The 60,865-nt window shown below is 40.7% G+C and overlaps 2 protein-coding genes and 1 long non-coding RNA gene across 3 annotated transcripts; all 3 read right to left on the bottom strand.

Annotated features, from left to right (window-relative positions):
* Positions 1–8,130: 8,130 nt before the first annotated feature.
* Positions 8,131–30,854, bottom strand: LOC139457272 (uncharacterized). Its single transcript, XM_071238680.1, has 10 exons — positions 30,717–30,854; positions 26,572–26,592; positions 26,139–26,184; positions 25,758–25,906; positions 19,143–19,369; positions 17,342–17,490; positions 14,864–14,966; positions 14,239–14,434; positions 9,959–10,112; positions 8,131–8,638 (listed from the first exon to the last, which is right to left on the bottom strand). The coding sequence occupies exons 1-10, from the start codon at positions 30,852–30,854 to the stop codon at positions 8,580–8,582; spliced, it is 1,242 nt and encodes a 413-aa protein (XP_071094781.1). The 3' UTR covers positions 8,131–8,579.
* A 2,648-nt stretch (positions 30,855–33,502) lies between these two features.
* On the bottom strand, positions 33,503–34,817 carry LOC139457271 (uncharacterized). The gene is made up of 4 exons (XM_071238679.1): positions 34,656–34,817; positions 34,137–34,387; positions 34,017–34,042; positions 33,503–33,894 (listed from the first exon to the last, which is right to left on the bottom strand). Exons 1-4 carry the CDS (start codon positions 34,815–34,817, stop codon positions 33,503–33,505), a joined length of 831 nt encoding a protein of 276 aa, XP_071094780.1.
* An 11,705-nt stretch (positions 34,818–46,522) lies between these two features.
* Positions 46,523–58,983, bottom strand: LOC139457763 (uncharacterized). Its single transcript, XR_011652632.1, has 3 exons — positions 58,934–58,983; positions 58,686–58,831; positions 46,523–46,585 (listed from the first exon to the last, which is right to left on the bottom strand). It is a non-coding gene; the product is annotated as an uncharacterized lncRNA (long non-coding RNA).
* Positions 58,984–60,865: the final 1,882 nt, after the last annotated feature.

Raw genomic sequence — 60,865 nt, 5'->3', positions numbered from 1 at the left:
CATCAGAGGTGAGGTTTAAAGTCGCGTCCCAGATTATTGCACATAATTAGGGATGCGTTGTGTGTGGCTGCTTGTACTAGTCCGGACTGATGCCGATTTTATAGTGCTAGCCCACCGAAATACCATGCCATAGTTTAACATGGATACCCAACTCAGACACAGTATACTGACTCCGAGCCGACCAGTCCTTGTTTCAGCCCCTTTAATGCCGAGCGCCAGGCAGGGTAAGAACAAGCACAACTATATCAAGACGGTCTGTAAATAGTGGAGTCTGACTCAGGCGGACTAGTACCTAAAGGCAAGATCTGTGCCACCAGGACAGTGCTATCTATACCATCAGACCAGCAACGGCGCCCGGGGACCTGTGTTAGTCCGAGTAGACTCGGGACTGATCAGTCGATGACAGCAGGACAGTACCCAATGAGTGAGTGAGTATGGTTTTACGCCGCTTTTAGCATTATTCCAGCAATATCACGGCGGGGGACACCAGAAATGGGCCTCACACATTGTACCCATATTGGGAATCGGCATGACGAGAGAACGCTTTAACCACTAGGCTAACCCACGGCCCCGGTACCCAACTGTGTTGAAGAGTTGTCAATAGACAACACATGAATGTAACTGTGTTGAAGAGTTGTCAATGCATAACACATGAATGTAACTGTGTTGAAGAGTTGTCAATAGACAACATATGAATGTAACTGTGTTGAAGAGTTGTCAATAGACAACACATGAATGTAACTGTGTTGAAGAGTTGTCAATACACAACACATGAATGTAACTGTGTTGAAGAGTTGTCAATACACAACACATGAATATAACTGTGTTGAAGAGTTGTCAATAGACAACACATGAATATTACTGTGTTGAAAAGTTATCAATAGACAACACATGAATGTAACTGTGTTGAAGAGTTGTCAATACACAACACATGAATGTAACTGTGTCAAAGAGTTGTCAATACACAACACATGAATGTAACTGTGTTGAAGAGTTGTCAATACACAACACATGAATGTAACTGTGTTGAAGAGTTGTCAATACACAACACATGAATATAACTGTGTTGAAGAGTTGTCAACACACAACAAATGAATGTAACTGTGTTGAAGAGTTGTCAATACACAACACATGAATGTAACTGTGTTGAAGAGTTGTCAATACACAACACATGAATATTACTGTGTTGAAAAGTTATCAATAGACAACACATGAATGTAACTGTGTTGAAGAGTTGTCAATACACAACACATGAATGTAACTGTGTTGAAGAGTTGTCAATGCATAACACATGAATGTAACTGTGTTGAAGAGTTGTCAGTGCATAACACATGAATGTAACTGTGTTGAAGAGTTGTCAATACACAACACATGAATGTACCTGTGTTCATGAGTTGTCAATGCACAACACATGAATGTACCTGTGTTGAAGAGTTGTCAATACACTACATGAATGTAACTGTGTTGAAGAGTTGTCAATGCATAACACATGAATGTAACTGTGTTCATGAGTTGTCAATGCACAACACATGAATGTACCTGTGTTGAAGAGTTGTCAATGCATAACACATGAATGTAACTGTGTTGAAGAGTTGTCAATGCACAACACATGAATGTAACTGTGTTGAAGAGTTGTCAATGCATAACACATGAATGTAACTGTGTTCATGAGTTGTCAATGCACAACACATGAATGTAACTGTGTTGAAGAGTTGTCAATGCATAACACATGAATGTAACTGTGTTCATGAGTTGTCAATGCACAACACATGAATGTACCTGTGTTGAAGAGTTGTCAATGCACAACACATGAATGTAACTGTGTTGAAGAGTTGTCAATGCATAACACATGAATGTAACTGTGTTGAAGAGTTGTCAATGCATAACACATGAATGTAACTGTGTTCATGAGTTGTCAATGCACAACACATGAATGTACCTGTGTTGAAGAGTTGTCAATACACAACACATGAATGTAACTGTGTTGAAGAGTTGTCAATACACAACACATGAATGTAACTGTGTTGAAGAGTTGTCAATACACAACACATGAATGTACCTGTGTTCATGAGTTGTCAATACACAACACATGAATGTACCTGTGTTCAAGAGTTGTCGATGCATAACACATGAATGTAACTGTGTTGAAGAGTTGTCAATACACAACACATGAATGTAACTGTGTTGAAGAGTTATCAATACACAACGCATGAATGTAACTGTGTTGAAGAGTTGTTCTGACCTAGAATGTAGGCTGTGGCTATGGACTCTCCCCGACTCATGATGTCGTACGAATGTTCCTATCTGCCTCGGTAAAAAAAAAAATATTTATCACTTTACCAACGCTTGACATCGCAAGAATCTTTGTGTTACGTTACACGCGCACGTACGCACGTACGCACGTAAGCACGCACGCACGCACGCACGCCCGCACGCACGCCATTGCTGTTAAAGCGCAACGTCACCATAAATATATTTCATCATTATGTACATCTTTGCGTTTAATGCATATCTGAGTCCATAGGCATGTATTGAATCAAGTAAACAATATTAAAACATATCCTTCACAAAGCGGAATGAGCATCACTAGCAATGATTTGTCCGAGTAGATTCCAGCTCAGTACACTGCTCAAAGTATAGGGCAGTCGTGAAGACCCGGGTTAGAATAAGTCTACAACAACCCATGCTAGTCGGAAGAGGCGACCAACGGGGTTAGGTGGCCAGGCTCCCTGACTTGGTTGGTGCATGTCATGGTATCCCAATTGCGTGGATCGATGCTCATGATGTCAGTCACTGGATTGGACCGCCTCCGTGGACTAGTGGTAGAACGTCCGCCCGGAGAGTGGAAGGTCCCGGGTTCGATCCCCGACCGCGCCATACTAAAAGACGTCAAAAGATTGTACTTATTGTTACCCTGTCTGGCGCTCGGCATTAAGGGGTTAAAGCAAGGACTGGTCGGCTCGGAGTCAGTTTACTGTGTCTGAGGGGGGTATTCATGTTAAACTGCGGCATGGTATCTCAGTGGGCTAGCACTATAAATCGGCATCAGTCCGGTCTAGTACAAGCAGCCACACACACACGTGCATACACGTCGCTATATAAGTGCAATACTCTTGGACGCGACGTTAAACCCAATTTCATCTCACCTCAGCTCACTGGATTGTCTGTTCCAGGTGCGATTATTATTTTACAGACCGCCGTCATATGGCTGGAATATGCTGAGTGCGGCGCTAAATGACGTCACAGTACCGTCTAATGCTGTGTGTATCAAATACTCAGACAAGCAATGTTTGAGTATTAAATTTCATGAAACTAAAGTAACGGTTTTCTGTTTATTTCTTTTCTATACTTATAAATGAGATTAAAATGCTCAACTATACAGCAAATGGAATAAAGCATTGATTTTACATTGCGAAGTATACACCATACACTTTCTGTACTTTGGTAAGTAGTCTAAGGTGCCGCGATTCGCTGTACAAAGCTGTCACATTAATTAGTTTCACTACAGTTATAAACTTCAAAGCCATGCTAAGTCTCCCACAGCAACATGAAAGTAATATAACGAAACACTATATAATTCCAAAAGACGTAAAACCATATTCACTCACTCACTCTTAAAATGTTTTTGTCTGCATAGTGCTATGAAGTGTGCTTCTCAACCCTTGATAGGGATACTTAGAAAGGCAGGTTGTTTTTAACTTGAAATGAAGTTGAATATGTTAGTTCCATGGCAGTACTAAGGCGCCGCAATTCGCTGTGCATAGGTGCGTACCCTTGATTGTGGGTTCTAATCCCGGTTCGCCCCAATTATGTTTCTAGGTTTGTCAGCACAAATCCCGTGCTCATGGGTTTCACCGAAGTGCTAAACCTTATATCCCAAACGTTGTGCAGAATATTACACACATCTGGCTTAAATCACTGCTCACTGAATCACTTTTGACATAAACCTATTGCTATCTCAGTGCTCGTCTTCTTCGTTGTAAATAACGCGACAAAAACCTTTCAATAATCATAATAAATCTTTATTAAAAGCAGGGTTCTTTTTGTCAGTCTGACCCCTCCATTTACGTGATTTCTACACAGAAGATCACGAACCGTATTTCTCAACTTGCTATCACTGTAAGTGTCAAGTCTCGCAGTTGATCAGTATTGTGAAAAATAACGACCCACTAAGCTCCCTGTAATCGTATTTCTGATTTAATTTCGTTTCAGAGTAAGGTGAAACATTCGTAAACACATTAGTTTTACCATGTATTGTATTGCGAGTATAGCTGAAGCTTTGTTGATGAGTGTTTGGGATTTAAAGTTGTTTTGAAAGCACTAGAAATTCCGATGTGGCCTTTACCACATCGGACCAGGGGAATGACAGCCCAGAAATCACAGCCGGGACGAATCTGGAGAATCTTCCCACGACCCTGCGGATCCTGTCATGCAAAAACCACAGGGCCACCCGTTCTGTCATGCAGAAACCACAGGGCCACCCGGTCTGTCATGCAGAAACCACAGGGCCTGCCGTTCTGTCATGCAGAAACCACAGGGCCTGCCGTTCTGTCATGCAGAAACCACAGGGCCACCCGTTCTGTCATGCAGATACCACAGGGCCACCCGTTCTGTCATGCAGATACCACAGGGCCACCCGTTCTGTCATGCAGAAACCACAGGGCCTGCCGTTCTGTCATGCAGAAACCACAGGGCCTGCCGTTCTGTCATGCAGAAACCACAGGGCCTGCCGTTCTGTCATGCAGAAACCACAGGGCCACCCGTTCTGTCATGCAGAAACCACAGGGCCACCCGGTCTGTCATGGAATGAGTTGAAGTCATTCAATGCTTAATATTTAGTTGGCTACATATCGGATAATTTTGACTTTACCCTGACAAAACCTCGTTTCTATTGTTGTTAGAAACGTATTCCCGTAAAGCTGTCACATTAGCAACAATTATAACAAATTGACTATGTATTTAATATATCTTCATAAACGTCATTGGGGCACGGATGGCAGAGTTGCGCCAGAAACCTATGATTGTGGGTTCTAATCCCGGTTCGCTCCGATTATGTTTCTAGGTTTGTCAGCACCATACCCGTGCTCGTGGGTTTCACCCAAGTGGTAAACGTCTGAGACCTTTCCACCCACATTAAGCTGACACGCCACGATATAACCGTAAAACTGTTAAAATCGTCGTTTAACCCCTCACTATCTCACTCATAAAGTCATTGCATATTTCAGGTACTCGAAATTCCATTGATAGTGTTTTCAATTTTGACCTTACAGAGGTCGACGTGACGTTTTTTGAAGCTGTTGTCACGTACTTCCGCTTCTTTGGCCCTGTTTTAGTTGAAAGGCGGTATGGTACGTCACTACACCAAATTTCAAATGTCTGGTATATCGACCAACCATGACATCTGATCCTGGCTGATGTATGGCATTTTCTTTGCGTCTTAATGTGTAGGAAAGACCAGACTGAAACATGGTCACACTTTTACAACACCGAGGAAACAAACGAGTACGGAAGGTAATACTCGGGTCGAATACGTGCAATTCTAACACACGGCGCATTAGGCCACACGTTCCGTCCGCTTGGTTATAGTCATGCCCATCAGAGGTGAGGTTTAAAGTCGCGTCCCAGATTATTGCACATAATTAGGGATGCGTTGTGTGTGGCTGCTTGTACTAGTCCGGACTGATGCCGATTTTATAGTGCTAGCCCACCGAAATACCATGCCATAGTTTAACATGGATACCCAACTCAGACACAGTATACTGACTCCGAGCCGACCAGTCCTTGTTTCAGCCCCTTTAATGCCGAGCGCCAGGCAGGGTAAGAACAAGCACAACTATATCAAGACGGTCTGTAAATAGCGGAGTCTGACTCAGGCGGACTAGTACCTAAAGGCAAGATCTGTGCCACCAGGACAGTGCTATCTGTGCCACCAGGACAGTGCTATCTATACCATCAGACCAGCAACGGCGCCCGGGGACCTGTGTTAGCCCGAGTAAACTCGGGACTGATCAGTCGATGACATATGCATATCTGCCAATGTCCACGCATTCATGCCGGAGATTGAACCCGGTCTTATGCTGTGCAAGCAAACGCGTGAACCGCTGAACTACCTAATTTCATCTTTCTGTGGGGAAGACCACTAGTGCCCTGTGAAAGTTATTTGTTAATGTGAAACCTGATTCACTAGTTAATGCTACCGTGCTTCAATGAACAATTGGATATTCTTGCTAACACAAAATTTCCCATGCACGACAAAGGTAGACTTAACACATCATGAAGAGGTTTTAGTACTCCTCAAAAGGTCCAGCGGGAGCAGTGAACATGCACCCTGCCACATGTGATAATGTCTGAAGTCACCCGATATTGCTGGAATATTGCCCAAAACGGCTTAAACCATACTCACTCACTCATTCGGAGGTATGAAAGTGTTCTATATGCACCACGTCTGTCCACAGCAGGACAGTACCCAATGAGTGAGTGAGTATGGTTTTACGCCGCTTTTAGCATTTTTCAAGCAATATCACGGCGGGGGACACCAGAAATAGGCCTCACACATTGTACCCATATTGGGAATCGACATGACGAGAGAACGCTTTAACCACTAGGCTAACCCACGGCCCCGGTACCTAACTGTGTTGAAGAGTTGTCAGTAGACAACACATGAATGTAACTGTGTTGAAGAGTTGTCAATAGACAACACATGAATGTAACTGTGTTGAAGAGTTGTCAATACACAACACATGAATGTAACTGTGTTGAAGAGTTGTCAATACACAACACATGAATGTAACTGTGTTGAAGAGTTGTCAATAGACAACACATGAATGTAACTGTGTTGAAGAGTTGTCAATACACAACACATGAATGTAACTGTGTTGAAGATTTGTCAATGCATAACACATGAATGTAACTGTGTTGAAAAGTTATCAACACACAACAAATGAATGTAACTGCGTGGAAGAGTTGTCAATACACAACACATGAATGTAACTGTGTTGAAGAGTTGTCAATACACAACACATGAATGTAACTGTGTTGAAGAGTTGTCAATAGGCAACACATGAATGTAACTGTGTTGAAGAGTTATCAACACACAACAAATGAATGTAACTGTGTTGATGAGTTGTCAATAGGCAACACATGAATGTAACTGTGTTGAAGAGTTGTCAATACGCAACACATGAATGTAACTGTGTTGAAGAGTTGTCAATACGCAACACATGAATGTAACTGTGTTGAAGAGTTGTCAATACGCAACACATGAATGTAACTGTGTTGAAGATTTGTCAATGCATAACACATGAATGTAACTGTGTTGAAGAGTTATCAACACACAACAAATGAATGTAACTGCGTGGAAGAGTTGTCAATACACAACACATGAATGTAACTGTGTTGAAGAGTTGTCAATACACAACACATGAATGTAACTGTGTTGAAGAGTTGTCAATAGGCAACACATGAATGTAACTGTGTTGAAGAGTTATCAACACACAACAAATGAATGTAACTGTGTTGATGAGTTGTCAATAGGCAACACATGAATGTAACTGTGTTGAAGAGTTGTCAATACGCAACACATGAATGTAACTGTGTTGAAGAGTTGTCAATACGCAACACATGAATGTTACTGTGTTGAAGAGTTGTCAATGCATAACACATGAATGTAACTGTGTTGAAGAGTTGTCAATGCATAACACATGAATGTAACTGTGTTGAAGAGTTGTCAATGCACAACACATGAATGTAACTGTGTTGAAGAGTTGTCAATACACAACACATGAATGTAACTGTGTTGAAGAGTTGTCAATGCATAACACATGAATGTAACTGTGTTGAAGAGTTGTCAATAGACAACACATGAATGTAACTGTGTTGAAGAGTTGTCAATACACAACACATGAATGTAACTGTGTCGAAGAGTTGTCAATGCATAACACATGAATGTAACTGTGTTGAAGAGTTGTCAATGCATAACACATAAATGTAACTGTGTTGAAGAGTTGTCAATACACAACACATGAATGTAACTGTGTTGAAGAGTTGTCAATGCATAACACATAAATGTAACTGTGTTGAAGAGTTGTCAATACACAACACATGAATGAGAAAGAACACACAACACACAGATAGAGAAGGAAGATAGCTTGATTATTATCAGCAATATAGATACCGTTTATTGATAACATATTAGAACATTTAAGTTTCATGCTATACATTGGCAGATAATTGCATAATGATTTAGATGTAATTATTGGTCTGTCTGCAGGTAATTAAACGACCATTTCAATCATTCATTATAATCATGGCATGCACACGCTTCTAGTTCAAGGAAAAAAAGGCACGTATCAGACATATCACCAGAGGCAAAAAAGGCAATAACAAAATTAACTTTCATCTAAATACAAAAAATATATGACAATCAAAAAATCTCTATGATGATAAGCATGATAAGTAGACGACATCAAGTGTATACATGCATGTAATTTGATTCCCTGTACATTCGACTGCTGATTATTGGGGATACTATCTAGCCACTACCCCGGCCTATAGATAGACAGGACACAGACACGTGTACTTCACTTGAACAGGTTCATCAGTGCGACCAGAGCCCAGAGCCCCATGGGGCACCTTGACGCTGAAAACATAATAAACACGTTTCATCTACACCCTGGATACTGCCAACAATAAATGTGACCCCCCAGGAGGTAAGGGACCTTATGGGTGCTGGGGTACAATTGTGCTATGACGTCATAAGACGTTTGACATCAACTTATATAATTACTTCAGTGAAGATCACCATGTGTGCGGACTGTACAAAAATATCTTATTCTTCTCTCGTTAGTTCGTATGTAATAAAAACTTGATTTCAATACCTTTCAGCAAATATGTCTACTTTCAATTGATAAGACATTATGTTTAAAATCTGCAGTTATCACATAACAGTTATACGTCAGAGTCCAAAATGAGTCCAAATGTTTGACGTCATGCATCTCTATAATAGATATGAATTGAAGCTGGTGAATTGTATTTTTGTGTTCCGAAGATACTGTAGTTTTAAATTATAATGAAAAGTCAAAATGTGATTTTTCACCCATAAGGTCCCTATTCTCATGGTTGGTCACAAATATACAATGTGAAACTGAGAGAAACAGTGCCACGGTACAGTAGCTCACCTCGATATATAAGGTATTAAATAGCTTTAACATGGATGGTCATAATGACAGTCAGATTCGAACCTCTTGAACAAATTCAGAATGTCATCATTGTATTGATAGAAACGAGAGTGTGAAGTTTCAGCCAACCTCCTTGATCCTGTAGTTTCCGCGTGGATTATGTTTATAGTGCCAGGAAATGCGTTTTGAGATAATTTAGGAACAAGGTCAAACCTCAAAGTGGAACACATGTATTGAGACCCCCTACTAACCAAACATAATGGTCATAAGAAGCTACCGCTTCTAGTCTGGATGAAGTGCAAACGTCAAAATATAACTATCGCGAAAAACTTTGGTCCTGTAGTTCACGAGGAGGAGATGCTGAGGCCGCACGACGCACGGCGGACAAACATGCCATGGCATAAGCTTACTTGACTTTCAGTCAGGTGAGCTAAAATGAGGATCACGTTGTCACAATGTGCGACCTTGTTCTTAGTCTGTCATCGATACTCGTGATTGACCCTTATTACTGCATACAGGCCACTGTGAGGTATTGGTGAAATCATATTGACCGCACAATAAAACAACAGTCACTGACTGGAGGATACTTAACTTCAGGATAGACGACGTGTCATTGGTGCAGCATACAATTATATTCAAGAATGTATCCAATCAGATGAACCATATTCCAGCTCTGATACGGTTTTGGTGAATAAAATACAATTTAGGTAAGGCAGAAAACGTATTTGACAGTTCATTTGGTTCAGTTTGTGGACAGACGAAACAAAATGTTATATACAGACCGCCAGCCATCAAGGGTTCCTGAACGGTGAACGTGGTCCTCAGGGTCGCCCTCGTCACTCCACCGTCACCGACTCCTACATCCCTCCTCCTCCTCTTCGTGTAGTCAGATGTCGCTTCCAGTTGACTACATCTGTTTTTCCCGGGATTCAATCTCTAAAGATGATAAAGAAAGTAAAAGTGTGTTTGTTTTTATATGAATATTGACGTGTAGGAATCACATGTTCTACTGGGTGTACGTACCGCTGAAAATAGATAATGTGGTTGTGACATTATTGACAGTTTCAAGATAGTATTTCTTCAAAATTGTGAATCATGATCTTAGAGTCAGATGTCTTCATGAATATATTTTGAAAGATGCATAATTTAATTTCAAAATATTTTTTATTGAACCTTATATGAAGCACAGTTTCTTTTTAGTTCCCCTTAGTATATATTTATCTTTAAAACGTGAAATCTTGCATGACAGTTTAGGACATCCATGACTGCAAATAAAGTAATTTGTGGTGACATCAGCATATGCCACTTACAAGGTTCTACATTCCCCTTTTTAATCTCTGTAATGTTACGATAACCTCTTACACTTTTTCACTAATTCTGCCCACAGTAAAATATATGTTGAGAGTGTGTGTGGCCATAATAACTGCTTCGATCTCTATTAAAGAATTCAGCTGTGAATCTATTAATTGGCAAACATGACGGAGACATACACTGAGTCAAGTAGAAACTTCACAATCTTAGATTTGAATACGTTCAACGAGCTTTGACGGCGAGTAGTTTTCATGAATAAAACTTAATGGCAATGTCAAGACACGATCTGAAGCCCACCACAGTCCACGTGAGCCAGCCCATAGCATGGGACTTACCATTTTGACCTCTTCTGGTCTTGGCGAATGCTGTGGACGCATGTGACTGATGGACCCCACATTTATTCTAATTCTTCCTTTTGACGTCATCAATGACATACCTTCTTCAACACTTTCTTCTGCCATATTTGCAAAGGGGCCAAGTGGAAACGGGGATGACGTATCTGGTCTGACTCAGTGTAATTCAGCAAGTACTTATATGTAGTTTTGAATTAAGGTCTAAAGATTTCGAATCTACCTGTTTAAAATCAACCTGGAGAAGACCATGAAGTTTGCTATACATTACTCACATATCATTCAAATAAATAAAAGCTACAAGACCATTTCCATAATCCTAAGAAGTCCATTTTAGAACATAAACATGTGTTTATGGATCACAATCAAATAGTGATGACACCAGATGTTCGCAACAAACATTCGCAGAGGCAAGTCAAATGTTCATCCAAAACATGGGAACATATGGCACAAGTCAAAATAGGGAATTGTTTTAGAACTTATTTTTGTGGTTGATGCGTTAAATATGCCCAATTTGAGTCAATACAGGACGAACAAGTTTGATAATGTTTGTATTGATGAAGTCCATATTTTTCAAAATAAATGGAACACGTTTCTTGTACATCTGCATTTGTTGTGAGAAATGTTTCTTGTGTGTTTAACCAATATATTTAAAAACATTTACATTTACTATGTGTCTATTCCTTGTGTTGTCACTTCACTTAAGGCTGTGTAGAACTGTACGAGTGACAACATATAAAAAACAAGTTCTCGGATAAATGAGAACAGGGATACGGTGAGCTGGTGTCTATTACTGAATACATAACAACGAGCGACTACATCAAAATGAAATTTCACAACTGTACGCTATTTTCCTCCATATGCTATCTTTTTATTACTTACATTTGTTTATCAATGCTTATTATTCACACGTTTTATTAGAGGGAACATCCAAGGGGGAAATTGAAAATTTCACTGTGCGGAGTCAGGAGCCTAGCAAAAACAATAATTGGGGTATCATATATCGTACATCCCATATTTCGGTAACTTTGGAAATAACATTTTTGATACCGACCATTATTTTTCAAAATTATGAATTTGGCATCTGAAATGCATTATTTCGTATTTGTGTATCGTTAGTGCTTTTTCATTTTCCCGCAATAAATAATCACGTGTAATGGTTCTCGGAACGTGACCTTGACGCCAACCCAGCAAGAAATGGAGAGAGCCGCTATTGCGCAAGTGCATTCGCAAGAGAAAACAATTAACAAATACACGTGATAGCTGAACATGGAGTTGGCGATTACCACATTTCAACCAACGAAAGTAGTTTGACGCCGCCTGAAAGCATTGCCAGCTATCGAGGATACATCAAAGCGTACGGAACGTAGGAGCCAGTGCGGTATTCGGAGAACAATTGCATGCGTTTGTGGCGGGTGCCACCGGTGGGGCAGTATACATTCAGCTTTTCTCGGCCACCTGGTGTCATCACTATTTGATAGTGATTCATACACACATTCTCATGATATAGTCGGAATCGTACATTCGGACCCGCTTTTCGCAACGTTTTCTGGTTTTGTCCCTTTTATTAATATATGACCAACGTCTCTTATCCTTACAATAACTACATGAAGTTCTTAAACTCGTGTGTGTATATATGTATCATGAAATTATCCTTATACACATATCAATCAAACGCATCTTATAAACATGCTTTTACCTCTACACCCTCGTGTTTACGTTCAATCCAGGCATTGTTTGTGAAATGGTTACAATAACGGGCAGGCGTATACACCAAAAGGATAAGACACCACAACAGTTACATACTTTCCTATAATATGATACCAGTTAACGTGAATATATAGCACACAGCCTAAGGCAATTGTGAATTAGTCTGTTTCATCAATGTAAATGCAGCGCTGTGAGTCTAATACAGAAGCCACCGTAAACAGTTGTAACTAACTGTAAAACATGTTAATGTACTACTACTACCACCCTACCAGTACTACTACTACTACTACTACTACTACTGACCCGTGACGTTCCGGGATAGAATAGGTCTTCAGCAACCCATGCTTGCCGTAAAAAGCGATTATGCGTGTCGTAAGAGGCGACTAACGGGATCGGGTGGTCAGACTCGCTGACTTCGTATTCCAATTGCGTGGATCGATGCTCATGATGTCAATAACTGGATTGTCTGGCCCAGACTTGATTATTTACAGACCGCCGTCCTGTAGCTAATTGAGGCATTAAACAACAAACAAAACAAAACAAAACAAAAAAAACTACTACCACCCCTACCACCCCTACCACTACTACCACTACAACGACCACCCCTACCACGACTAACGGGATCGGGTGGTCAGGCTCGCTAATTTGGTTGATCACTGTACCCTAGTTGCGTAGATCGATGTTCGTGATGTAAATAACTGGATTGTCAGGTCCAAACTCGAGCATTTACAGACTGCCGATCGCCGATGGCTGAGTGCGGCGTTAAACAACAAACAAACAAACCGAAATGCTTCGCGACTCTGGTAAAAACTTCCCAACACCCCTGATCGCTTCTCTATTGACTAAAGTTGAATTTGTACACAAAATCTACACAGATGACTACTAACGTATACTAACCAGAGTTTTCTGCACACGCGCGGTAAGACATCCGCTAATGGAGCTACCTATTCTGGTGGTTTTAGAGGATGCCCGACAGGGCTTTTTCTAACCCCGGACTTCCAACCCCTGTCCTAGGATATTTGTTGCCAGGTATTAATTACCACTAGTCGTGTTTCTTTTTTCACCGAAACTCCCACCATACCATCAGATCTCCAGGATGCCAATTGGAGTCAGTATTTCACCTCTATGGGAATAAGCACACATCCACCGGTAACAGGTTCAAACTGCTTCTCGTCCGGAAATGGTGCAGGTGTGCATTGTGATTGAAAACACTTGTCAAACAAAATATATTTATCAAATGAAGCACTTGAAAGTGTAAGTCTGACCTTATTAAGAAAGAGCATACATGTTTTGATTGAATAAAACTATTATATAAAGAAGACACATGTGTCTGGGGTATATTGTGTTGCCGCGTGCCGCAATGCAGTTCCATCAGAGACCTTTAAGCAGTTGTAACAAATCTGTTTTGTATGAAGTTATAACACAAGAGATGAATAAATGACATTCGTGGAAACTGGACTTTTATAGTCAGTTATCTCCCTTGCCTCAGGAAGATGCTATGACCTGGAATCCCCACAGGGTTAATTATCAACACAATATATCAGCTGCTCCAGCGAGACACAGTATAAACATAGTTTTGTTATTGACAGTGACTTTGTCTTACTGCTGTATGTGCCCATTTCATCACTATAGTTTTATTTTGTTAGTTACAGTAACTTCATTAATATACAATGAAGTAAAGGTTGATTTACCTGTTTCTCGCAGTAACCGGTTCGTTCACCATCAACTGTATCATCCTTCGGACAGATGTACACCGTGCACTCCAGCACAACGGGCAAGTCAGGGTAGCGTTCAAACTTGAAGGGGTACAGTGTAGCATAGGCCAGGTCGTGGTCCGTGGTGTGTGTTACGTTGAAGGTGCTCACCAGTGTGTCTTCATAGGCACAGCTATGTCATGAATACATGCAGTTAGTAAATAACCAGATTACCGTAATTCGAGAAGTGATTTGACAAAAAGTCTGAGAAATAAGATAGATGTTTAGTTGTTTGTCAGTACTTTTATACAAATAATTTGATTGCAAGTTCTTATAAGTTATAGAATTCTAATGTTATTTTCTATAATACGATTATATAAGTCAATGAGAAGATTAAAACTTCTCTTTTTTCAGATCAGTGTGACGACGTTGTGAACGAATTCAGAAACTAATCTTACGGTGAAATGTATTTTTGTTCAGCGGAAGAATTTTAAAATTCGATATTACAAAGTAGCTTTAGTAGCTTTAATAGCTTTAGATGGAAATGGAAAGTGACTGACTGACAGATGTATTTGTTTCATTTTGAGACGCTGGTTTAACTTTATGGTAACTGTGTATGTACTTTGTCACATCGTCATTCAACAATGTTAGCGTCACGGTCGGCATATTCTCCGGGTGGGCCACGCACTTGGACGGGACCAGCATGTAGGACATTCTGCCGCCTTCTGTTGAACACATAATACATGTATGTACGTATCTCAAGTATATGACATCGATTAGCTCGAATGAAATCTTCTTTATTTAAACAATGTATCCAATCATAAAGAGGAGCAAAGACAGATTATGTTAAAATCAGGGGTATTCCGCTCTATTACCGTATGCACGAAACCGTCGACTGAAAACTGCTGCTTTTCCAACGAGTATTGGGGGTACATTTGTTTACTTTCAACAAAAGATACTTTGGCTCAATCTGCCAGTGGATTTGGAAAACAAATCGTTACAACAAAAGTCCTGTGAAGATCCGGGATAGAATAGGTCTTCGGCAACCAATGCTTGCCGTAAAAGGCGACTATGCTTGTCGTAAAAGGCGACTAACGGGATCTGTTGGTCAGGCTCGATGTCTTGGTTGATGCAGGTCATCGATCCCAATTGCTTGGATCGATGCTCATGATATGAATCACTGGGTAGACAGGGTCCAGACTCGAATATTTACAGACCGCCGTCATATAGCTGGAATACTGCTGAGTGCGGCGTAAAACAACCAACCAACCAACGTTATAACAAAAGGTTAACAAAATCTTCAGAAGTATATATATATATAATGATCTGCTCCTTATTAAAAAGAGAACGGTGTCACCATTTCAAAAACACTGGAAATGATTCTAAGATTGGAAAAACTCTCTGCTCTCGTTTTATATGGCATCGTGTCAGAAACTTACTAATTTTAAAAATGGTTAATTTTAGTCATTGGAAACACATTTCTGTCTAACTTTGAACCTTATTTTATTCCCGAGATATTTCTTAACCTGAGCAGTATGAAGACTGTGACGTCATGCACAAAAGCAACCAGCAGTTACTGTGTGTATCTTTGTTTACTCCTGCGCATGTGGTTTATTTCATCTTAGTTTGATCTGACATATACCATACTCTCCCTTTGACGTCTTGAACAACTTGCACAGCCCTCTTTTGTATTCAGAAATAGCCATTTAAAACTGATTTATAACTTATAAAGGAATGTCAGACCCGTCACTGTTATTTGTATCACAACGTGACTCTTCTCCAACTTTAGATGTTGTTGCTCAGTCTTGTTTACGGCTGATTTTGTAAAACCATGTAACAATAACAGTGAGTGAGTATGCTTTTACGCCGCTTTAAGCAGTATTCCAGCCATATAACGGCGGGCGACATCAGAAAATGGTCTTCACATATTGTATTAAATTGTGATGAATCGAACACCGGGTCCCCATACAATAGAATGCTCTATTTCGGAGTCTAGAGGACATCTCCCTGCACGTTGAGGGTGATGAGTATCCGCTAAAAACACCCTATTTTATATTTACTAAAAACACATACTTTCAATCTATTCAATTCAGTTAAACCAAGAACAAAATTGTTTTAGCAATAGGGACCTTTCTCCTCTCTTTGAGAACCATTAGTATACATCTAAACCGTCTTGGGTTAACATTAAGTCTCTTATCAAGGTTCATCACATGGCAAGAGAGATAACACTATAGCCCAAGTTAAAGCAGGCCAACCCCCACAAGAAGTGTTACCGTGCTAAAAGTAATTAATGTTATGAAATACATTTGATTTATTTAGCTTAATTCTAAATTCTAACTTATGGAAACGGTGATCCTGGCACTTGATGACATACAGTGTTCCGGGGTTAAGGAGTTTATATGGCGGACACGCACAAGTCCTAACCACCAATAATAAACGGAATCACGTCAACACACATTGTGGTCACGATTTCTTTCTCTTTTCAAGGTTCCCCAAGTATACAACTCCCCGCTACTGAGCACGATCTCTACATGCCATGGCAGGAGGGGCCTCATACCTTACAAGGACGTCACAATTTCAGGAGGATAGTTCCAGGTGGTGGCTGCACAGTTAACGAAGCTACATACTGTGAACTCAGTTATATGGTACAATACTAAAAAGATACAGATACCGGCTACTCTATTCTACTTATCAGTGTTGTCATATATTCAACAACATACACGTGAACATTGTGAACGGTCTTTTCCTGTACTTTATGGTCTTCAGTCACTAACACATGTCTCTTGTACAATTAGATATGTTGATATGGTAGGAAGAGCAGCTCTTGGAAACCACGGTGTCATGATAGTCGAGACAAGTACGTTTTAATGAACTTCATGAATTCGTTGATAGTTTGCTTGATGATGTGGAATTGCACCAACTATCATTATCTGCATCAATCACCTAGCCATGTTAGACATTTTACTTTTGATCTTTCTAGTTATATGATAAAATGTGTGACATTGACTTTTCCGGTGAAAACTGTCTACAAATAGACAATTATTGCTAAGTTGTTGCCGTGATGACGTTAACTTTTAACTCACCCACACGCTTGACTTACTGAGATCATTGTAAATAACTAGCTGCGCTTCACTGGCCAAGGTCAATGAGGTTAGCTGTTGCGTCATATTAGGAGTTGCGGTGTCAGACTTGGCAAAGATGCCTATCTGGAGGTCGGGCAGCACCAGCTCTGAGGCATTTGCCTTGACACTGAAATGAGATTATACATGTGTGCAGCGTGATATATAATATCTGTATCTAATAAAGATTTCATCAAAATATCGTTAAGAATTATCTCAAAACTTAAAGCTTTGACTTCGCCTCTCTACAGAAAACTTGTTATGTACGTCGTGTGCATTATTGCAACACAGGCATCAGACTTAAATTCAACAAACAAACCTAGGATTGGAATGAAAGCCACTTACTGTGGGTTTTACGTGGTGTGTACGCAATACAACAAACGCACTATGTGTCCATCAAAACAATTCTATGTGCTAATTGTCATAAGCAAACGCAGTGAGAACTTCATCGTGCAGGTAACGTTCAACAAGTTTATTATCAAGCTTATGAGTTGTGTCCCTTTGGTATGCCAGAAACCTGTGATTATGTTTCTAGGTTTGTCAGCACCATACCGTGCTGGTGGGTTTCACTGAAGTGGTAAATGTCTGAGACATGCATCTCTTCGGGCTGACACTGCGAATTTTGGCACGGGACTTATGCAGGATGAAGCCATGCTTCGTGGTCGTTTACAAACGGGGGCACAGGTGACCAAGTCGCCTAAGGCGTGCAATTCGCCTTGCAGAGTTGCGTCCCTTAGGCACGCCAGACACCTGTGATCGTGGTTCGAATCCCGGTTCGCCCTGATAATGTTTCTAGGTTTTTCAGCACCATACCCGGGCTTGTGGGTTTCACCGAATTCATCCAACATAAGCTGACATGCTGTGATAAAACTTAAATATTGTAACTTTTCAAAGATATGTCATACTGAGTGAGTGGAAGTCAGGTGTACACTGCTGGTATTTCACTCCGCCGAGGGACACAGGGCCAACAACAGGCCGACTAGTGGCCGGTGATTTGATTCAAACATATTTCTTCACAAGAAGTGAAAGGGTATTCCTCTAACGTAGATTGCGCTCTCCCTGATGTGAGCGTTGTGATAGATTTATGTCAAATATCTTCTGTGAAATCATATGTCGATGGTACCGGAAGTTGTTTAAATTGTTAAAGTTTATAGTAGGGATACATGTGATATTTCATTCTACAGGTGCTCTCTAAAGTCTGTCTGCGGAAGGTCGGTGGTTCGATCCCCGGCTACGTCATACCTTAAGATGTTAGAAGATGGTACTGGTTGTGAACCTGCTTGGCGATCGGCATTGAGGAGATAAAACAAGGAATTATCGGCTCGGAGTGTCTGAGTTGGGTATCTCATTGGGATAGTACTGTAAAACCGGCGTAAGTCCGCACTAGTACTAGCAGCCACACACACACACACACACCGACACACACACACACACACACACACACCGACACACACACACACACACACACACACACACACACACACACACACACACACACACGAACGAGTCGTTAAACCCCATTTTACCTCACCTCGCCTCACCTCACCTGCCGAGTGATTGATCAATAATACTAACAAGTTAAGCTATTGAATGTGCAAATATGGACGTTTCGATAAAAGATAGTGTGTCGGCCCTGGACCTATCTTAAGTTGTTTCGTGAAATGTAAATCTGGAGTGTTTGTGGCACTCTGACATGTGTTCTGCAGCTTATATGGATGTAACAAAAGGCGAATGAGCAACAACAAGTGTACAGCCGATTTCCCTCGCTATCTTATAACTCACCTCACTCCAGGCATCATTGTTACATTTACCGGATCTCCGTCTGTATTGGGAATGCAGGTCAACCTGTAGACAATAGAACTCTTCCCTCCCATCACAGGTGGTTTGGTAGTTGTGGGAGTTGTTGGGGAAATTGTGTTGGGAGATGTTTTAGCTGTTGTGGTTGTGGGAGCTGTTGTGGTATTTGGTCTGTCTTGCACTTCAATCAGGAATGCACCTGCCTTCTTATCCTGAAATAATACATTCCATCTACATCATGACTGGTCTGTGGCACACACATATGCAAATAATTTGACACGTTTATTCATTTCACGCCATTTTCGCAGATTGATTTATGCCTTCCTTTAATGCAACTGGTTTAGAATGGAATCTGGTTAATCTCTTTCGTTGGTTACACAATAGATTTTACATGGTAATTATGTGAGACACAATAAATCGAAAGTACACACAGCACTAAGTCCATACCATCATCTTACTCCTACTTGGACCTTAATCGCCAGCCACCCACTTTGCTTAATGTCGTTGTTTTATTTTAAAAGATATCAGCATCGACCCAACGTGGTAACCTTTACACCCTGCTACCATCTGACTGTGCGGTGCGAGAAACAGTGGCAGTCCGTCCTCACAAATAAAGCTTGTCATATAATCTTGCTTCAACTGTCTCAACAAATTCTGGTACTCTACCGCAATGGGTGACATATGTGTGTGAGGTTTGCTGGTTGAGGATGTTAGCTTCTGGTTCATTCCAGAACTGAAAAAAACGAACTGACACAGGGAATGTTAAGGGGACAATAACCGTCACCACAGACCCGTGAAGATCTGGGGTAGAATAGGTCTTCAACAACCCAGGCATGCCGTAAAAGGCGACTATGCTTGTCGTAAAAGGCGACTAACGGGATCGGGTGGTCAGGCACGATGACTTGGTTGATGCATGTCATCGATCCCAATTTCGTAGATCGATGCCTATGACGTCAATCACTGGATTGTCTGGTCCAGACTCTATTATTTACAGACCGCCGTCATATAGCTGGAATATTGCTGAGTGCGGCGTTAAACAACAAACAAACCAACCAAGAACCGCCACCTCTCGTCTCCTCTGCCTTGTCTTGTCATTCTGGGCGTAAAGAATGCACCAACCTTTGCTACATATAGTATGTCCAAGAACAGTAGAAGTCCCTGTGATTGGGGCATTCTGTCCAGTAATTTCAGACGACTTGTGTACAAGGCACAACTGGAAAGAACACTTCAGTTCTATTCATAGTACTGTTTGTTTTACTTCTGTCGTCGTTTGATGATGGAATATTCTTACAAACTGTAACAACACATTGTGGTTGCACGTGGCCCTGTCTACAGCGCACAGATAACATCCACGTGAAGTGACGTTGGCCGCGGATAGTAGTTGGGTGGTCGACGGGTTCGGCAGTTTGACTCCTGAGTGTTTCTCTGACACTGAAGCGCATGCCTCTGTTCCCCATCTGTTCAGCAGTTAATGGGTATCCGATAGGATGAGATGGTTATATGACTGTTAACCTTCTAGAGCCTAACAGGCAGGATGGGTTATATACTGAGAATGAGCTGAGAATGAAAACCGGGTGCACACTGATCCACTGACCCGGGTAACAGTGTTGCCCTTTGAACAAGCTCTAGGGTGTGGATTTGGCACATTATAAATATGCACAATATTATCAACTGTTATAGCACACTGTCATCAAAACACCTTGTTACAACCTTGTTGCTACAGGCTTCGTCCCTACACTCCAACCCCCGTCATCCCTGTCACACTGATTCTTGTTTCTATGTAATGTCAGCGATATAAAAAGTAAATCGAAACATGTGTAGCCGCACATAGGAAAACGTTCAGACAACTCGACAACTTCTCTCATGTAATGTAGTACTCCGGCATCGTATTGTTCATTGGAAGTCTGACCTCGTTACAGATAATGAATCGTGAATCTACCATAAATTTAAAAATAACTCGATTGTGATTGGTCAATCAGAGGCTATTAAATCACAATAAACCCCTCTGATTGAAACAGCTGGTTTGACGGCCGCATCACCGCGGACGCTTTTATTCATAGAAAAGTACTTTTTTCAGTCATAGTCGGTAGGCATATTTAAATAATCATACCTACAATTGCAGGTTAAAAATGCACAGATACGGTTACTACAATATTCAAAGGATGTGTGGCAATACATTTCGTGCAGAAAACTCGACAGATATCTACAAAGAGAATGTATTTACGTTTTGGAGAGAACCGAGAGCTTGGAATTTGGCGCTTTTCTATATACGACTTTGACGTAATATCTTTTGCGTCACAATGAGCTATATGACGTGTGGTGTATAACAAAACGCAACTGCTACAGAAAAGCATGCATTCCATGCAAAAAGTTGACTTTTATGCAAGCCCCATGCATTTCACTACCCAAGAATGGGTATAAAAACATGTGCGTTAACGGGATTCCATATGCATTGTTTAGTATCGTGCTGACACCAACCACTCAGAAAAACAACAAAATTATGCAATTATTCAACATTACGAAATGCCACGCCTGTCCGAAATTGAGCGTCTGCGAGCCATTGGTGTGCTTGAAGCAGGATCGAGTTAACATGATGTTGCAAGAAAAGTTAACGTCCACAGAAACATCATTTGGTGTTTATGGCAACGTTGGCAACAGACGAATGCAGTCAGAGACCATCCTCGGAGTGGCAGGCTATTCGTAACCAATAATCGACAAGACAACTGGATTCGAACAACACACCTACGAAATCGATTCCAGCCAGCAACAGTGGCTGCAAGCAGCATCCTTGGCCTTCGACGAATATCTTCACAAGCCGTGCGTCGTCGCTTCAGATGCGCAGGGATTGTTGCCAAAAGACCCGCTAGACGTCAAATTTTGACAGTGGTGCAGACAGCTGGGCGGCTATGCAGTGGGGACAAGTTCTATTCACTGACGAGTCTCGTTTTCACCTCAGCTACAGTGTACCGACGTTACGTCAATCATTGTGTCATGGAAGAAGATCAGTTCGGGGGCGGCAGCGTTATGGTATGGTTTGGGATTACAGCAAGACACAGGACCGGTTTGATCGTGGTAGAGGGAAATCTCAATGGACAACGCTACCGCGACGAGATCATCGGCCCTATTGTTCTACCGTTTTTGCGTCGTCATGGCCCAGGCATTACCTTTCAACATGACAACGTCCGGCCTCATATTGCTCGACTTGTTCAACAAAACAACGTTGAAACATCCCCTGGCCAGCTCGCTCCCCTGATCTCTCATCAATCGAGCACATGTGGGATGAGACGGATCGCCCCCTTCGACGTCAAACACGTGTTCCACAGACACTCCATGCCAGAAACTCGAAAAATACTCCAGCAGATATGGATAGATATCCCACAGGACTTTGTGCGACGCCTGGTCCATTCCATGAGGCGAAGATGTGTTGCTTGCATCGCAACCAGAGGTGGACACACACACGCTATTGATTTGTAAATTGACATTTTGGCATGTTCATGTTTTTTTTTTTATGAAATCACGCATTTTCTGAAGTCAGTATGGCAAATTAAACCATTTGGTTACAGGAGTCTTTTATCTGTTGCAAACCGAAATTGTTTCAGATTTGGAAAAAAACATAACTTTGCATTAAATCTTATTAAGTATCACAGGAACTTTTGTTGTTCAGTATATTTGCTAACACCAAAGAGTTCGCGTTTTATTTAGTCATAGTAGAATGGAGATAAACATACTGTGTTTATCTCCTAATTATCCCCTTACTGTCTCAGACTTTACCAACTGACGCCATCTGTTTGTACATGTATAATCACTCCAGACACTGACTAGAAGTCAGTCAGGTAGTCTGTGCTATGCCAACGTCAACTTCACAGTCACACTATGACATGATTATACTTTCTATTCCAGTTCTTTACGACTGACAGGATTCGTGACGCAACGTTCACTACTCTGGAGATTCGACTTAGAACAGGTCCCCAGCAATATATGTGTTCTGGTCGTAATAGGCGACCAAACGGGTCGGATGGTCAGAGGTCGGTGACTTGGTGGTTCAACGTCATGTTTACCTATCATGATTGTGAGTGAGTTAGTGTTTTAACGCCGATGTAACAGTTATTTGACATCACCGTGTGCTCTATGCCACTTTGAACAACACTTTATATCACGGTGTGTCATCTTAAAGCATGTGAAAGTGGTGCGGGTCGTAGACGTTTACCACTTTGGTGCAACACACGAGCAAGTGCTGACAAACACAGGGACAAACCCAGGGGCGAAACTACCATTGTAGCAGAAAGGCAATAGATTACACCTAAAAAAACACAATTTCTATTTTACACCTGTTTTTTTTAAACATAAGTAAACCTCAATTTACCGTCTATCCAGCAAATTATTTATTGAAACTGTGCATGATATGTATTGTCTAACTTGAAATTCGGGATCTTCACGCACTGTAGGATTTTAGTGGTAGATTGTTGATCAAGTTGTGAGAGTGATGTCCCTTTGTTGACACGAGGCACGTTGTTAATAGAGACGTTTACGAAGATTGAAAGGCCATTTTAGATCATCACGACGTCCCCATGTGTATTTATTATGACAGAAAAGCCGAATTTTTTAATTTTAACAGATTTGTCACAAATATTTCAACGTTAATTCTGTCGATGACATGGTGACTTCATATTAATTATTTAATGTGTATTTCACAATATTTGTTGTATTTTAAGTTCACCTTGCATCGAGATATCAGTAATGAAGAAACGAAACCTTTAGGAAACAATTTGAAGAAATACTGGAAAGTATAGTTATATGAAAATTCATTATATGAGAATTTCATTCAGGCTAGGAGAGAGCCCTTGAAAGTAATTGTTTTCCAACATATACGTACTTGGTGACGTAAGCAAACCCCGCTCTCACAATTATGTTCATTGTCATGATACATGTAGGTAGGCTTGCGTTAGAATAGGAAAAAATAAATAACCATCACATACTACGAATGAATATGTAAAACACATAAAAGTAATATTATCGAGTCGTTTTAATGTTCAAATTGCATTTGTCATCATAGATGTTTCTTGAATGAAAGTAGAAAATGTGTTGGTGAAACATATATATATATATATTATTAATGAAAAATTTTAAATAAATAAATTACCAGTATTTGTTACAAATAAAATCTAACATGAACGGACCCAAAATGCAGGAAATAGCATTTAAGAGCACCTAATTGTTTTAACTTTCATGGGAAGGCACAACCCAAAACCCCACAAGCGGGCGCCTTCGCGCCATCCGAAAAGCCGTTTTGCTTTCACTTCAAATTAGCCCAGTTGCGCCCCTGAAAACAACATTATCAAAGCAACTATTGGATTCGAACCAACGATCATTGGTTTCTGTCGTTCCTAAGGCGGACATTTGAACAGTGAACTGTGGTGCCCTAAACGTCTAGCCCCCCCCCCCCCCCCCCCCCCCCCCCCCCCCGTACCCCGTGTTCTAGTAGCTGAATAGTTTACTGTTGTAATTTCCTCAATACATGTCACTACGCACATGTATTTAGAGTTTTGGCTGTAAACTGTATATGCCATGTTGCTGGTGAGATGCATGGCGTACTTGAAGACATCCACATTCCGTGCCTCCTAGTCAATATGACAAGTTTTTGGGGACCGGAATTAGATGAAATAGAAATGGAAAGGGTTAGACTCCCTTGTGTAGGAATGTTTCAGTGATACTGTGACGCCACAGTACCATTGTACATGAAACATGAAACTAAAGAAACAAACAAAGATTTCTTTTCACTTTGAGCACGTGATTTGTTTTAGAATAAGTAGAGTTGAAAAAGGAGTGCAACCACTACTGCGCATGTGTAGTATAATTCCCGTACTACACATGCGCACCAATAACGGGAAAGGGCGAGAACCTCACACTATGACAATCAAGTATATATGTAACATCGTCGCATTGCGGTATATATTTTAACATATATTTTGTTCCTAATAAATAGGCGGTTGTTGAATTGTTGCTCTTTTGTGAAAATACAAAACATTATTCTGAAAACAGCAATGCGACAATTGATGTAAATTTCGCGTAGTCGCATTTTGTTATTGCGATACTTTAACTTGTCATTTATTGCTTGGCCTACACACAACACAACATAACATAACGACTATGTCCTTTACAGGATTCCACAGCCTTTGGTTACTGCTCTTATCCGAATGTCTTCAGATAAAATGCAAAAGGTTTTTCATGGAAGCCAAAATACTTTGTTTCTTCACGAGAGGGATGGTTTTGTTCAGGCGTAAATATGGGTGGTTATGAAATGAACAGTTATTTTGTTTTTTTAGCGGGATGGTAATTCAAAACCAGCGGGAGATGAAAAACACAAACAAAATACTTTCCGATCTCTCATCGTTTTGAATGTCACGCTTTAGCAGCGGACGTTGCTTTTTAAATCACTCGGCACAATGACCTCTTTTATGATACTAGTATTTAGGAACAACCCTAGTACGTTTGTCATTTATGCGGGAAGGCAATTGTAACCTAAGTGTACAACACTTGCATTCTGTTGACTTTGCTGAGATGTATAAACTTACTTCACCAGGAAAGTAAAATATGACTTACCAGACAAGAAGAGTCAAGTGTCACATTGTGTGTGTCAATTGTGAAGTGGTGAGTATGTTTCACACATACGCCGACATCGCCGACCACAAATAAATCCTGTTTGTATGAGTCGTTTTTAAGTATCTGTATTGTGTCGTTATCGTAACAAACTGGAAACGAAAAACAAAAGTTTATTATAACTGAGCTTATTATCCACATGGACGTGAAACATTGATTTCTGTAGATGCTGTGATGTAGGTAAAATGTCATCAGGTCCCCCCTGAGATGAGAATAAGCCTGTGTTTTGAACCAGTGCCTTGTTAATATATTCTGTCTGGCACAAATCGCGTCCCCCATAATATCAACTGGTGGATACCTTTGACAGAATGTCAACATACGTACTGATGCTGAAGGGATGAACCAAAGGCATGTTGGCTGCTCGCAGATGCTGTCAACAGAATGCAGAGTATAACATTCAGCTGTGAGAAGAAAGGATACAAATTTTATCTTCCACTTGTCCATTCTACCTTACGATATGAATAATTGCTTCTCCATTTGATAACGGCTAGCATAGAACCAGTGGCGGTTGATAGTGTTATTTCCACGCTTGTTACTGTGTAAAACATGACGTGTTAGTTCACCTTTATCTAAAACAGCAGACTTCTAAACATAGTTACTTGAAATGCAAATTATGGAAATCAGAATAATACTTCTTCCTTAGGTCCATACGTCGAGACGATTGGGGTGATAAATGAAAACTTACAACATACAATGAGATGTCACCTAAAACATTTAATCATGTGAGATGCAGATAAGACCTGTCGTATTTACTCACAGTTGGAATTGGTGTCGTCGTCTGAAAATAAAGAGATCGGGCTGTAATTGATGTCAGTTCTCCGTGCTGACTACAGTAATTCAATCTAATTTAAATTACATCTTAGTTCCCGCTTCCGCTAAACAAAGATCTCAGGACATCCCATTACCAATAATGGGAAAGGGCGAGAACGACACTATGACAATAGAGTATATATGTAACATTGTCGCATTGATTTACATTTTAACGCCGTTGCGACAAGGCAACACATATATTGATAAATGAAAACCTACAACATACAATGAGATGTCACCTAAAACATTTAATCATGTGAGATGCAGATAAGACCTGTCGTATTTACTCACAGTTGGAATTGGTGCCGTCGTCTCAAAATAAAGAGATCGGGCTGTAATTGATTTCAGTACTCCGTGCTGACTACAGTAATTCAATCTAATTTAAATCACATCTTAGTTCCCGCTTCCGCTAAACAAAGATCTCAGGACATCCCATTACCAATAATGGGAAAGGGCGAGAACGACACTATGACAATAGAGTATATATGTAACATTGTCGCATTGATTTATATTTTAACGCCGTTGCGACAAGGCAACACATATATTGATAAATGAAAACCTACAACATACAATGAGATGTCACCTAAAACTGCCAAGCTAGATATGTATATTTATCATATAATGGGTAGGTTTCTCGGCAGGATGAAGCTAACGGATAAAAACTATATCCGTTTGGGTCATATGCGGATAGAGATGCAAAATCAAAGGTCAAGTAGGGACTACTTTCGCTGTTTATAAACAAACATGGCTTCGCCCTCGTCATTCGGCGATCGAGTTAGAATTAACTATCGGGAATCTGGATAAACTACAGGGATAATTGCTATCATTATCAAAAGAATAGTCTAATATACTGAAAATCAGTGTCTAATTGTGACGTAGCTAAGGCATTTTATAAGATTTGGCAACTTTGGAGATATAAATTTCGAAACATTTTTGCGAGGGCACGAGATCAGGATGCCATATTTGTGCTTGTAGACCTCTGCGGCTTGAAACATCCTCAACAAATTAAATTAGTTGGATTTGGCCGAAATATGCTTGAATTGTTACCTTGGTTCGTTTTGTCGCTGTGTGTACATCAGACTACCTTTCTTAACGTAATGACAGGACAGACCGACTATCAACAACGTCTGACCCTGGCCGTGACGTCTCATAGACTAGGGTTAGAGTAGCTTCCCTTTGACTAAGGGCAGTTACTCTAGCGGACAGACCGATGGATTGACGCGAAAGGCAATTAAAAACAACTGTTGTTTTGCGTATATGTTGCTTCGCCACTGTATAAGAAACAGATTTCTGTTGGAACTATATTGGCTACTGTCACTGTCCGACTGACACGTCACTCACCCTGTGACGTCATAAATATTAATGCGCGCTTTCCAGGAAAGCTCGCAATGTTTCGGTAATGTTTGTAAGAGAGGGAAAGCGATTTTGAAGCACAGAATTAAAGAATGACATTATATGATAAAGAGTTTATCACGCTTGTGTGTTTGGGGATGGTAAATATCCTGTACTAAGAATACAATGTTTATTCCTAATGCAGGATATTTACCATTCCCAAACACACTCGCGTGATAACCTCTATAAAATAAATCTGCAGTTTATAGTTAACAATTCATTTAACTGAAAATCTGCCAGTTTTTAATATAAAGTTTGAATAGAATCTAATATTAGGATTTGCTCTTCCTTACTCAAATACGAATATCCGCATAGCACTGTTTGTAAAGAATAACTATGTTGGTAAAATACATTTCATTTCGAAGAACATAGTAATTTGTACACACAAAAAAGGAGTGTTGAGCATGTTGGGTATGATATCGACAGGAACAAGTTTTTGTATCCCAGATATATCTATTATACTGATCTGCGTTAAGATCGCTGCAGCCAAGCCTGAGGCGACTGTGAATGATTTGACATAATCTGCTTCCATAATTTAAATCCCAGTGTATACCATTATCTCCCTTTATGTGAAGCAAATTCTTAAAATGTGTAACGGTTTTCTGGTAACATATTCCAAATTTGTGTTGTAGCTGATAGAAATGAATCTGCATAAGCTTTTGTTTTACATTTCACTGTTTGTAGATTAGTTTTATCCCATAAGTCATAATTTGTGTTTTCCGAAACTGTATTAGGAATAAGCCTACAAAGATATTCCGGGGATAAATGGTTATTCATTTTGTGAAACATAACCAGTTTGTATCTTCTGTCTTTTAATGACTTACAATTTGTTTCATTGTAAATCTTCTGATGACTCGTACCCCGGATAGCGCCATATATGGTTCCAATAGCATCTAAGTGTAATTTGTCCAATACGTCAGCTTGTTCATTAGTACAGTTGTCCCAAATATAACAACAATAATCATATATTGATAAAATAAATGATTTGTACATAGTTTCTAAGGTAGTTCGGGATAGACGATATTTATAACTCCTTAAACAGTTAACGAGAGGACAACATTTCTGTACCATTCATATACAAGTTAGGTTTGCGACTAGGGTTTACTTTACCGGTAAATTGAATAGATTCAGTTTTTTTAGTGAGGTGTGAGCTGTGAGGTCCTTAGGGTTTATTCAAGCAAGTGTGGTCATATCATTTAATATATGATAGTGACATACAATAATAATAATGATAATAATATGCAACACAGTGTCCACCTAAATCTGGGAATAAAGGCAATGCATTTAATATTGGAGTATGTACGGTAACATTATACAACGGATGGAATATTTACCAGAGTGATAACGGTAATGCCAAATAACATTTCTTAACAGCTAAATTGAGTAGTCGTAACATTTTAATAGAGCATGTACGGATGTTTAGATGAGGAACATGATATTTACTTATGAAAAGACGGTAAACATTAATATTTGTAGTTTCAGTACTAATTATTTCAACATAACACTCGTAATTTCGGCAAATACGGAAATTAAATACTTGATCCAAATAAAGATACGAATGTACGCGGTAAGGATATAGCTCGGTTTTAGTTGGTGTAATTATTAGTTTTAGTAGTGATTATTTGTGTGACTACGGTAATGAATGACGTCGGCTATGTTGCTATTGAGGATGTCAACATGGAGTCGAGAGAATATGTCCTCAATAGGCATGAGCACCATTGGTGCTTGCTTGGCATTTGTCCTTCTTTTGGAGCGTTGGCAGTCATCTCAGGACCTGACATAATTCTCATTATCCTGCTAAAGCCTGGCCAGTAATACTTTGTGAATATTGTCTGACGTGTGGCATCGCGTCCAAAGTGGCAACCACCAGCTTTGGAATCATGGTAGGCAAAAAGAAGCTCTTTGCAACAGCAGACAGGGACAGCTGGCTGTGTTACCATAGGAGGGCGATTGTTTTTCTGACCTCTATGCTTTGCATGAGAGAAGTGGTACATGTATATCATACTCTTGAGCAAGGCCCGTTAGAACCTTGACTTGAACATCTGTATAGGTGGAAGGATCAGGGGATTTATGTTGCTTTTCTGCCAAGTCTTGATCATCAAGATCAGTTCCTATAGCAAAGACCATAGGGTCCGAAGGAGGATTGGGAGGACCCAACTTGTAGATAAAGTCTACAGATATAGAGGATGTTATGTCATCTCTACCGATATCTTCCAATGAGACACTGTTTGTGTCAAGTGTGTTTTGTGGAGATGAGCATGATTTGGCCAAAGAGGAAGGAGATCTCAGTTAGCTGGAGGGACAAGAAATTAATTGTTGTTTGGTGTGGACACTGTTGTTGGAGGACTTTGTAGTATTGGTGGCCGACTTGTTTGTCTTCTTGCCAGTAGGTGGCATGGGACTTGGATGAACATGGCTGGCTGGTTTGTGAGATAAGGCTGTTGAGGGTGTAGACCTGATATTGCCTGAATTAGAATTGGCATAATGGTGAGAAGGGGCAGTCGAAGGTGTGGACCTCTTGTTGCATGAATTCGAATTGGGATAATGGCGAGAAGTGGCAGTCGAGGGTGTAGACCTCATGTTGTCTGCATTTGGATTGGCGTAATGGCGAGAAGGGGCAGTCAAGGGCATAGACCTCTTGTTGCCTGAGTTAGAACTGATGGAAAATGGAGGCAGTCGAGGGTGTAGGCTTCATGTTGCCTGTGTTGGGCTTGACGTAATGGCGAGTGGAGGCAGTCGAAGTTGTGGACCTCTTGTTGTCTGAATTAGAATTGGCCTAATGGCCAGAAGGGGCAGTCGAGGGTGCAGACCTCTTGTTGGCTGAGTTAGAACTAGCATGTTGGAGAATTTAGGCAGTCGAGGGTGAAGGCCTCATGTTGACTGAGTTGGGCTTGGCATAATGACGAGAAGGGGCAGTCCAGGGTGTCGATTTCTTGTTGCCTGAATTACAACTGACATAATGGCGAGAAGGGGCAGTCGAGGGTGTAGACCTCTTGTTGCCTGAGTTAGAATTAGCATGTTGGCGAGTGGGGGCAGTCGAGGGAGTAGGCCTCATGTTGCCTTGGTGATGAGGGAATGACACTTTGGGACTGCTTGATGGTGATGTCGAATGTGAGTTGGAGTGGGTGAGAGTGGAAATGAAGCAGTGGCAGCTACTTGTGCATATGTGTGGTTTGATGAGATGGGTTCTGTTGAAAGGGGTGGGGAGGGTATATAATCAGTGTTAGGTTGATGTACTTGCTCTGCATAAGGAATGCGAGATAAGGTATCTGCATTTGTGTTGGCTTTGATCTTTTAATCATTCTCTTGCAGCATTAGGGACTAAGGCGACCAGAATCATGTTTGGTTTTCTTAAGCCAAGTCAGAGCTTTGTGGTCTGTGTAAACATAAAATGATCCATTTGCAAGGTACACCCTGAAGTTTTTGATACCTTCTAGGACGGCCCGGCATTCTAGATTCATGATACCCCGATTCTTTTCAGCAGTTGGTGAGAGCGACCACCATAACATATTACATGTTCTATGCCTTGAGAATCAGGTTGGCCTAAGATATACCCTATTGCAGTTTGAGATGCATCAGTTGTGAGGATGAAGGGTTGGATTTGGTCGGGGTATGCGAGGATAAGTGCAGTTGTTAGGTTTTAGCTTTTCAAATGCCTGTTGACAATTGTATGACCATTCGAAAGATGCATCTTTTTTCAGAAGGTTGTAAAGCGGGGAGGCAATGCTGGAAAAGTTTGCTATAAATTTGCGATAATATGATGCCAAACCTAGGAAATGATGCACATCATGGACATTTTAGGAGGTGGAATTCTGTGTGACTGAATCTATTTTGGAAGGATCCTTGCTGAAGATATGCCCTGAGTAGGTAACTTGTTTTGTCGCGAATTTACATTTGCTGGGTCTTAGAGTGAGGCCTGCTTCTCTGATCTTTTGGAATACTGCCATGATGTGATTCAGATGTTCAGAAAAGGTTTTATAAAATAATATTATATCAAGATGTAACGCCAATTCATTTCTTTTAGTGCCTCTGAAATGGTTTGCTGAAATGCCATAGGAGCATTTTTGAGTCCGAAAGGGAGGCAATTCCATTCAAAAACACCATCAGGCGTAATGAAGGCTGACTTGTGTTTTTTATCTTGGTGGAGTGGTATTTGCCAAAAGCCATTAGCACAATCAAGGACACTTAAAAATTTGGTATGGCAGTCACCTATGGCATCTATGACATCTTCAAAACATGGCAGAGGAAAAAATATAGGCTTAGTAACTGCATTGAGGCGTCTATAATCTACGGCAAAGCGGTAAGAGCTGCCACGTTTCTTAACCATGACAACAGGTGAGTGCCACTCAGAAGAACTAGGTTGAATGATATTGGCATCATCTAACAATTATTTCAACTACATGTCTTGAACATTCTTTTCTAATGGCTGCGTTTTGCCTGTAAAAAGGAAGTCTAATCGGTCTGGCATCTCCTGTTTCTATTCAGTGTCAATGTAAGTGGATGTGTCCTAATTCTGACCAATCTGAGGCAAAAACTGACCTTTGTGATTGGAGAAATGCACGCAAATGTGTTTGCTGTTCTTGTGTGAGGTCAGCATCACTAAGATCAAAGTCAATGTCCTGTGAATGTGTTGTGTTAGCACTTGTAGAAGTAGGAGGATCAGAATCAGAAGTGCCAGGAAGGTCAAGGACAGATGTTGGGTCAATCTCCAGGCTACAGCAACTACTGTTTTTGAATATAGAGTGGCATGGCTGTCACTAGCATTAAGCAATATCATGCAAGCTGATGTTGGATTGTTGGTAATAAGGCACTTAGTACCTTGGAGTTGCATGTCAATTAATGCTGGAACAGGTTCAAGGAGAAGAACTTGACCTTGTTGACAATGAGAAATTTTGATGGGAATGTCAGCTTGAGAGTGTGGAGGAATAATTACAGACTTGCATGGTCTTGCGTAGCCCCCATTGATTGATGCCAGAGAGACTGAAACAAGACCTTCGTGTATGTGAAGGCATTTTGAGGGCAGGTCTATAGTGACTTTGTTTAATTCAAGGAACTCAATGCCTAAGATGAGAGAGTGATGTAAGTTGTGAAAGACATGAAAGATTTGAGAGAGGTAGATATGCCCTATGTTAATGTCAAGAGAGACAGAACCTTCTAAAACTATGATTTCAGTTAGATGCAAAGGGCGTAAATGAGAGCATTTGTTGGCAACTTTGTTTAAGTAGCCCATGCTGACACACCTAACTGATGCGCCTGTGTCAACAAGAGCTGTAGTTCTGACAGTGTTCTTTGTCAAGGGAGACACAAGTGATACAAAGGCTGACTCTTGCCTGACCCCAGATTGCTGAGTATCAGGTATGAGTTCCTGTGGCTGTCGATATTGTGCATAGTATGTGCGCTTACATACCTTTGCATGGTGAACTTTGCATGAGCAATAATAACAAACTGTATTTCCATGAGAGCAATTGTGAGGGAACCGGAAAAAATCACCACATCCGCGACATCTGCCTCGAAGGTGCTGTGGAAGTGGCAGACGTTGACGGTTGCTGGAGTTGTACTGGTAGAACGATGGTGTCTGTTGCTGTTGCTGTGTGGTGGGGCTGAGATGGTCTGGCTGGATACTCATGGGCTGGATACTCCTGTCTTGGCTGATAATGCTGTGGTGTTGGTTCGTACTGTTGGTAGTGTTGTTGTAGTGGTTGGTACTGCTGTAGTGGTGGTTGGTATGGTTCCTGTGGTGATTGGTATGGATCATGTGGTTGCTGGTATGGATCCTGTGGTGACTGGTATGGATCCTGTGGTGGCTGGTATGGATCCTGTGGTGACTGGTATGGATCCTGTGGTTGCTGGTATGGCCCCTGTGGTGGCTGGAATGGATCTTATGGTGACTGGTATGGATCCTGGGGTGACTGGTATGGATCCTGTGGTGGTTGGTATGGCCGCTGTGGTTGCTGGTATGGATCCTGTGGTGACTGGTATGGATCCTGTGGTGGCTGGTACGGATCCTGTGGTGGCTGGTATCGACCCTGTGGTGATTGGTATGGATCCTGTGGTGACTGGTATGGATCCTGTGGTGGCTGGTATGGCCCCTGTGGTGACTAATATGGATCCTGTGGTGACTGGTATGGATCCTGTGGTGGCTGGTATGGATCATGTGGTGACTGGTATGGATCCTGTGGTGGCTGGTATGGATCCTGTGGTGACTGGTATGGATCCTGTGGTGGTCGGTATGGATCCTTTGGTGGTCGGTATGGATCCTGTGGTGATTGGTATGGATCCTGTGGTGATTGGTATGGATCCTGTGGTGGTCGGTATGGATCCTGTGGTGACTGGTATGGATCCTGTGGTGGCTGGTATGGATTCTGTGGTGACTGCTATGGATCCTGTGGTGGTCGGTATGGATCCTGTGGTGACTAGTATGGATCCTGTGCTGACTGGTATGGATCCTGTGGTGACTGGTATGGATCCTGTGGTGGCTGGTATGGATTCTGTGGTGACTGCTATGGATCCTGTGGTGGTCGGTATGGATCCTGTGCTGACTGGTATGGATCCTGTGCTGACTGGTATGGATCCTGTGGTGTTCGGTATGGATCATGTAGTTTTGGGTATGGTTCCTGTAGTGGTACTGATAGAAGCTACTGTTGTGGTTGCTGGTGGTGTCTTGGTGATGCGGATGGTGGCTGTTGCTGGTGTTGCTGGACCTCGAGCTCGTGCTGCTGATGGTGGGATGAGGGGGTCGCTGACTGTACAGAACAAGCCCTGTTTGTAGTTATCAGCATGGCCACCAAGTTCGTTAATCATACTTACTAATAGATTTTCAACTGTATCTAATTCTTCGGTCGGAAGGTGCATATCAGGATTACATATGCGAGATTAGTCCACAAAGAAGTTATTGAGAATATTAGCAATATCCATGGAATTATCATAAAACATATCCCAAAATAAAATTGGGGGAAAGTTATGTTTTGCAGTTTCAAGTTTAAGAAAATCCTTTACTTAACGCCACCAAGTCTTTGTACCATGAAAACTATTTATAACAGTATAAATTTTGCCTTACTGACATAGTCGTTTACTTTATTTCTTAACAGCCTAAAATTTGCCCAATCAGCTGGAGTATTACGTCTTTTAGCTTTCTTATGTTGGCGATTTTGTTTTCTTATAAAGGAACGTATTTCACTATTGATCCACAGTGGATCCTTTGATCGTATCGTATCAATTTGATTAGGAATATGTTCATCAAAAACTTTTATAATTCGAGATGTAAGTTCGTCAGTAATTGTGTTCACATCCCCCGATGTGAATAATAGATCACTATCAATATTCAGCATGTCAGCCATCTCGGTATGCTATAGAATAATAGTACACTTTGCATTTGAGGGAATGGTATTTAGGGATTATTTCTTTTATGGTTACAAATATTGGGTAGTGATCACTGCAAACTGGATCAAGTACTCCCGAGTCCCGTACATTATCACAAAAAGTAAATCTATCAACGTACTGGAATGTTGGGTGATCCTTGATACAAAACACAGTGATTCACCATCAGCTCAAAACACAGCCGATTCACCATCAGCTCACAATAAGCTGATTTACCATCACTTCTCAAATTAGGAATGTAAATTACAATAAGCAGATTGCCATCACTTCTCAATGTAAATCACAATAAGCAGATTGCCATCACTTCTCAATGTAAATCACAAAAAGTCGATTGCCATCACTTCTCAATGTAAATCACAAAAAGTCGATTGCCATCACTTCTCAATGTAAATCACAATAAGCAGATTGCCATCACTTCTCAATGTAAATCACAATAAGCAGATTGCCATCACTTCTCAAATTAGGAATGTAGGTAGTTTGATGGGTTTGTTCTCAGGAAGGCTACACCATGAGGTTGTATAAACAAAACTCTAAAACGGTTCACCTCTTGGCCAGGTAACCAATTAACTTGAACGATGGCCATGATATGTTTATTTAAGGCTTAGGGGAAGTTGAAAAATAGGAATGAGGAAAGAACGAATTATACACCGGTTACGTTTATTTGACTTTAATTTAAGAATACACTGAATTACCATAATAAAACATTAATTTTAATGCATTTTACAATTGCAGTACACATTCAAACATAGTTCATACATAGTTCATACAAGGCTCATACACAGTTACAATAACTTAAGAACAAATGCAGCATTGTCTGTGCAGTCGATAGGAGTCTTTCAGTGTAGTCAGGCGCCGGTTGATGTCTTGATACTTCCTTCTTTTTGGTGGATGACATCTTGCAGTGCACAGGACCTGTTGTCCGCCAGTGTACTGAACCAGCTGCATAACATTCTTCTTCTGCTTGGCGGACAGGAAGCTGATAAGTTTTAAAATGTTGGAATAGGCTTTGCCGATGTTTTTCTTGAGTCGCCCATGCCAACCCTCCTAATGGTCATTCGTTCTTGTGTCAAAGTGGTTCCATGACTGTCGTGTCAACTCTCCCACTACCCAGTTCTCGGTAACGTAGTCTCGAACCTGACAATCAATATAGAAATCTCTTCTTTTGCCAACTCCGTACATGTAGTCATCCATACAAAGATATCTACCGCCTACCGAAAAGTTTGAATAAACATGTAATCTATACTAACTGGGCATTCGCAATTTCGATTGTAATGCATTTGAAGGAAGGAAGGAAGAATGATTCGTCAGGCTTGTGTGTGGTGTTGTTAGCTTGTCGTTGGAGTGGTGTGCAGTGACCTTGGCCTTGTCGTAGGGGCTGGTTATGAGAGTTCTATGAAATAGCATGCCTGGATTGAGATATATTTTGCGCGCGGACGTCACGCTTGGAATTTCGATCCCGATCTGAATCTTAGAAAGTGGTGATTTATAGACAGTGCTTATAAACAGGTAATTTGTTTGGAATTGTTTCCAAAGTCTGTTTTGAAGAGCAGTTTTTTTTATAGAAATTTAGCAATTGTTGAGTAGATAGATGGCCGTTGTGTTTGTGGGTTGTAGTAGTAATCTGATGTCATTTTGATATTGTTGAGGGAGGGATTGGTATAATTGGATGTGGTTTGGGGTCAGGAGGGAGCAGTGATTGAAGATGTGCATGGTTAAGGTCTTCTGGTCTATTGGAATGTGTGCAGTTCCGATGGGGATGTCTGTTTTTTGTATTCAGTGTTGTGTTTAAGTTAGTTTGGCCGCTATGGGTTCTGTTTATTATCTTATCTAAAAGGACCGAATTAAATTTTAGTAAAATTGAGGCATTTGGTGATTGGCTTAGTTAAAAGGGATTTTATCCATGTGGATTAGCAGTTTTGAATAAGAATTTGGAAATTTTGAGTTTTGATGTATTTCTTAATAAGTGATTTTGATTCGGATTAACGAGCAGTGAAATGTATTGAGGGGGATGTGAGTGTAGTTGCTGTTTTGGCAGCCAGTCAGCAAAGTCATTTCCCTGTATCCCGGTCCGGTGTGGCTGGGTATCCATAGTTGTGTTAATGATTTGTTATATGAAGTTAATATTGAGTTTGGTGTATAATATTATTTATGATATCTGGGCGTGATTTTGAATGGTTTATTTTAATTTGTCGTATCGAACCTAATGAGTCTGAAATAATGAGGAAACAAAACATTGTTTGATACTTTTATTTGATTTAATGCACACTGAATGGCCATGAATTCAGCTGTATTAGAATGTGAGAAGTTAGTACAATGAACATTCGTTGTGATTGTATCAGGTTGGGTTACATGGATGCCCAGATCGGTTGTTAAGTTGGTGTTTTGTGAAGCATCGGTATAGATATGTGTATGTTGTGGCCAGTTTTGTTGTATGTAATTGAGTGAAAGTGTGGCTTTTTCTGCATGAGTGAGGTTTGGTTAGTTTTGGAATGTAGTATGTAATGATGTGTCGGTGGTATTTGTGGCTGATAAGTTTGTAAATTGGGTTTGTTGGACCCCAGTCATTGAGTATTGTTTGGTTTCGTCTAGGTTGTATTGATGTGATACCTGATAGTATTAATAGGGTGTTAAGGGAGGTACCGGCCGTGGTGCCCAGGGCTGTTTTTAGGGCTTTGTATTGAATGGAGTTTAGTTTTTTTACGGATTTTGCGAGATAGTGTGGAGGACTGGAGTGGCATAGTCCAGTTTGGGTTGAGTGAGGGTTTTATATATGTTATGCAGTGTGTGTTTGTCAGCACCCCAATCAGAGCCGATGATGGCTCTCATAAGGTTTATGTCTTTTTGGCATGAGTTGAACAAGTTATAAATATGGGGTGCCCATGAAATTTTGAAATTCAATCATGAAGTTAAATAGGGTGGGGGATAATATGCTCCCCTGTGGGGTGCCATTTTCTAAAGGATAAGGGTCTGATTGTGTCTGATGGCATTTTTATTGTTATGTATCTGCCCTTTAAGAATGAATGAATGAAATTTAGAATTCTTCCATCTATGGCTTTATCCTGTATTTTTTTAACTAGGCCGTTATACCAAACCACGTCGAATGCTTTACTAAAGTCAATAAAGATGGCCAAAGTGTATATATTTGTGCTTTTACTGTCTTAACGTTATGTTCTAAATGTAAAATAAGGTCTAAAGTTTGGCAATTTGGCGTGAAGCCGCTCTCCTCACACAAAGTAGGTTTTTAGTAAAAAAAATGTAATTGAAGTCTGTTGTTTATTATGGATTACAATATTTTACATAAGTGGGAGGTCAATGAGATGGGGCGGTAGCTAGGAATCCGGCTTGTTCGGGGGTGTCCCTGGTTATGGAACCGGTACCACTAACCACTAGTGGAGATTTCCAATGTTTTTGAGATAGTTCAGGAGGTCCAAATTTGCTTATAAAGTTGAAGAAGTAGTTTTTGAATATTGATGAGGAGGTGATTAAGTATGATGTAACTGATTTTGTCTGACCCTGTGGCTGAGGGTGTGTTTTTGTTATTTAGTGCAGTTTGAAGTTCATGTGTTTTTTGGTTTTTTTATATTGGAGGTGTGTTTGAGCTGGTCTGTTTTGGTTGGCTGGTTATTTATTGTGTTTTGTAGTTGTTGTGTGTGGTTGGTGGAGCTGTTTGATGTCGAGAAGTGAGTAGCCATAGCGTTAGCTTTTTGTTTGTGGCGAATATTCGGGTAGGATTTTGATTTGGATGGGCTTAAATGTTTTCCAAAGAACTTTAGTATTCTCTGTCCAAGGTATTTTTTAGTGTTAAATAATCGTAATTGGAAGGTGACTTTGCGTACCTTCACCTGAACTACGATAAGCCGTCCTTCCAGTGCTGACGATTTGGGATGAGCGACAGGTACGATGTCAGTACCAGAGGGACCTTGGACCTTTGTTACCGTAGTTCACCCAGCAATCAAACAATGCTTTTATTCACACATTGTGTTACATGTCAACCCACACTATTTGTCACTTAAGTAAGAGACTTCGGCCTCAAAGGTTAAGTCTCAGTCGAAATGCTGGTGCCTCAGATTGGTTTCTGGTTCGAAAGATCGTGACAACACATAGCGAGAGCGGGCGGGCACCAGACTCCAGATTTGGGGTCTGCCCTCACATTAAAAACCCGGGTTCCAACGTCACAGCAATCATAATGATCGTTTCCCATTGGTCGGTAACCTTTCACCCTTTCAACAGACCATTCTACTTTACTCATAGTTCATTTACCTTGAATCATTATTTGTTCCTGTGTAAAATAAAGTCCACGATATCTAGGAATCTGAGTTTGCCTCTCTAATATCATAAATGTTTTATTTGTTGGTCGGTCATTTCTTCTCTATTTCGGGCAGTTAAGATGCTACTTATAACCTTATTACTCTTACCACGATACCCCTTGCCCTCGTGGCCTGGTGCTGCTCTCACCTCGGAGAGGTGGATATCTACCCAAAGACGATACCTACTCAATGATGTTACGCAACGCACGTGCAATAGGTGCTCGGGCTTGGCTACCGAATGTCACTTGTCGTATGATGAATAAACGAAGTGGGAAGTTACCAGTTTGTTTCTTGGTTATTGAAAGAACACTACAGTTTAGGCGAAGAGTATGGGATTCTACATGTGTGGTACCAAGAAGACCAATCTGTAAGTTGGTGACAAACGTTCGCTCTGTATTAATGGGACTGAAAGCGCTTTTGTAGTGTGCGCTGTGCTGTTCAAAATGGCGTCCTCGACAAATGGTCGAATAGAGGAATTTTCAGTGTCAGAAAATGCAGACTGGATTGAGTACATTGAAAGACATAATCAGTATTTCGTCGCAAACGATGTTGAAGATGCCGGGAAGAGGAAAGCGATATTGCTTACCGTAGTAGGTAAAGAAACCTAATCTCTCATGAGGACTCACCGGCAAAACCCGCTGACAAGTCATATGCAGAATTGTGGATGTCGTTAAAAGCCATGGGAATCCCAAACCATTAGTTATCGCCGAAAGATACAACGCTCTGGTGAATCAGTGAGTGGATGTATGGCTGAACTTCGCAAACTGAGTGAACATTGCGATTTTGGTGGATTTCTTGATGATGCAATGAGAGACATAATTGTGTGTGGACTCGCTTCAGCAGCTATGCAGCGTAGATTGCATGCTGAGAAGAATTTGAACTTAAAGAAATCAATGGAAATATCTTTGAGTATGGAAGCTTCGAATAAGGGGATTAATGGGTTTAGTTATAAAGTAAATGTACTTGTGAAGTCTGACAAGGGCCGAAGTATTCAGACAAGCAAGCTGGACTGATGTCTCCGTGAATGTTGGCGCTGTGGAAAGAAAAACTACAACAGTGACAATTGCTATTACAAGAAAAGCATATGTCATGTCTGTCAGAAGCAAGGACACAATAGCAGGAGGTGACATGAGAAGCCACAGGAGAAGAAGGCCCATAAACCAGAAAAACTTAAGAAGCCAAAGTCAGGTATATGTATACAACAGTGGAACATGATTTACCTGAAAGCAGTGATGAGGATACAGACTCTTGTGACGACACATTGAGTAATACTTTATTCACTGTAAAATCTATCGCAGGTGATAAGCCCATCTACATTCCTATTTGTGTTGAAAGGTCAAACATTTCATTGGAGTTGGATACTGGAGCTGGAGTAACTTTGATTTCGGGGGAGCAGTACAAGAGAGATTTCAGGCATATTCCGCTGAAAACCGCCAACCTGCCTTGCCTGGAGACTTATACTGCAGAAACGTTACCTGTTTGGGGAAAAATACAGATTGACTATAATGAGCAATCAATCACTTTACCTGTATATGTGATTCGGTCTAAAGGTGTCATGTAAAATATTCCAACGTAAGCTGAATGAGGCGTTGGAAGGTCTCGATAGAGCATTTACTATAGCCGATGACATCATTATTCCTGGTCAGGGAACTACTGATGACAAAGCCCTGAAAGATAATGAAAGGAAACTTTAACTCCTGTACCAGAGATGTCGTTAAAGCTGTAACTGGCCTTAAGGAAATCTCATTCTATGGAGACATAATCACTGCTGATGGCATAAAAGCTGACCAGTCTAAAACCGAGGCGATTGGGAAGATTCTACGGCATGGTCCAGTATATGTCAACATTTCCTCAAGCAGTAACTCGATAGGATACAGATTTCAGATGGACATCTGAACATGAAAGTACTTTTCAACAGATGAAAACACACCAGTCCTGGCATATTATGACCCTAACAAAAAACTTGTTATCCAGGTCGACAGCAGCAAGGATGGTATCATTGTTGTAATGCTCCAGAAAGGAAAGCCGATAGAATATGCATCTCGTGCTCTGACTGCTTCTGAAAAGAAATGGGCTCAGAAAGAGGCCCTGGAAACTCTGTATGGTGTTGTCTGCTTTGAACAGTACACATATGGCCGCAAGGTAATCGTTGAGAGTGATCACATGCCACCAGAAGTAATTCTACGAGAACCCCTGAGTAATGCTCCACGTAGACTCAAGGACATCATGATGTTGACTTCAGTTACAAGAAAGGCACATCACATCATACTCTAAGTAGGACGTATCTCACTGAGTGATGAGCATCAAGGTGAATGACAACATCAAGGATTCCAGGCTTGATGAAATACGCCGGGCAACTGCTGAGGATGAAAACTTGTAAATACTAATCAAGGTCATCACATATGGCTGACCTAATAGTAAGGACCAAGTACCAGAAGTTTGTACACCGTATTTTGATGTGAGAGACACTGGAGCAGCTGGAGCAGAGTGGAGAGATAAGCTGGAGCCTGGTTGCTGACACACTTGAATGTCAAAGACAACATTTTGTATATGACCCTTGACTCAAATGGAAGCCAGTGTAGATGCTTGAGGACAGGAGAGATGTGTGACGTACGTGATGTCCTTGTCACAGTCCTGGCTGCCATGTTCTGCACTAACTGGAGACGGTCTAGCGTTTGCTTTGAACAAGCTGTTCCCATAGTCTAGCCGAGACAGCACCAATCAGGTTCTTAGTCGCTCCTGTGGTGATGTGGTTCCTCAACTGACTAATACATCTTAAGTGAAAGTAGCATCTGCAACGCTGGTGAGCTTGGGCATCAAGTGTAAGGTAATGATTATATCTAGACTTTTCACTTTGTCCATGAAGTCAATCTGCAATTGTCCAATGGTAATGGTTGTCTCTGCTAAACTGCAAGTTGAAGTTTCGTTCCAGCGAAAGTAGGGCTTCGGTTTTGTCATCATTTAACGTACGCCTCCTTGATGACATTAACGACTTAATGTCAATACAGCACTCAGTAATGTGACCCAGTGATACTGATGTTTCTGTTGCTTTAAATGCATTGAGCAGTTGTGATGTCATTGTTAAGGGAGAGGCCTCAAGAAGTCCTGACATCAAGCAGAAACTTCACAAGTTGTAAAATGGAACTGATGCAATGACTTGACTTGCGATAGGAACGGTGTACTGGCCCGGAATGACCCAAGAACTGAAACAAATGGCTCAATGTTGGGAAGCCTGTCAGGAAATGGCAGCTCATACTACTAAACCACTTCTGAAACAGCACACGGTAGTGATGCTCCCTGGATGGAAATCGGACTTGATCTCTTCGAAATCAAAGTTAGACAGTACCTGATCGTGGTCGACTATTACTCCAACTTTATGGAAGTTGACGATCCCCAGAGAACAACCCCAGTGCGGTAGTTGTTATTCCCAAGAAACAGTTTGCTCGATTTGGGATTCCACAAACTATTGCGTCTGACAGTGGGCCCCAATTCACATCTGGTGAATTTGAATAGTTTATCAAGAAGTGGGAAATCTCACACACCACTTCATAACCACAACATCAACGGGCAAATGGAAAGGCCAAGTCAGCGGTTAAAGTCATCAAACACATGATGCTGAAATGTTTGAAAAATGGTGAGGATCGATTTGAAGCTCTAATGAAACAGAGAAACACACCTTGTCAGGATACAGGACTTAGTCCCTGTCAAATGGTGTTTGGCCGACATACAAGAACACTACTTCCAACTAGTTGGAAATGATGAGGTCAAGCATAAACGGCAACGGAGAAAGGAGAGTGTACGGAAATACTACAACAAAACAGCTCCTGACCTGCCATTCATGTCAATTTGAGAGAATGTATATTTCCAGAGAGAGGAGAATGGTAGATTGGTTCTGGGTAAAGTGATAGAGTGGCTTGAAAATTATGCTTACAGAGTTCAAGCACAGGACGGTGCTCAATTCAGACGAAGCATGATTCATATCCGTCCAACCAAAGTGGAAGGTGTTATCCGTGACAAGTCTCCAGAGCGACATTCAGAAAGGATATTTGGAATCTAAGTCCCATGTACACCAAAACATACGACTTCAAAGCCAAGTACTCCAAGTAACCAGAGTACTCCTCGTCGACCGATGCCGAGCCCTCAATGCAACACTGCTGAAAACAGCGAACAATATGGAAGCAAAAAGTCTAACGTCAACAATGACAATGCCACTCCCAAAGTTCCCGTCGATCCACAAGAACCAGTCTGAACACCTCGCAAGCTCCAACCAATACCACGATTAGAACGTCCGATTCGCTTTGTATGCAAATAAGTAAATGAAACATGTGTGATGTTTAACAGTGACTATTCTGAAGATTCCAGAGATTCCTGCTGAAGTGAAATTACCTTAAATTTGTGTTACTGAATGCTTCTTTTCCATTTCAGATCAAAGAGACTCTTTTTCTTTTCCTTTAAACAAAAAGGAATGTTGATAATATTGGTTTAACTGTAATACCAGAATGTGTTTCTTTCCGCCTGACACCTACTTTCACATGTTCTCTTGTGAATTCCAGTTTTTGATGTCACTCTGTTGTTGTAGTTTGTTACCAACCACATATCTGTTAGTTGTCTCCATCTCCTTAGTGGCCTCAAGCTATTCTAACTGTAACCTCACACACTATCAACAGAGTTGGTCTTATCGTAACGACAATAATCATTGGTGTCCTGTCTTTTACTGACAGAGCTTCCCGTCATCCTTGCAGAAGATGAGTAGTGAACCCGGCAACAATGGCTTCGTTGCGAGTTTACATGGAGGCAGGCCCTTCATGACATCCTCATGATGTGCTATTTCGCGTTGATAACTATTATAAACAGCACTTTGACATGAGGAAACTCACGTTAGTTCTTGACACAATAATATGCTTACTTATTCAAGTGAACCGGGCTATATGTCTCCTTTGACAAGAATCCATCTCGTCAAGTTATGCTTACTGATTAAAGTGAAGCGGGGTATATACATATTTACGTGAAATCATCTGTATTTTTTTCACTATGCTCTCATTAAAACCTATCCACAATGAGATCCATTAAATTCTGTGTCGTATTTTAGGCATGATATTGTAATATATAATTAGATAATTAAAGGGAATCTATATCATTGAGTCATGGAAAAGAAGGGAATTTATATAGCAGTTATTATGATGAGAATAGGTATCGTCCTTGAGTAGATATCCACCTCTCCGAAGTAAGAGCAGCACCAGGCCACGAGGGCAAGGGATCTATCAGATATCGTGGTAAGAGTAATATGTTAAGAAAACAAACAATCTTAACTGCCAGAAATAGAGCAGAAATGATAAGAGACCGACAAACAAATAAAACATATATGGTATTAGGGAGGCGAGCTCAGATGCCTAGAAATCGTGGACTTTATTTTACAGAGGACCAAATAAGGACTCGTGGCAAAAGAACTATGAGTAAAGTAGAATGGTCTGTTGGAGGGGGAAAAGGTTACCGACCAATTGGAAACGATCAATATTATTGCTGTGACGTAGGAACCCGGGTTTTTAAGGTGAGGGCGGACCCGAAATCTGGAGTCTGGTGCCCGCCCGCTCTCGCTATGTGTTGTCACGATCTTTCGAATCAGAAACCAACCTGCGGCACCAGCATTTCGACTGAGACAGAAGCTTTGCGGCCGAAGTCCCTGAATTAAGTGACAAATAGAGTGGGTTGACATGCAACAAAATGTGTGAATAAAAGCTGTCAAAAGAAGAACTCCTTTTGTGATTGCTGGGAGAACTACGGTAACAAAGATCCAAGGTCCCTCTGGTATTGACAATGTACCTGTCGCTCATCCCAAATCGTCAGCACCGGAAGGACGGCTTACCGTAGTTCATGTCAAGGTACGCAAAGTCAGCTTCCAATTCGATATTTTTAACACTCAGTGTTATAATGTAATGGGCGTTGTCATTGCAAGGATAACTGATTGTGCAATTTCACAATAGCCGCAGTTTCATGCGAGTAAACCACTGGCAAGTTAACAATGCGTACACGCGGTGACAGATTTTGCACATATCACATACACATCGCATATCAACATGGAGATATGGCTTAGTTGGATATGAGTGCTCTTGCAGCCTTGTATAAAAATAATTTTAGATTTTCGGAAGAACATTATGAGACAGCTGGGATCATTAACATTTCAGTTTGGTCAGCTAGGTGGTATCAGAGCACTTGTATGAGAATAGGGATGCAGGACATGGTCAGGATCAGCCACACAATGCTCAGTCCGCAGGCCTTGTTTTAATTGTCGGAAAACCCAAGTTTAAATCTGGCGGATGGCTGACAATGCATGAATACACAGTAAGCTCACATGGAACTCTCAGCCATGTGAGCAACACAAGGACAGAGGTGATCAGAAAGGCTTCAGTGAAACAGTCGTGTAGCATTTGTTAAACTGTAAGCAAGGTTTGATTTAGTAAGGTATTGACAACGTGTACTTAAAATATGTTTCATACGATAATGTTTTTTTGTTCGAAGCCCGTCACAAAGCGAGAACGGAAGCATCTTGTTTATGAAAATACTCCATGAACTTATATCGTAGAATGTACACAAAAGACGCGCAAATAGTCAATATTCAAAGCAAAATAAAGTTCTACGACAGATTGCTTGCATATTTATACACCCAAACTAAGAAAACAAATGTTGAAATTTAGTTGGCGGCTGGAACATACAGTAAGGATGCTAAACGTACATAGGACAATAGGATTGTATACTTCAGTTATCACATCCACATTTCTGTTCTGTTTTCGATACATGGATCATTATTTGGTTAACAGATCGACACTTACCTGTGTACTATCCTCCAGGCACACAGCAACGAGCAAGGCAAGCAGGAGCAACTTCATTCTGCAAGAGATGAAACTAGTCACAAACTGGAAATACTTCAAATGAATTAGTTAAAGTTACACAGTTACAATGAGACGTGGTTCAGTATATTTACAGTGAATACATGTTCTGTAAAAGGACGCCCAAGACAGTGATTCTATTGCCTTTATTTTGTTACCGCGTAGCTGCGTGGTGAGTACGCAGAATTACTGCAGATATTTGTGAAACTAATTTCCCCTTTTTGAGGGACTAATTAGTAATATGGACGTCGATCGTCGGCACAAGCGTTGTGTGTTTCCCTGTCTGTTGAAGTTCTAGTTTTTTTTCTTTCTTTTTATGTTTTCTTTTAATTCTTAACACCACTCTTTTCCTCTTGAGCCAAGGAATAAAAGGACTTCACACTATGGGATATATACAAGATTTAAGAAGAAACTATTTTGAACAGCCTGTGTATCAACAAATGGTTGTCTTGCTTGTGGGCTGTTACAATTTGTATTGTCTCTGTCATCTTGCATATTTTAAAATACCCGCCATATGCTCGCTAATCGATGATAGGAATGAGAATATTATTGATTGTCATGACTGTAAAGATGCAGATATGAGGCACATGTAGGTTTCACTCCTAAAATGCATAACTGACAAATATCTGCACCTTAAAATCACCCATATGAATTATGTGAGCGCGCCACTCATCCACAGCCTAATGTCTTGTATAATACGAATGGAATAGTCCAGTATATATATACAGACAGAAGGCCACAGATTCCTTATGGCAGACACTGAAAGGAAGTTACGAAATATGACACGTCACATGTCACAATGATGCACAATGCTGTCCCATACTATGGCCTTAAAATAGAGTTTTAACACACTTATTCTTACTCTACCATCAAATTAAATTATATGTGAAAAGCGGGTACTATGTGAAGAGTGAACATGTGTGTTTGCCTTACTAAGGAACATCAGGTGTCATAAGTGATCCAGTGATAATATTTTCATCATTATATTACCTTCACGTGCTATGGAATCTGTTTCGGCAGATAGACTAGATTACTCTCCGGCGTTGGTTTCTTGGATTTTCATGCATGACATCCGTCCATTCTTAAATGCATTTTTGAGGATGTATACATCAATGGTTGTTGAAATTTCCACTCTTAGTCACTAATAGTTAGTTGTCAATATTAAATACGGCAGTAGAGTTAATAAAAAAATATTTCTTCGCCGGACATGCTGCAGACTTGTTCAGCTCCTGTCTCCGCCATAAAGCCAGCCTCCCAAAGTTAACGATGAGCCGGTTCACAGTTATGGTTTTATACTGTTGTGAACAGAACGCACTGTAAAGCTGGACGTTTCGCCACAGCCGTATGAGATAACACGTCATACTAACCTAATCCACACAACAACATGCGCATTAAATACATCGCATGTTTGGGTATCCCAAACTGTCATGAAATTTGATCAAACCACATATAAATTCAAATCATGTTTTGTGTTGCCTACAGCAACTGCATAAGTACTAATACTCATTAGCGACAGTTCGTCTTATCAACACCTGGGTAACACACTTTGGGTGGCAGACTAATCTGAAACATTATGATAATGTGTGGAGGGGTTATAAGTCTCCTGTAAATGAATTCATTATTGAGTAAATGTACGGTGTAACTGAGATATGAGTCGATCGGTATATTATTATGTTACTGATTTGTGATCATAAAGTTAAAACGATTTCCTCGATCATGCCCCATAAAACACAACTTGATGCCATGTCTCCGTATCACACTGACAGTACTTCCTGAATGAAATGATCTATCATTGATCTTCATTGATGAATCATCTTCAAAGTGACATTGATAAAACCAGGTTATATTACAGGTGCTGAGTTGATTATTTAGTTCATATTAACAGTTGGTTGAGGGATTTGTTACCAAACTGGAAACAGGCTTTGGTGTTCCATGAAGTGACCTCTTGTGCCCTTGACCTTAGAAGGGGTTACCTGGAAATTGATGTGATTGAGACCAAATCTCAGAGATCATAAGTTGTAGTCAAAGTCTCGCCGAATTCCATACGCATACGCATTAACTACATGTTCCTGCTGTTTATTCAACTTATGGTAATTGAAGTGCATTGTCGTTAGTACGCATGACAAATGTAAGAAAACTTAGAACGTCATTAGCGCCACGCGTTGAATCTCGGAACAACACTCGATCCTTCGCTCAGACGGGACCCGGGAAATCAGAATGCAGGTCGCTCGATATGTGAACTGTGCGACCCTATACTGAAGACGTGAAAATCAACAAACTCAGTGTCTGCTTACATGAAAGAGACAGCTTCGAACCAAGGGCAATGTCATCGTCGGAATAAGAAGAGACAATCGTGATCTACCCATAGCGTACACTAATGGCACAACCGGAGCATCCAACGTAAGTCTAGATATCTGTCCAGATAGTTTAAACTGACTTCATTTCACCATGCTTAACTTTTTAAGTTAAATAAAATTGAAAGTCGCGAAAGTGGTCGTTTGAGTCACGCTTATAGGGTCCCTCGATCTATCGGTAGTCTTACATTGCATATGGACATAGCTCGATTATATAACTAATATAGACTGCAAAGCAAATTAGATGCGTGTGACGGTCTTGTTTGGTTCAATAAAGTGTGCGCAAATGTTTCTCGCTTTCATGAGATTCCTTCAGTTCTGCCTTTTTGTTGTAAAAGTGAATGACGCCTCGTGATTTTTTTATGAATGCAAAAAGTAGTCCCGTCGTGACAGAGGTCACGGTCATCCAATCAAAACGAATAGAACGAGGCAAGCCTTGTACGACACACGTGTGACGTACATACGGATTAAGTATCTTACCACCTGTATCTTCACCACGTGGGTAATGATAACATGGACTATTTGTTAGCTCCAGTTTTGTTTTGACAGTACACTTCAGGGATTGATAACTCTGTTGCAATTCCAGCTGTATGGACTTCGTGTTTTGATCATGTCAACTTGCTATCAAAAAACACACGTTAAAACTTGAACTCAGATAAATCTTCATTGTCTTGCTTGAAGTGTCCTGCAAGTTTTATATCAATGCTTTGAAGAATTAAAGCTGTTGAAGGTTGGGTTTTGATGTTGTCCCTTGGCAATGTATGCGCCAATCATAATGTATATCGTATCATATTTGTATATTCGCTATGCAGAGTTCGGCACACCAGAAACCTATGATAGTGGGTTCGAATCCCGGTTCTCCCCGATTATGTTTCTAGGTTTGTCAGCCATACCGTGCTCTTGGGTTTCAACGAAATGGTAAACGTCTGAGACCTGATCGTCAGATCACTTAGAAAATACGACCTGTGAAGATCCCTGTTAGAATTGGTCTTCGGCAACCCATGCTTGTCGTAAAAGGCGACTAATGGGATCGGGTGGTCAGGACTTGGTCGATGCATGTCATCGTATCCCTATTGTGTGGATCGATGCTCATGATACCAATCACTTGATTGCCTGGTCCAGGCTCGATTATTTACAGACCGGCGTCATATAGTTGGAATATTGCTGAGTGTCGCGTTAAACAACAAACAAATAAAATGGGATTGGCACTTTAGCATCATCACTCTATAAAAGTGGAAACTGAACGAATAACAATGACACAAAGATACAGAGGGTTAAACTCAGTTCCTTCATATTGCCATTGGCAAAACACATGTGTAACAACAGACTTGAAAGTCAATTCTTAGTCCTATATCACCGGTTTACTATTGAATATGTCTACATCTTGCATCAATGCAGGCCACAATACGTCGCCGCACCGATGACGCCAAACGTCTGATGACGTTAGCGTCAATCCGTTGCTATGTCTCCAGATCCTGACGGTTGACTGGTGTTAGTGGTCGTATATTGTCGATTTAGCAGCAATTCAGACAGACAGACAGGTAAAATACATCAACATTAAATAAATAAATAAATAAATAAAAAGATGTATTACTTATATAGTAAATACCTGCATCTCTTGAGGATATTTATACACGTTTTTTCACATTTAAATATAAAGTGATGATTGGAAAAAAACATTCTGAGAGCTTGTCAATATCTGTCAACGCCATTGCTAACTTCGGGATTCCTTCCCCATTTACAACTTACTGTCATGATCTGATCTAAACACTGTCAGAATCAGAACCCCAACTCTCACTCACCATTCAACATGTAAATGTTGTAACATTTCTAAATATTTTCTTCATGCAGTTCAACGTTTTGAGAATAGAATCAATACTGACTCCACTGACTCATCACTGTTTCTAATGATAACTGTAAACGTGAAACATTTAACCTTCATGTATTTGTGTAAGAGAAATGTGATAAAATATACTGAATTATGAAATTGAAATATTTGAAATAAATAGGGAAATTGCAGATCTACAGACGTAACATTTATCAGCCCCACTCGCTAAACAGACTCGTCTAAACATGAATGCGTTGTAATTCTCTTGTATTGATCTGTACTGAGGTGTGGTCTGTGGTTGTTTTCAGGCGTCATGTTGTATTCAATAGTTTCCCTAGTGCGAAGGATGGAATACAGATGAAGCTGGATGGATCAATACAATGCTGTAGCCAAACACAGGGAGAGTAGCACAACGACGGGGCATTCTGCCCACCAGAAAAGTGGAAGTGACAGGTCGTGTACAATCTGACTTATTTCTCCAAGAACGTTATTTGGGAGATGGGGTCACCATGACATAAGAACTGATTCGCAGTCCCAAGGATTTCTACTTGATCAGTGCTGGAGATGTCAATTGTCGATTTGGACTAACCAAAGCCGATTTTTACGTACATCAAAATTAATCCTGCCCTACGGGAACAACATGTGAAACACATGTCACCAGGAGTAACGGCCCCAAACAATTTGATCCGAGTCCAAGTCACGGAGGAGGGCATGATTTCCACGAAGATCAATTGATTGGAGGCCAACTGCCCACATGGATGTCCTGGGACTTGTGGACAACGAACCCTTTGCTGGCAGCAAGAACAAAATCCCTTCCATTTCCAGCACTTCAAAGTGGACAGCCTCAAGTTGAAACTCAATAGGCAGAAGGTGCATGGAACTGAAATCAAAACACCAAGCCGAGGACACCGAGGACAACAGTGCAGCCCTCAAACATCTTTCTATGAACATGTTCCACAAACGAGATGAGCAACGAGACCCTGTGCTCAAATCTCTCTACGAAGGCACATTTGCCAGAGATCACTGAACAGCCACAGTGATGAGTGAACAACCGCAGGGACGGTATCCCGAGGCATACATTGTCAACACGGACCCCAGTCATCTCCCAGGACAACATCGGATGGATTCGATCGCTACCAACAACACCCAGACGTTCAGACCTTCGCTGGATGGCAAATGAAACATTGGAATTTCATTCTCTTCAAGCCTGGTACAGCACACGTTGTGGTATGTACTGTTTGTCAGTGTTGACCTATCGTGCCTGTGGGTGGTCTTTTGAAGGTGCAATGGAACAGTTTGATCCCCACGATACCACAAATAATGAAGGACTCGATCTTAGACATGTTATGGTTCTCATGTTATGGCTCTCATGATAAAAGTCTCCTATGAGTTCTCAGAGTTTGCAAACAAAGACCAGGGACGCCCCTATCCTGTGTCTTTTGTGGAGTGTTCTTGTTATAGGGGCAAAGAAATTTTGAAAAGTGATGACATTGTTATTGTTTTTTGTTTGCAATGATCAGAGAGATTTTGGAGTTGGTCCTAAAAGGGACCATTGGATCGTGAGAGTCACACGACGCGACACATACATTGATGGGTCGCCATCTTTCTTCTGATGGGACGCTTACTGCCGTGGGTAAAACGTCGCACGTACGTGTCCTTCACTTGGTATGGCAATAAAGATACTGAAATGTCCCATCATATGCTATAGTGCCATGGGTGTTCACAGGAAGGCAGCCTTTGCACATTGTACATTGCCATGTTGCTGTCATAGAATACAATGACGTCCCTCCGCCCCTCATTATATAGCAGGGCTCAATCAGAAAAAGCCTCCTAAGGCATGATGTCATCACACGCGCACCGACGATGTCATGACATTCTCGCGCATCTGTGACAGACAGACAGGTAAAATACATCAACATTAAATAAATAAATAAATAAATAAAAAGATGTATTACTTATATAGTAAATACCTGCATCTCTTGAGGATATTTATAAACGTTTTTTCACATTTAAATATAAAGTGATGATTGGAAAAAAACATTCTGAGAGCTTGTCAATATCTGTCAACGCCATTGCTAACTTCGGGATTCCTTCCCCATTTACAACTTACTGTCATGATCTGATCTAAACACTGTCAGAATCAGAACCCCAACTCTCACTCACCATTCAACATGTAAATGTTGTAACATTTCTAAATATTTTCTTCATGCAGTTCAACGTTTTGAGAATAGAATCAATACTGACTCCACTGACTCATCACTGTTTCTAATGATAACTGTAAACGTGAAACATTTAACCTTCATGTATTTGTGTAAGAGAAATGTGATAAAATATACTGAATTATGAAATTGAAATATTTGAAATAAATAGGGAAATTGCAGATCTACAGACGTAACATTTATCAGCCCCACTCGCTAAACAGACTCGTCTAAACATGAATGCGTTGTAATTCTCTTGTATTGATCTGTACTGAGGTGTGGTCTGTGGTTGTTTTCAGGCGTCATGTTGTATTCAATAGTTTCCCTAGTGCGAAGGATGGAATACAGATGAAGCTGGATGGATCAATACAATGCTGTAGCCAAACACAGGGAGAGTAGCACAACGACGGGGCATTCTGCCCACCAGAAAAGTGGAAGTGACAGGTCGTGTACAATCTGACTTATTTCTCCAAGAAATGTCCCATCATATGCTGAGAATATGCTAAAGTGCCATGGGTGTTCACAGGAAGGCAGCCTTTGCACATTGTACATTGCCATGTTGCTGTCATAGAATACAATGACGTCCCTCCGCCCCTCATTATATAGCAGGGCTCAATCAGAAAAAGCCTCCTAAGGCATGATGTCATCACACGCGCACCGACGATGTCATGACATTCTCGCGCATCTGTGACGTCATCGGCGCACGCACCAATATAAGCTCGGGAGTAGGCTGTCAGTCCAGCTAACTGTTGACAACATGGAAGCCAGAGCTCCCTGCCAGTCCACAAGACAGCAGCCTCACCGAAGGAACTGTGTCTGGGGTGCAGTCCGTCCCCCAGAAAGATGCGAAACAGGAGGTCAGAAGAGACTGGCGTTGATACCTCTGGAATAGCAACACCAACACCAACCGATTCGACCCAGGTTAAAGTGTCCCCTCAGAATTGGGGGTGCCTCATATGCACCAGGTGCTAAAGGGATTCTCCTCAACATATTCGACTTTTTCCCGGCAGCCACCTTGTATGTCTGCATGTAGTGTGGGGGATAGTTAGTAAGACTCAACAACAATTGCTCGTCAGCATGTGCAGGTTTCCAATTCATTTTCAGAAGCCTGTATCTCGTGTGCAGCTGTCAGTAAATACTGTTCCTTCCCACCATTCCAACGGCCCTTTTCAGGGCAACACCCAGTCATCATTATGAATGCCTCAAACACATGCTTGAAACTACCTACTTCTTGTTGTTTTACCTAGCTCGCCACTCCATCTCTTTTCTAGAGCTAAACGTGTTATAAATGGCGAGGTGAGGTGAAACTGGGCTTAAGGTCGCGGTCCAGATTATTGCACTTATATTGCGACGTGCATATGCACGTGTGTGTTTATGTGTGTGTGTGTGTGTGTGTGTGTGTGTGTGTACAAGTCCGGACCAATGCCGATTTATAGTGCTTGCCCACTAAGATACCATGCCGCAGTTTAACATGAATACCCCGTTCAGACACAGTATACTGACTCCAGGCCGACCAGTACTTGTTTTAGCCCCTTAAATACGAGCGCCAGACAGGTTACGTCAAGTACCATCTTTTAATATCTTTTAGTATGACGCGGCCGGGTTCGAAACCCGACCTCCCGCTCTCTGGGCAGACGCTCTACCCCTAGGCCACGGAGGCGGTCTTCTTGGATAAGACGTTTGTCGTCAACACTTATCTTTGTTCTAATACTTGGTGTTAACATTCATATTTTATTGTCCCATACCTTTTAAGAGTATATGTACGGCAATTGTTTCATAGTGATACCGTAATAGATATCGGTATTAGTTTTGATCCAATGTGGGAGCTCCCTGCACCTGGAAGAGGTAAACCCGGTATCAGTCGTGCACCCTACGGCGATGTCAAACAACTCCCTGTATCAGTTAAAGACATCATCAACACTTCATGGATATGTAAAATTTAATATAAAACGTTAAAGACAAGGACTAACCAGTTTTGCTTGTTCTCCGCAACAGATTCTATATGGTGTAAACGTCAAAGATGAAATATACACGAATGAATCGCTGGACATCAGTGACACCCGGTGTTCGCGAAAAGGGTGAGCACTTCCTGCCCTACTGGTAGCACCGGCCCCTCACATATGTTGTGTGGGAAGGAACGTGTTTGTTTGTTGTCTGACGCCGCACAGCAGCACTCCTGCCATACACGACCGTCCTGAATACCCATGAATACATTGGGCCGACACGCTGACTGAAGGAGACGTGTGTTTAGTTGTACTCGTGAAATGAGGTAAGGGGGGCCTGATATTGAAACGTGTGAAGCACCACAAGACTATGGCACATTTTGCACGCTGTGTCATTCATTTTTTCGTGAATGCGATGTCAACTGAACCGTCATTGGAAGCTGGCCGTGGCTTCACCGCAAGGCGGCAGTGTGTGGGCACGGCTGATGGAGGGACGCAGTGTACGCGAAACTGTCAAATACTGATACCAATATATAGTTTGAGCTGGGGTAGTATGGTGGTGGAAATGTTTGGTATAAACGCCCCAAAAAATGGACGTTGGACTCATGGGTATGTCTAGGATTTAAACAAATCTTCTGCTCCCGTAAACGCTGGAAACAGAACTTTGTTCTCAGATTTTGAGTTTAAAAACAACATCCTTTGGACGTGTTGAATGTCATGTTTGGTGGTACATATACATATGAAAGATAGATTTACATTGTGACAAGAGACAAATGTTACATGATATTATTGTTCAGAATACAACATTTTCTTGATAAATGTTACAAGCTTCGTCAACCATGTGATATTCCTTGTGTTCATTAACTTAGTGTAAATACCACCCATTCATATCCAGTTTGCAAAAAACATAAATGATTACTTCGTAAATCATTAAATGCAGGGCAGCTAAACAGAAAATGTAGTTCATCATCTATTTCACCAGTATTACAATGTTTACAAATTCTTAAGGAATGATCTATTCCATCTCGTCTTCCTATATTACATCTTAATGGTAACTCACTTAACCGTAATAAGCATAAATATCGTCTTATTTCTCTACGCAGTGATATAATATTCAGTAAAGAAAGTAGTTTTAAACTTGGAATAATATCGCAATTTCCCAGAATCAAGCATAGAAGCGTGAAGAGTCTGCCAGTTACAATCTATCAATCGTTGCTTAAATATTGAAACAAAATGTTTTACATCCGACACACACTGTGCATTCCATACATCACCAAAACCATACATATAAAAAAGATGTTTAACATGAGTGACCACGTTGTTCTACCACTTTCATCCAGTCTTTTCATTAATTGGTAACATTGATAAGGGTCTCTTTGGTTATCCATATGAACAATCTTACACCAAAATTTATTACATTTTATATGATAATCAACAGACAAATTGTTTCTTCCACACTTTAGCAAAATCGCAGTACTTGATACATGTGTACCCACACCCAATACAAATTTACAAAAACTAGTATGAAATGATTCATTACATTGATACATATGAAAACCCCATATTTCCACACCATATAATATTACAGGTTTTATTTTAACATCAAATAACTAAAAAAAGAATATTAGTGGGTATATAACTTTTTTGAGAGCAAGCAACGCCCTATTTCCCTTAGCAACCAACGTTTCCACTCCTTTAGTCAAAGATAATCTACTTGAAAATATAACTCCAAGGTAATTGTAATAACTTGTTTTCATAACCTTCCCATTAAAGTACCACTTCTCTGTCTTTCGTGATTAACCTCCTCTTCTAAAAACTATTATTTCTATTTTATCCATATTTACTTCCAAACCCCAGGATTTGCAATAACCCTCGAGGACAGCAATTTTACGTTGAAGCCCTATTACAGTATCATCCAGGCACAGATCATCAGCATATAGTAAACGTAGAATTTCCAAATATTCTTGACCGACATTTATACCCCTATGATTAGATTGTTCGAGATCATTCTGTAGTTCTAAAATAAACATAGTGAAAAGAAAGGGGCTAACCATACACCCTTGTCTTACCCCACTCAATTATCTAAAATATTCTGTGACAGAGCTCCTAGAAACTTTTACGGCACACTGTATTTTTGTATACATAGCTTGTAGCACTGTCAAAACCTTCCATGGATACCCTTCTTCATAACGGAATACCATAATAATTTTCTATTTATAGTCAAAAGCTTTCCGGAAGTCTACAAAAAGGCAGTAGAAACGTCCTCTACGCTTTGAGAGATATTTTTCAATTAAACATTGTAAGGTAAATATATTGTCCATTGTGCTGTACCCGCTTCTGAATCCTGCCTGTGCTTCAGGTATTACATTGCTTATATCGGCAAATAACTGTAGTCGTTGATTAATAATTGACATAAACAATTTACCAAACACATCCATTAAACTTATTCCCCTATAATTATTTACTTCATTGATGGAACCTTTTTTGTGTAATGGTTGAATAATGCCCATTGTCCACTCATCCGGATAACACCCAGTGTTCATTACGTGGTTAAGTATGACCGTCAAATATGGAATAATATGAGTCTTACAGGATATTAACATTTCCGGCAAAGTTCCATCAGGACCAGCAGCTTTACCTGTTTTTAAACAATTAATGGCAATTTCTACTTCTTTACTGCTAATGTCAGCAGTTAGAATTTCTATATATCGATCGTTCATACATTTATCACAAGCATCTTCTGAATGATTTGAAATAAAAATACCAGCTGCATCCATTAAATCATCATTAACTGGTATGTCAGATAACTTCAACACATGTTGGAAATATTCAGCCCATTGTGAGGAAGATATTGACGATGGCGTCATATTTCTATATTTCGTTAGATTTTTAACCTCCTTCCGAAAACGCCGTGCACTACGTAGACCATTAATCTGATTGTCTTCGTATGCTTCCTTCTTTCTTCTGCACATACACCGATATCGATTCCTTAAAGTATGATAAGTTCTAAGGTCCTCTAAATAACCAGATATTCTAAATTGATCCAAGTACCTAGATATCTCCCTTTTTATCCTTTCACACTCTAGATCATACCACTCATGGTTTTTGAATGAAATGTCAGTCTGCTTACTCTTCACATTCAAACTACTGACAGAAGCACAAATATTCCAGTTGGCAACAGCCATATTAACATCTTGATAAATGTCCTGCATACATTATCCAATAGTATATGTACTAAGGGCATCGGCGACAAACTCATCTGCTACTACTTCTTTCCAAATACATCTTTTTATGTTCTGTATACCATCAACTTCAGCGATATTTTCACCAACAGATATCTTGGGTAAAGCTTCGTTCTTCAGTGAGGATACCATGGGAAAATGTTCCGATTCACAGCGGGGAACTATACTAAAATCAATATTTAGGGCAACAATTTCTGATGACAATAATCAGCATTCTGGCGCCACCTGTCTTAAAACATGTAAATGAACCATCCCTGTCTCCTGGACACGGTCCATTTAACATATGTATATCATAGGTGCAACAAACTTCAATCAGATCTCTTCCGTAGCTATTACACTCACTATCTCTAGTCACTATTGTATAACTCCTTTCACTGAAAACAATTGTATATCTCGAAACTATGACTCAACAAATAATGAAGCAAAAATCGCATAGCCTCCATCTCCTGCCACCCCTTCACGAATATTACCATGCTGGGCACTCATCTTTAATACATCGCGTTGGGGACAATATGAAAATGAGAAATGATCCATACCTGACCTGTTACCGGATGCGGCAGTATCGGACGTTCTGGGTTCTGCCCAGGTAATACATGCGCTTCTTTATACCCACTCTGCTCTTATCGTGAGTAGAGGCAGCTGGGACAGTCCATTGCGACATTAAGGTTGTGTCATCTTCCTGCTGTACAATGATGCAGGCGACTATGAGATACCGCCAAATACCGGTATTTGGAGGAAAGTGAACTGATCTACACAATACACACATTTGCCTTAAAGCACTTACGTTTTGTCAATTAGTCGTGTTATTCAGGACCTACAACTGTTATTTTAAACTGAACATGTGAGTAGGTTTATCTGTATATTACCATGGCAACAACGTTATCTTGTAGTTGACTCTTTGATCTCAAGTTACGTGGTCGCAGAAACTAAATCGTGTATGAGACAGTTTACAATTACCCTACATTCTGATCATATGCTACTCAACAATCGATGGGAATACTGGAATGGTTTATCCTGTAACAAAACTAGTGGACTAAAAAAATTGTTGAATCATGTCGTCTGAAAGTTGTAAGACGGCCTCCGTGGTCTAAAGGAGAGCCTGCGGCCGGAGGGTAGAAGGTTCGGGGTTCGATGCAGGGCCTCGTCATACCAAAAGATGGTATTTGTTGTTACCCTGCCTGGCGTTCGGCATGAAGGGGCTAAAACGAGGACTAGTCGGCTTGAAGTCGGTAAACTGTGTCTGAGTGGGGCATTCATGTTAAAGTTGGGCATGGTATTTCGGTGGGCCAGCACGTCGCTATATAAGTGCAATAATCTTAGACGCGACGTTAAACCCATTTCCACCTCACCTCATCTGAAAGTTGTAAACGCGTCAGGTCAGTTGTGGCAACCTCTTGCAATACCTTCTGAACAACATTCAGAGGAGAATTTATGCTACATACTTTGTTCACGTTGCACCAAATAAAGTTCCAATATTAATAAGCCAATATTTATTTCGTATTGTCTGGTCACGATATCTTATGACACTATTCAATAATAATGCCTTGTTAGAATCTGTCAACAACCTTGTGATTTAGTTTCTCACACTTTGATTGTATTATGAAACCATTGCCACAACTCCTTAAATGACACCGAATCCTGCACAAGATTACAGTGAATAAGTCTTGTATTAACACAAACGAAACGGGATGTACATTGTACAAAATCACTCTGTCGCTTCAGTGTGTTGCTGTTTGGCTTCAGCTCAAATAAGACACCCATCATCTTCCGCGCAGTTATAGCAGGCTCAAATCACTCCCTTAAAGTGCTCTCTGGGCTGATTGTACAGGCAGACTGGTCAGGCGGTGTGATATCTTGACTATGTCACACCAACACCGGCAAACAATGGCCCATAGGCCTTGATGACTGACTTCGTACTTTCAACTTTAACTATCCCAGTATGGAATCCTAGAAGAGACAACGTCGAGTTGTCACCCTTACGTTTTCACAATTACAATTACCCCAAACGCGACAATGTATCATATCCACCACTGGCAGCATTATAGATTTGTAGCACTGTCGCGCTTGAAAGGACAAAATATGTAGTATTGTCGCCCCATCTAAAATGTGTTTAAAAGGAGTTAAATATGCTACAAGTCATTCTATAGGATGTTTGTGTGTGCCTGTGTGTGCTAGAACACTGTAACAGTCACACATACGTAGAAGAAATCTTGTTGTCAATACACGTAGGCCACAAGCTATCATCTTACCTTCACATGAATGTCGGATCCTGATTGCCTGATTCCCCCCTCAAACTGCCTAACTATTGGCGTTACATTTGCAACATACCAACAACAATTTTGAATTAATTATGTAAAAACATCATTCTCCAGATATTAACGATATTTTCCGTATATATTGCCCGCCTCTCCATTCATCACGTTAATACGACATGCACACACACATACACTGATCACATTTAACTGCAAGTATTAAAAACTCAGAGATGTTAAAATATTTAAACTATTCACGATTTAGAGCTATTTCAAATGCAGCCAATCAAATTAGATTTGAACTTATTTATACACATACTTATGCAAAATTATCAAAAACGCCGACATATATAAAATTTAAATAAACAAAGACCACGTTTGGTCCAATTCAGTTTGTATTCAAAGGATTAAGAGTCAAATTCTGCCAATCAAATAATTCATGTTGGTTGGGTGTTTGTTTTGTT

This window comes from Haliotis cracherodii, unplaced genomic scaffold (assembly GCF_022045235.1).
Source record: "Haliotis cracherodii isolate W230 unplaced genomic scaffold, xgHalCrac1.p SCAF_12, whole genome shotgun sequence".
Taxonomy (NCBI): Eukaryota; Metazoa; Mollusca; class Gastropoda; order Lepetellida; family Haliotidae; genus Haliotis; species Haliotis cracherodii.
The sequence above is the reverse complement of the archived record's forward strand: the minus strand, read 5'-3'. Positions and strand labels throughout refer to the sequence as shown.

Bases quoted from the DNA above. Each gene is read 5' to 3' on its own strand.
- LOC139457272 (XM_071238680.1), bottom strand. From the start codon at position 30,854: ATGCTAGTTCTAACTCAGCCAACAAGAGGTCTGCACCCTCGACTGCCC. The intron at 26,185-26,571 runs GTGAGTAAATAC...TTCTGTTGACAG, and splicing joins CGACGACACCAATTCCAACT to CATCTGCGAGCAGCCAACAT. The intron at 14,967-17,341 runs GTAAGTCAAGCG...TGTGTTCAACAG, and splicing joins AGTTATTTACAATGATCTCA to AAGGCGGCAGAATGTCCTAC.
- LOC139457271 (XM_071238679.1), bottom strand. From the start codon at position 34,817: ATGATTAACGAACTTGGTGGCCATGCTGATAACTACAAACAGGGCTTG. The intron at 34,388-34,655 runs GTAGCTTCTATC...GATCCATAGCAG, and splicing joins CACCACCAGCAACCACAACA to TCACCACAGAATCCATACCA. The intron at 34,043-34,136 runs GTCACCACAGGA...CAATCACCACAG, and splicing joins CCACCACAGGATCCATACCA to GGTCGATACCAGCCACCACA.